General features: G+C 49.4%; 1 protein-coding gene and 1 long non-coding RNA gene across 4 annotated transcripts; one reads left to right on the forward strand and one right to left on the reverse strand.

Moving 5' to 3' along the window:
- Positions 1 to 8,516: 8,516 nt before the first annotated feature.
- On the reverse strand, positions 8,517 to 9,369 carry LOC110480155 (uncharacterized). Its single transcript, XR_002467061.3, has 3 exons — positions 9,318 to 9,369; positions 8,668 to 8,759; positions 8,517 to 8,569 (listed from the first exon to the last, which is right to left on the reverse strand). It is a non-coding gene; the product is annotated as an uncharacterized LOC110480155 (long non-coding RNA).
- Positions 9,370 to 17,193: 7,824 nt separating this feature from the next.
- Positions 17,194 to 59,083, forward strand: PTP4A3 (protein tyrosine phosphatase 4A3). 3 transcript variants are annotated; one of them, XM_021547913.3, is made up of 6 exons: positions 17,194 to 17,326; positions 48,150 to 48,941; positions 50,200 to 50,292; positions 53,453 to 53,583; positions 53,917 to 53,991; positions 54,453 to 59,083. In XM_021547913.3, exons 2-6 carry the CDS (start codon positions 48,837 to 48,839, stop codon positions 54,568 to 54,570), a joined length of 522 nt encoding a protein of 173 aa, XP_021403588.1. In that variant the 5' UTR covers positions 17,194 to 17,326; positions 48,150 to 48,836; the 3' UTR covers positions 54,571 to 59,083. The 3 variants fall into 3 exon arrangements, with proteins under 3 accessions (XP_021403588.1, XP_077637977.1, XP_077637980.1); XM_077781851.1 differs by lacking the exon at positions 17,194 to 17,326 and adding an exon at positions 20,906 to 21,198; XM_077781854.1 differs by lacking the exon at positions 17,194 to 17,326 and adding an exon at positions 24,398 to 24,420.
- Positions 59,084 to 70,452: the final 11,369 nt, after the last annotated feature.

A 70,452-nucleotide genomic window follows, 5' to 3' on the forward strand; every position in this document is an offset into this window, starting at 1 on the left:
CATTTCTTTTTGGTTTACAGCAGCCTTTTTACATCACAAAAACCATCACAATGACCCAGCTTCTTCTCCTGTTCAGCTAAAAACCCCAGTTCTTTAAACCTTTCCTCCTAAGACAAATTTATGAGATCTTTCTATCACCCTATTATAGACTTAGATCCAGAAAAGCCTTGCCCTACTTCTAAGAAGTAAACTCTGAGTTTACTACTAAGTGATATGCTTGTTTACACCTCCCAGTACGCTCTTTACTCTCTCCAGAGGGTGGATTTCCTGACTCACAGTGCCTCTAACCCATTGCCCAAACTGGTTGCTCCCCATCCTGTCTTTGTGCAGCTGAATGTTGCTCCTGCCTTATTCCACCCCACGTGCCTCCCAACTGAATCTCACTCTACTTTGGAAAGGCCATTATTCCACAAAATGAGGGTCCCCCTTCTTCCCAATCTCATGCTACAGTGCTGTTCTCAGATCTTCCTGACTCTGCATGTCCAGCAGATTGAATAATCCTCCTCTGGGTTCATCCACCCACCCTGCAGACCCATGTTCACTACCACCATCCCTCTCAGAAGTCCTGTTAAAAAGCATCTGAGTTGTGCTTCAGCTGTTTTAGAAGATTACTGATGAAAGCCCTGCTGGAGCCGAGGCAGCTACTGCATCTCTCCAAAACAGCTCCTGCAAATGGAATTTGATTGATCCAAAAGTTTTCTCTTGACCAGTCCCTAATGGCTGATATTAATTTCCTTAATTTCCTGTCATGTGTTTGTAAAATGGCCATTTAATTACCTGTCCTTCACTTATGTTTTGTAAGAGTGTGTGTTTCCTACTCTGTTGACTCTCCCACTTTACTGTACAGGAACTGAACATCCAGTATTGCTCTGCCTCATCATCCCTGATCCTCAGCATGAAACAGCCCTTTATGGGTCACTAAGGGGAGAAAAGCCCCTCCAAAACATATCTGCTAAACATTCCCAGTGCCTTCAGTGAATGTTTGGGTGCCATTCCTAATATTAGTCCATTTGATCCTAAAATAACACTTTAAGTACACATCACCAGCTTCACCACAGGTCTGCAGAGCTTTGGCTCTGGTTCATAACATTGTGGAGACTAAATGTTTCCATCCGTGGGTTAAAAAAATGCTGGTGATGTTTATCTGTTCCAAGGAACACCTGTGAAATGGATTCGCACATTGAAACAACTTGCGTTCACCTCATTGGAGAAATGAGAACCCAGGATTTCTTCAGTGCTCCCAGCCAAGCCCATACCCCTGTCCTGCTGGGAAGGAAAATATTCCCATGAAGGCTGGGCTAAGAAGCAAGGAGAAAGTCCACATTCAATGAAGAATTTTCTCCCCCAGCAGCATCCCAAAGGGTTTTTGTGTAGGAGCTTGTTCGTACCTGATGATGTGACTGAGACCTGTGCTAAGGTGGCCTCAGGGGACTTTAAAACACATTTGACTGAAGCACCTCCATTAAAAGCTGCTCCCTGGGGTCCTTATACAACCAAGGAAATGGCATAACATCACTCCTGGGGGTCTTTAGGCATCCTCAAGGTAGCAAGCATGAATCCCTGCTATTGGGGATAGGGATTCTCTATCATTTTGGGGCAAGTTGATCACAGATACAACAGGGAAGAATCAGAGTTTGCATTTCTCTCACTGCTCAGCTGAAACCATCTTCAGACTGTTCATCTTTGTTGTGTGAGATAAAATTCATCACAAAGCCAGTCCCTCCTTGCCAGAAGATGGAAATGGTCCAATGCAAATAGGACAAATACACCAGCTAACGCCAGCTCTCTGTCAGTCAGTCAGCCTTCCCTCTGAAATGAAAAGTAAAGCAAGTCCCAGAGGTCTCTCCTGCCCTGAGCATGGCTTTACAATTATAATTTATCCTAAGATTATCTTTGTCCCCAGCAGTGCTGAATTCACCTCTGCTGTGTTTGCTGAGGGATTAATTGCTGCTGCATTGGCTGCACTGCAAAACAAAACCTGGGGATGCAGCAAGCTCCTGATTGCTACCATCATTCAGCAAGGGGTGACAAATTTACAGTCAAATACACAGGAAACACTTTTTGATTTAGCACAGTCTGCAATTAGCCGCACAGACCACTGCTGGGAAGGGAATCAAGGCAAACAAGACCAGGCATCCAAAGGATGTGAGCAAGGACAGGGATTAGGGTAGCACTGGGTAAAGCAGCAATGTCCAGAGCTGACTATCCTGGCTTCAGGAAGCACCAAGGATGAACAGGTGCTTCTTGCTCTTCCCACATCCTAGCAAGATGTCTGACAGTGCCTGGACGCAACATCCGAATTATTCCTTGATATCCTCTCCCACACTGTCAAGAGATTGCACTGGTGCCAATTTCTAGGACTCTTCATTCAAAAGAGATGCTCCAGGACTGCCCTTCCATCCCACCTCTTCCCTTGGTGGACCATACATCTCACATGGGGAAATGTGAGGAGAGCAGATACCCAGAAGTCTGGCGCTATTGCAGAGCACTGGGCTTGCTTTCCAGATCCAAGTCTCTGGTTCCATCTTGGATATCCTGCCTGAGTGTGAGGAAAGGAGAAACTTCATTTCCAGCAGAAAAATCTCCCACTTGCAGAGGTCACCCACAGCCTCACCATCCTTGTCCATGGTGGAAACAAGCAGCAAACACACCACTCCTCACTAAATCTGGGCTGGATCAGAGGAAAACTGAGATCCATGGGATTGCAGGAGGGCCCTGGACATCAGCACTGCTGTCACTCTGCTCTGGTGCTGTGGGACTTCCAGGCACATGGAAATGTGGTGAGAGCTCCGGACCCAGAGGCTCAGATGAAACACCAGAAGCTCCACAGCTCTGAGTGGGACCGGGCTGAAAATCTGTCAAGTTTTCTCATGAGATTTCCTCTCTCCCTCCTGGTTCTGTTTGGACTGGAAACACCATGAGAATAACTTTCCTCCTTGCATTTCAGCAGTTTTGCTTCCGGGCCTGGGCTAAACAAGGAAGTGCAGAGGCGTGGGAACCAAGGGGAGACACAAACACATGGGAGCGCAGGATGAATGGCTCCAAATCCCTGCATTCAACTCGCTGCCTCCATCAGGGGTTCTCCTGCCAGCAGAACTCCTCTGCACGGGCTGACACTTTCAGGTGGAGGTGGTTATCTGTGGTTCAGATCCTTCTCTCCCTTAGGCAGCAAGGCGCTCCCAGGAATAACTCAACTTTTACTGCTGTGAGACAAGAACATTTGGACCAGGATCTTGGTGCTTTTTAAAGACACATCACCCAGCCCACAGCAGAGCACTTGGACACAGAGCCCAAGACCTCTAAACCTTTGTCCTTCTGTGGTAAAAGGGTTTGACTTCTTGATGCACTCATAATCTCAGCACGCTGAAAATTGAGTCCATTTCAGGTGTGGAGTACCACAAACCACTTCAGGGAGGCTGACCCATTCCTCCAGGATCCAAACTTCTTCACTAATCCACACCTTCAGCATCCACTGACAAAACAAGTTGTGCCCACAGGAGCAGGTATGGCATGTAGGGGTGAATAATGATCCTATCACCACATACATATTTCAGGATAAAATTCCAGCTTCACCACAGCCTAATGCACCACCCAACATGTGTTTACATCAAACAATCAGTAACTCAAAGCTGCAAAGAATGAGGAAATGGGAAGGAGTTTTTCCCATACCAAGCAACTTGTAATTTAAGGCATTGCTCTTTCTCATAAGTCTCCACCAGATTGGCATGGAAATCTCTTTGGGATTATGTGGATCTTTTCAGCAGTTCAAAGGTTAATTGGAGCTACACCAGCATTATGAGCAAAAAGGAAGGGACAATTTCTAGCAGAAAGGTCATGTATCTACTGAGCACTTCCCTCTGGAGCATTCATCATTATTTAATTATCACTGTACTAATAGCTAGCATGAATTAAAATATTCAGGGTCTATTAGGCTTTGTGGAAGAAGAAAACCTTGTGGTTTTTTAAGAACCTCACAACAGGAGATACTGGAACATCCTCCTGGCCCAGCTGGCCCTATCTCTGAGCATTTGGGGAGAACAACTGGATTTACTTAACTCTACAGCTTCCAGGCAGGACTGGCCCAGACCATGGGCAAAGAAGTTCCAGGTGAGTCTCAAGGACCTGCAAACAGCCCTGGCACAAGCCAGGAGAGGACTCAGTGACTAGAGAGACCATTTAAGTAGTCTTAATTTGAACCAGAATAGGTTTACATTAGACACTAGGAAAGAATCTTTAAAGTGAGGGTGGTGAGGCCCTGGCACAGGTTGCCCAGAGAAGTTGTGGATGCCCCATCCCTGGAAGTGTTCCAAGGTCCGGTTGGATGGGAACAACCTGGGATAGGGGAAAGTGCCCCATCCATCTTGCCATCTTCACTGAACAAGTTACATCTGAATTTGAGCCCCTTAATACCTGTTGCAAAAACCACCTTCCCCTCCTGGCTGGTGCTATCTGGTAGCAGCACCTAGACAGGTTCTGTCCTCTTGTCTGCATCATGTTCCTGCTCTGAACACATCCCCAGAGGCACAAGCACAGCTTCTCCATGTCCTTGGCTCAGACAGAGAAGCACAGCCCTGAGCCATGTCCTCCTCTCCCTGTCAGAAGAAGCAAGAGAGGCAGAAATGCACCCAAGAGACACCCTGTGACTCTGGTCCCTGCCAGCTCTCTCCAATGTGCCCTGCCCAAGGCACTTTTCCCTGTCGCAGTCTGGCACATCTATTTCAAATGCGGAGGATTGCCACATATCACAGGGAACAAGAAACAGATTCCCAACAGGGAAGCAGGGCCCTGGAGCAGAGTGGCATCAATGACATGCCCTTGAGGTTCAGAGAAGGAGGACACAACTGCTTGTTAATCCTGCTTCCCAGCTGGTGATTTCTAGGGATAACCTAGCCAGGGAATTCTAGGGAAAATGTTAAAAGAACTTCTAGCAATGCACTGTGAGAATAAAATCCCCATCGCTGCAGCTCACAGGGAGGCAACACTGCTGGTTGCACAATAAACCATGTGAACCACTGGACACAGATCCAAGGATCAGGAAACAAGCAGCAAAGTCTCCAGCAAAATCACCTCTTTCATTATTTGGTTTTAGGAACCCAGATGTGACCGCCTGTGTTATGGTAGATTACATGGTGGTCTCAAGCCTGCCTTTCAACCCCACTTTTCCTGAGTCCAATATTTTCTCTTGTTCTATTGTGCCTTTTTCACATGTTCACCCCTACCACATTTGCCTCCTTGCCCTTATCCCAGGCCCTCTCCCCAGCTTCCTCAGACACCATGAGCCCTCAGCCTGTTCTTGACCTCTCAGCGTGGCAGTCTTGAGCTCTTCAGACCTTGCCTGTGACTTTATGCTTCAGCACTTTTATTAATTCAGAGATGCCTTGTCTTAGAGGACAGATATGTACCAACCTGGAGGCACGAGGTAAGGCCACATGGTTGCAGCCCCAGAAGACAAAGCACATGCCCTGTGCCCACATAGATGTTAGCTGGCACAGTCCTGCCACTGAGGACCAAGAAATGAATCAACAGCACAGTGCTGCACCTTTACACAGGCAAGGAAAAGAGGCAGAGGTGAAAGTAAGTCACAAAATCAGAGCTGCATTACTCAGCATGGCCAGTTTGTCATTGCAGCACCTGAGTCAGAGGAGTAGAATTCATTTCACTTAAATTTAGACCTCTAAAATGTAGAATCTTATGTCTGGCCACACAGATTCAGCTTCCTTCACAGTCTGATTCATCTGACCTCTCTCAGACGCTATTGTAGATTGAATCACACTCTGGTTCTTCCTATTTTTCTGCATTGGCAACAAAGGGAGCCAACGGTGACTGGTTCATCCAAAGCCAGACATCTCAACTCTATATGCCAAAATAAGAGCAAAGGAATCCCACTCAGAGTATTGTCATTTTTCCCTAATTTAAGGGCTTAAAACTTTCAAAGCAGAAGGACAATGACAGCTGAATTTGTGGTGGGGCTTTTCATGCCAACATTCAGAGACTGTTTCCTCCCTGCCAGCTCACTCAGTTTAATTCATGGGAATGTCCAGAAACAGGAACCCCTGGAGCACAGTAAAAAAATGAGCCAGGCTCTGGCATTTCTGTGAGCAACCAGTTCTTAATTATTTGACTAATACAAGCTTTGTGCAGCAACCCCCATGTGCATTGAGCAGTTTGTGGAGGTTTCTTTGTCACCCATGCACAAACCTCCAAAAGGATCTAGGGTTTCTGCAGAGGTTTGGGTACAAGAGCACAATGCCAAACTGCAACTTTTCTCAGGAAGAAGAGGAATTTATAAAGAAATTGACCTTAAATGTAATTTGGGTCCAGAAGGATCAGAGCACCAGGAAAGGGGCTAATGCTGATCAAGTAGGAAATATATCATGGGCATGAGGCAAACCCTCCTAAATTCTGGAAAGCTCAGGAGCATGCTGGGAGCAGGTCTGATGGGAAAACCACAGGAATGGGAGTTTCTGCACAGAAGGGACACAACTACCCTGGGAGCAGGCTGCAAAGAAGCTCTCTGAGCCATGACAATGGAGACAAAATTACTCACAAGCCCCTGAACATTGGATACCTGTGGAGATGTGGGCTCTCCCTTCACTAGGAATAAGTCAAATATGGTTAGAAATCAGGATTTTATAATTTCAGCTCCCCAGCCCCACTCAGAAGTATTACTAGTTGAGGGCTCTGAGGCAGAGCAGAGCCAGGAGGGAAGGAAATGTCTTGGGCTGTGCCCAGGGGCTGCACTCAGACCCCACAGGGCTATGACAGGGCCAGGAGGAGAGCACGGGGGAAGGAAGTCTTATGGCAAGGTCGGACAGCAGCTGTCTCCAGGAATTAATCCAGGACCAGCATCCTCCTGGGATGGGCCTTAAGGATCTTGCATTGACTGACTGCCCTTCCTGAGTTCGGGAGGAAATTAATCTCCCACCGTGGGCTCCAGTTTATTTTTACATTGCAAGTTAGCCCAAAGGGAAAAAAAAAGAAAATCATAAAAAATGTTCTATTCCCTAAAAGGAATCACAAATTTCACAGCGACCTAAGGAGATTAGTCAAATCCCTGTGACCGTCAGCAGTTTCACTTAGGTCAAAGCCTGGCATAACTCAACCTCTGTGAGAAGGGAGGAGTGGCATGGACTGCCCAGCTCTGCAGGCTGGCCAGCCTCTCCAAGAGGGCCCTTCAGCAATATCTGGAGGGAAATATCCCTTTTGCAGTCCCACAGCAAACAGTCAGACTGACCCGGAGTGCAAACTGTGAAAGGGAACGTTATCTCTTGCAGATACCACAGTGAGATCTTCCAAGCTGGGAAGCAGGAGGAGGACAAATTTCCCAGGCTGGGAGACATCAAAGGCTGTGTGAAACCTTCCGAAAATGCTCACCCTGAATTTCTCATGCATGGGTGGGCATATGGGATAACTCTCCATAGGGTCAGGGAAATGTAGAAAGTGGAGCAGTTGGGTTCTGATTCGCCTCTTGCTTTGAGGGAGAAAATGAAGAGAATTTAGCTCAAAACCTAAAAATAAATATGCCACCCATAGGTTTGTCTTTGCACAAAAACTGGCCTGAGTTAGGTAATGTAAGGCATTTTTTAGATTAATTAATTTCCATTCCCTACCAAACGTGTCTGTGTTAATGGGCTCACAGAAGCATCAGCCCTTCAAGCTGTGCCTCAGACTTCATCCAGGGGACCAGTAATGTGGTGATGCTGCAGTGCACTCAGTGAGCAAAGAGGTTTTGGAGAAATAAACTGAGAACAAACTTTCAGATTTTGAAGTGTTCAAGACCAGGTTGGATGGGGCATTGAATAACCTAGTCTAGTGGAAGGTGTCCCTGCCCCTGGCAGAGGGGTTTGAGCCAGATAATCTTTAGGAACCCTTGCAGCTCAAATCATTCTATGCTTCAATGATTACTCTATGGAGAAATAGGGCTTTCAGCTCACACTCCACAGCTTTAAAAAAAATCTGCCTCCTTTTCAGCAAGAGGAAGGGGCCTCTTGATAGAAACCCAACAGAAATTCTACTGTCCTGTTGTGCAAATACAGAATTTGCTTTACATGGTATCAAGGAGCCAAAAAGGATAGGAGTTCCAGTGTTCTTCCTGCACTGCAGAGAGGCAGGAGGCTTATGCAACTGTTTCTTTCTCTCTGATAAAGTTTTTTGTGCAGTTCTTAAAAGAAATAACAACTTTTGCAATTCTTATCTATCCTCCCAGAGACACTTGTTCTCTCTTTGTAGCTTCTCCATCATTTGAACTCTTCCAGTAGTACCAGACCTGATGTTTTCAAAATTACGAGTCAGGAACTAGAAAATCTTTACACTGATTTAGAAACTAAAATATTGAAAACGAAACAAGATAGACCTCAGCTGCAGGGACTTTTGAGTTGCTTCTGGTCTTTGAGCTTCTGAAACCAAGAGTGGGACAGTCCCGTTGCATTTTTTCCAAGTATCATCACACCTGCTCTTCTATCTGCTGCTTCTTTCCTGGTGTTAAGTTCTCTTCAGACCAGAAAATATCTTTCTGTCCTATGAATGTGCAGCATTTAGCACAAGGTGGTCTTCAGGCAGAATGCATCTTCTGGTCATGGGAAAAATGAAGGTGAATTGTTACAATCAGCTGTTTTACCTACCAAATACATAAACCCAGAGTAAACATTTGAGAAGTGAAGCCAGCACCTGGGATAAGGAAGACAGACAGCATCATTGTCCATCACAGCTGGAAGCACCCTCACTCTTCAATATTTGCTCCTGACCCAGTGAGAGGTTTCCTGTGGGGAAAAAGGAACAATAAATAACAGGGAATCATAGAGTTATAGAATGGTTTGGGTTGAAAAGGACCATCTCTTTCCAACTCCTGCCATGGACAAGGGACACCTTCCACTAGACCAGATTGTTCAGGGTCCCATCCAACTTGGCCTTGAACAATTCCAGGGATGGAGCAACCATATCATCATCGCCATCATCATCATCATCATCATCATCATCATCATCATCATCATCATCATCATCAAAAATATTGCCCATCATTAATACATCAGAATATCCTCTGCTATTCCTCTAACATCAGGGTGACCAAAAGCATGAGTTTGCACTAAGTGGGTTCAGATTAGTCAGAGGTAACATGACCCTTTGCTCCTGATGATTTCACTAACATGACGTTTGTTCTCTTGCTTTTCTCCAGCCTCCACCTCCCTCAAAAAACCTGGAAATGCAGTTTCCCTAACTAGAAACACACATTTCATAGTAACATTTTCCAGACCACTTTGCAAGAGGAAAAGTGAGACAAATTTTTTCAGCACAGTTTTGTAGAAGCTCACAGCTCTTACCTGGCCCTTCCTGTCTGTATTCTGACATATTCCTTCAGTAATCCCCAAGTCCTCTTGGCTTCATCTTTTTGTGGTGTTTATTTCTTTGCCCTTCTTAAATAAACTATTGGCAGTTCCTATGGTAACACGCCTCATTGTTTCTCTCTCCTCCCTAAAAGTCTCTTCCCATTTAACAGGCTTTTTAAAAGGCTCTATTTATACTTTCTTTTGTTATCCTGCCCCTGCTCCGTTGCAGTCAGACAAGGGCAGGCACAGAGCAGTGCATGCACTACCCTGTGTTACTAATAATGGCCATCCATAAACAGGAGAGCGAGCCGTGGGGATCAAAGCTGTGACCTTCATCAGGAGATGCTCTGCTTCTTCGAGCAAAAAGAAAGGAAACCTGAGACACGGCTGGCTCGGGAGGGAAGCACTGTTTGCAGGGGTCATCCCCACCCTCCCACTCTCCAGCAATGCACTCAGGGGCTGCAAGCCCCCCAGATCAGCCAGCATGTGAAAAACAGCCTCACTGTCTCTGCAGGCAGCTTCCACCTCCCCTTTCTCCTCAGTGTCAGACATTCATCTACATTACCGGTAATTGGATAAAGAGAAAAATATGAACTGTGCTTCTTTTTGCTTCCCATTCCGTGAAAAGCTCCCCTCCTCTCTGTGCTTTTTCGTTTTAAATCTCAGGGCTATTACCAAGCATCAAGGTTTATGTCCTTAAGATTCATCATATCAATTTAAATGCAGATTACAACTTATTTTAACCCTTAGCTGAAGCAGTAGGTGGATTTTTATGATGACAACTCATTGTTTCTCAGGCATTTCTTCTAATGAAAAACAAAGGGTCTGAAACAGGCCAAGTACAATTTGATTCCTTTCTCCATCGAGAGGTTTCACTTGCACAGTCAGGCTGGTGCCAGAAACCACACATTTTTTGGTCATCTTTAGGGTGTTCCAGGAAACATATTGTCAACAGATCTCAAATTTTCAGTAGGAAAAGCAAGTAGAAGAATGACTCCCTAGCCTTCCCCTTTCTTTCTCCACATAAAGACAGCTTTCATGGCTTCCTTATTGATGAAGAATGACCCCCAAAAGTTGTAAATCCATTTATTCTTTTCTTCCTTGTGATCTCTCCTCCCTGGCCAGCACAAGAAACTGTGATGCCCTCAAAGTGCCACTGCATAAAGGGTTAAGGTATCTCAAACTACAGCCTCAATGAGCAACTCGAAAAAGTGTCCTGTCCCCAGGGCAGGATCAGTGTATGAGAATTTGCTCAGATCATTTAATGTTTGTAACTTGATTTCCTGCCGGAAAGCTTCAGTGGGCGGAGTTTCTGCTGAACCAGACAGAACTAGAGCTATTTCCTTTTCCAGATTGCTTGTGCATGTCCAGTCAAGCTCAACTGAATTAATAGCAATCAGCTTGTTTCCCCCACACACCCCTTCCCATTCACCTTTTGCAGTGCAAATATGGGAAGTGAGTGATAATCTTGCTGTCAGGGCCTCGGGAGATGAGATGGTCCTTCAACCTTGGCCAAGTCCCATTGGTTCTCTGCACCTCTGGCCCACTTCTTGTTAAATGCTAGAGAAAGGATGCTCCAATGACCCGGCTCCTGCCCTACTGATTTCCTACATGACCTTGGGAAAGTCAATTAACATTTGCCTGCCTCCACCTTCCATGAAATGGAAAGGAAATCATCAGAAGGCTTTGCCACCACCAGTATTAAACCATGGCCCATGAGGACTGAAAGTAGAATTCTTTCCAATTTAAGCTTAAAGACAAATTGCTATTTTATCCTGAATAGTGCAGTTCTGGGTTGGATCACCTGAAGCACTTCTGCAAGGAAAAAACAGCCCTGTTACCCCCCACCATGCTCCCAAGTGCAAATTGATTCATTCATCCCCTATGTTGGCCATCCTAGGAACCATGAGTTTCTTCCATATTCATTACTGAATGCAACCAAACTTCCTGGGAAAGGCCAGATTCTGTTCCAGGTGCTTGCTTTTTTACCAAAGTTTTATGTTTCATCTAAGTAGTCTGAGCTAACCCCCATCAAGGATGCTTTTATCAATACTGAGATCATCTACAGAGAGGTGAATGCAGGACCAGCCAAGTGGGATCCTATGGACCTCACAGAAGAACAAATGGCTGGGGCCAGAGGTCTAACCCATGTACAGCCTTGGGACTCTACTGGTTTGAATGGTGTCAGGTCAATTTATTTGAGGTTCAGTTGGTAATCCAGACACTTTGGTTATTGAGGTGAAGGTGGGCAAGCCCCCTTCCCTCAGTCAATTTTTAGCAGCACCATTCGAAAATCCTCCCCAAAGTAAACAGCAAAGTCACCCCAAACAAAAGAAATGAAGCACTGTGGGTTTTGGTTTTTTTAACTCTTACAAGACCAAAGGGGAAATTCCTCTGAAGCACAGAGAAATTTCTGAGTGTTGTGTTCCTCACCCTTTTCAAATTGCTGTCTCCATACCAGCCTGTGAGTCCCAGTGCTGGATGCCTGGGGCAGCACCCTCTCCCCCCATCCAGATAGTATCATGTCCTTAGGATGTGTCTACACTCCTAGGTGGAGCTGGTTATGAAGAATAGTCCTTTCCTTAAGCCTGGCTAAGTCTGGAGGCCCTGGGCGTGAGACAGAAAGTAGGCACTGCTCCTTATCATGCAAGAATGTCCTGTAATGAGGATAAGGAAGGTGCTTTGAATAGGTATGTGGGGTTGGCTGCAGGTAACTTCTGGCAGCAGCAGGGCTCTTGCAGCATGGACTCCTACAAGCCCTGGTTTCCAGTGCCAGATGAAGTGGGGCAACAAGCTGCCCCACACCAACCTCCCTAAACCAATGATCAATTCAGCTTCTTTCACCAAAAAAAAAAAAAAAGCACAAAATTTGAGGACAACATCAATGAAAAAAACATCACCAGGACCTAAAACTCAAAATCTTTATCTGCTACTCTTAGTTAATCCTCCTTTCTGATTGCTGGCTCGTGTGCATGGGAATGCAATGTGTATGGTTTCATTTTCTTAATTGCAATCATCCTGCAGACCATCTTCAGGCACGCTGGGGACCACCAGTAGTGCAGGGACCGCATGTGAAGAAGCCCTGCCCTGGGAGACCCATCTTGCCTTCCCTGATGTGGTTAAAATGCCATTCCAGATTGTGGTGCTTGAAAGGATTTAATGATGTTCTCAGCCCAGACAAGAGCCCTGGACTATGCCCTGTGCCTGAGAAAGCAGGAATGAGCCTCAGCTGTGTAGGAGGGCAGCTGTAAGAAACCAGGATATCTGCAGCAGTGGTAGAGTTCCCTTCATAGCCTACCCCATCTCTTTCACATGCAAGTGTAGCCTTGGAGTCTCTGGACCTTGCTTTTTCTGTTCTTAAGCTTCACTGGCTATTAATACCTGGGGAATCTGTGAAGTAGGCAAACAAGGTTTTGATGAGTGTGGGAAAAAAAAGGCATTACCACGTATGAGTGAACTTCAGTTTCGCTCATGTGCTGAATTAGTCAGTACCTTCAAGTGAATTTCAAGTGCTGGTCTAGCTATTGAATGACTCTTCTTGAAGAGCTAAGTGCTCCATTTTTAGCCTCTACTGGAGGAAAACTAAATTGAAAAAATAATATTTGAATCAGAACTATTGCAAAGGCTTTGGGGTTGGGTTTTTTGGTGTGTTGTTTTGGGGTGGGTTTTTTTTGGTTTTGCTGGGGGTTTTTTTGTGGGTTTTTTTTTGTTTGTTTGTTTTTTTGCATTTTTCAACATTTTTTATCTCTCCCAGAAAGAAAAAGTAACTAGTAGTCAACACACAGCAGTTGCTGGCTGGAGAAATCCAGGTTGCTTGTCATGCCCATGAATGTGATGTCTGAGTCAGGAAACCTCACTGAGATGTTGCAGCCCCAGAGGAATATGATGTGATAATTGCATCACCATAGGTCCAGAAATATCTGGTGTAGAGGGTCAAGACACAAGCTCCAGTGGCTGAGAAATTCAGTGGAGGACTTGCTCCATTTGAACATTTAGTGGATGAAAAGGAGGACGAGTGCTGGAACATCAACACTGACATCTCAAGAATTCATGTTTCACTTCCTACCCTGGAGGAGTGGTTCCTCCTGCAACCTTTCCAACCCAGAATTATCACTTTTCTGCTGCTTCCCCCTCTAACACAGTGGCTGTGAGGAGTGCTGTCTGCAGATGGCAAAAAAACAGATTTGTTTTTTTTCCATCAGTTCACTGTTAATGGTGTCCTGGCTTGAAGAAAGTTGAGTTTGGCTGAAATGGAAATGACAGAAGGGGCAGGAAAAGAAAGATTACAGAAATTTAGACAAAGCAGGTGTATGGATTGCATGTCTATCCTTTCTGCAAACACGGAGGCTGCGTGGGCTAGATCCAGGAAAATGTCCCAGCTGTAATACAAGCACTTTGACAAGCACACATTAAAACATAGCCAGGTTTTCCACTAACACTAAGGCAATCACAGCCCACTGGGATTAGCATCTGTGCAGAGGTTACAATCCTTCCACATTGCTTTTCAGTGCATTATGCTGAAAAACGTGCTCAAGGATGCTCACGTGCACAGGAGATTGTTGATATTTGTGCTGAAAATCCATTCAAATTCAGAAATTACAGCTAACATGAAGCCTACTTGATCCTCTTAAGGCTGTGACCTGATTGTAGAAACATTTCTCTTTGCTTGTTTTTCTAAAATAAAAGTAAGCAAGGCAGAGGCTTGACTGAAGATGGATTCAGGCTTGCCAGGAGACCTGAAGGTGTTCCTCAGTTGCATTGCCCATCAATTTTTAATGCCTCCATTTTCCCTCCAGTTCACAATGGACAAAAGCTCCCCTAGTCAGGATATTCTCTGATTCTGTGGTGCCCAAGAGCATCAGCCAAACTGGTATGAATTTACACCCCCAGCCAAGAAGCAACACTCCCAGGCACAGCAACCCTTTGGCCTCACCCATGCAAGAGGGATCAAGCTGGGTTTGACAGCACTTCTGAGGGAATGTGGTGGAGCCTCATGCTGCTGACCCTTTATCTTCTGCCAGAGCTGTCAAGCTGAAGTTGTGCTCGAGCACTACAATTTGCCATGTGGCATTTCAGATGGGAAGCAAAAGAATGGCTTTGCCAACCACAGCACTCAGGTTCTTCACTAAATAAAAACCAGATTCCTGACATTTGCTGTGTCTGAGAGAAAGGCGGGTCTGTCATTTTCACAAACAATAAAGGATGCAGAAAAACAAACTTATTCCCTAAGAGCCAAGTGCAGTTCCCCATCATGCCTGGGAATCCCCGTGGAAGGGAAATGCTGTTCTAACAAGAAAAGATTTGACCAAAAATACCCAACCAAATGAAGCAACTGCAACATTTTTCTTTGTATTTTTTTGTTTGTTTGTTTCAGTTCTCAGGTTGTTTTGGGTTTTAAAGAAAGCAGCCACAGGGCAGACTTCTCCATAAGTCCCACCAACACCAGTGTTAGCAGAGGGACCTCTGCCCTCCAGAGCTTTCCCCGGGCTTTGCCAGACTAATTTTAGCACCACCAAAAGTCACGCTCTGAGTTTTCATTAAAAAAACGTTGATGTGAAAAACAGATAATTTTCTCACTTTGAAAAAGTAGCAGGGAGTCAGACAGCAGAACCTAAATGCCAATAGCAAGGGAAGTGACAGGTTTTTTTCTGTTCTCAGCAGACTTCATTGCAAGGTGTGAATTTGCTGATGCCTAACCAAGGTTAAACTTATGCTCTGCGTTGAAAGGAGAAGGAGAAGGAGAGAATGAAAATCCCTTTCATCCAGCAATGCATTTCAAACTTGCAGACACCAAATGTCTTGAAAATCCTTTGCAATCAATCAACAGATTCCAAAGTTTTTATCCAAGGATCCACTTTATACATTTACACATATAATATTATAGTTACATAAGATTCATAAGTGTTAAGAAATTGTGGTAAATTTCACTTATTTCCTTTACTCTTTTCAAACAGTCATATGCCAAATCAGCCCTTCTCAAGTCCTGCTGGAGGACTTGCTGTGGGTCCTAACAGGTTGGGATGTCAAGGCTATGTTGTGTAACAGCCTGAAGCTGTGTCAGGGGAGGTTTAGGTTGGATATTAGGGAAAGGTTCTTCACCCAGAGCATGGCTGAGCATTGCAATGGGATCCTCAGGGAAGTGGTCACAGCACCAAGCCTGACAGTTCACAAATCATTCGGACAACACTCTCAGGTGTGATTTTTGGGGTTGTCCTCTGCAGGGCCAGGAACTGAACTTGATGATCCTTGTGTGTCACTTCCATCTAAGGATATTCTATCGTCTATGCTTCCAGGTCATCCCTTAACCAGAGAGGAGGACTGCATACTTTGAACAGTGTTCTCAAAAACATAAAATACTCTCAGACCATTCTGGTTTAGAGGACACCAGCTTAGCGTCTTTCAGGGAAGAAGTAAAAATATCTTTAAAATGCAGTAACATCTGAGGATCTCCTGATATTCATCTCTATGTGTTTGTGTCACATCCCTCTCTGCCTGTGACCCCAAGCCCCCTATTATTCTTTTCATTTTTTGAAGCCCTTGGCTGCCTCTGCAGTGACTTCTGCTAAGAGTCCTCAACAAGTTAGAAATAAATGAAAACTTGTCATGGCATCATGTGGTCTGCTCCCGTTCCTTTGAATTTATGGTGGTTCTTTACACCACAGAACTAGACACGGGTTGTAGACACAAAGGTTGACAGCCTGAGGTGAGGGCCCTGGCTGTAAATGACAACAGCTCCTGAATTGTGCCAGCTTGAGTCTGTGACACCTTGGGTGACCCCTGTGCCTCACACCTACTCAGAACCACTAATGGGAGATGTTAAATATATCCTGTATAGCCTCAGAAATGAGCAGCCTCCGCCCTTCATCTGTTGGGGGCACAAAGGGCATCTCCCCCAGAGGACAGGGGACACTGCTGCACTAAGCCCAGGCCTGTGCTGTCTGCCCTTGGCTTTGCCCCCAGACTCATCCTTGTCTTCCTCAGCTTCCTCTTTGTTATCTTTTTCTCCTTCTTCTCCTTCTTCTTTCTTCTCCCTCCTCCATCTTCCTCTTCTTTCTCCTTGTCTTCTTTCTCCTCTTCCTCATCACTTTTTTTTATATTTATCTTCTTCCTTTATCATCATCTTCTTCTTCCTCTTCCTTCTTTTCCTCCTCCTCTTTCTCCTTGTCATCACTATTTTCTTTCTTCTTCCTCTTCTTCGCCCTCCTCTTCCTCCTCATCATCTTCATTTTCTTCTTCTTAGAATCATAAAATCACAGAATATTTTGGGTTGGAAGTGACCTCAAAGGTCATCCAGTTCCAGCACCCTCCCATGGACAGGAACAACTTCCACTATCCCAGGTTGCTCCAAGCCCCATCCAGCCTGGCCTTGGACACTTCCAGGGATGAGGCAACCACAGCTCCTTTGGGAAACCTGCGCTAATGCATCACCACTCTCACAGGGAAGAGTTTTTTCCTAATATCCCATCTAAACCTGCCCTCTGCAGCTTAAAGCAATTCTTGCTTCTCCTGTCACTCCAGCCCTTTGTCCAAAGTCCCTCTCCAGCTCTCCTGGAGACCCTTTAGGCAACGTAAGGGGTTCTGTTCTCTCCGGAGCCTTCTCTTCTCCAGGCTGAACCCCCCCAGTTCTCGCAGCCTGTTTCCACAGCAGAGCAGCTCCAGCGCAGTTTGTCCATTTCTTTCCCTTTTCCCTTTTCCCTTTCCCCTTCGCTCACGCTCCCCTCACCCTTGACCCCGCCCACCCCGCAAGCCCCGCCCCTCTCCAGCCCCGCCCACATCCACGCCAGACCACGCCCCCTCCGCCGCCTGTTCCCTCCCCATTGGTTCCCGCGGGCGCCACGTGACGCGGCGGCGGCGCGCGCGGGGGCGGGGCCGGGTGCGCGGGTGCGCTCGGGGCGGCGGCGGCTGCATCTGCATGTGCGGCGGGAGCGGGACCGGCCGGGCGGCGAGCGGAGCCGGGCGCGGGGGAGCGCAGCCCAGAGCAGCCGAGCGGAGCCGGCGGGCAGGTCCGTGCGCGGGCGCGAGGGCGGGCGGGCGCGGGGAAGCGGCGGCGGCGGTGGCCGCACGTGGGTCCGCCCGCTCAACAATGCGGGCGGGAGGGCTCCGTGCGCCGCCGGCTGCGCGGCCAGCGCGGCGTGCGGAGGAGGCTGCGCCCTGCGATGTCCCCCCGGAGCGGGGTGATGGCTCCGCTGCAGCCATCCTGGGGCTCTGGCGGGGGGACAGCAGCGTGCGTGCCCCCCCGGCGAGGCTACAGCGCGTTCAGATTGAACCCGAAATTGAGGGAGGGGAGCTGCAGCCCCGGTGTGCGGGGGTCACGCACGCTGCTTCCCCACGCGCGGTGCCGCAGTCCCGCACCGCGTGTGCGGGCACGGAGCATCCCGGCAGAGCCCATCCCGCCGCGCTCCGTGGGTGGGATGCAGCGTGGGCACCTCAGGGCTCCACGGGGCCTCTCCGCCCCCGTCCGGGGCCGGACGCGGCGATCGGTGTCAGCGGGGGCCCAAGGGGGGAGCGCCGGGCTGCAGGCTGTCCGGGCTCGCCATCCCTAAGGGTGTTTCCGAACGGGGCTGCCCTGCAGCTCTAGCTGCGGCAGGGATGGCCCCTCCTGGGTCGTGTTCAGAGCAGGCTGCCGAGGGAAGTGCTGGAATCGCCGTCCCCGGAGGTGTTCAGGGAGCATGTGGCTATGGCACTTGGTGGCATGGTTCGGTGGTGAAAATGGTGGTGTTGGTGGTGCATTGATGGTTGCACTCGGTGATCTTGGAGGTCTTTTCCAGCCTGGATGATTCACTGATTTCGTATTTGAGCATATCTCCTTAGGCTAACAAGCCATTCTTGGCCTTGCTATGGCGTGGGGGCTTGGGAATGCCAGTAGTTCCCATTTCCTGGGCAGGCAGGTCACGTAGCAGGAGGATATACCCCATGCTATGCCTTTCTCTGCCGTAGGTGAAGTGGATTTTTGCATGCAACTGAAATTACTAATCCAGGCAATTAGCTGGAATCTGTCAAGTTTGTACTGCTGTCAGTTTCTCTAGTTCATTTGGTTACAGCTTTATCTTTCTGCTCAAAAGAACTGAAATGTAAGTGGGGCAACCGAGTGTCTGGAGCTGCTGGGTTGAGTTTACGTGCATCCTTCTGGCCAAAGAAGGATCAGCAAGAAAACTGAGCCTTAATGAAGTCGTATATTTATTTAAGAAGGGTAAGGGGGATAAATGGGGCTAGTGGCTTGTTTGTGTATGAAATGTCATGAATCTCCCTACCAGGTTGTGAGCTGCATTTAAATTCCACTGTTACAAGGATCACTGATGATTTTTTTATCATGTCATTGCTGACAGCATATGTTAAAAATGCTGCAGGTGGATTTAAAGCTGAGGGCCTTGTGGGATCACCGATGTTCTGCACTAATATTTATACACGTCCAGGGACTTAGCAGTGTGTTGTCACTTGGCCTCAGAGTTAACTGCACAGATGCTGGCTGGCAGGGGTTGATGCAGCATGGTCCCTGACACAACCACTTTTTGGGGATCTCAGCTACACCAAATTTGCCAGTTGGGCAAGTGAAGTGACTTTTAGTCTTTCATAAGTGGCCCAACCTGAAATTTGTTCCTTTTGGGAATATTAAAACTTTTATTTCGGTTTACTTGTGCCCAAGGTGTATGCCATGAGCAATCATCCTGTTGGCTCTGCTTCAGGAGATGGCTGCTTGCAGAAGCAAAAAGCTTTTGTTACAGCTATTTTATTTTTATGTGCGCCTTGATAGCTCAAAAATCACTCAGCTTCCAGTCAAGGCAATCCTGGGTAAGAAGCATCCACTGGGATTTGCCTGTTAAGTGAATTTCTTTGATTTGACAGCAGAAGTGCCCAGAGAGACATCAAAAACCCCAACATTAGAGCATGTTTCCAGCTTCATCATCCCCTACAAGACATGGAAATCAGTGGCTTGAAATCCATCATCCCTTGATTTTAAAATAGCAAACAGTAAACATTGTCTCCTATCAATAACTTTAATTATGGTTTGAGTTTTGTCTCAGACACACATTGTCATAGGGAATCAAAGTTTAGCATCCAGATGTGCTCAGTGGGGTGGTAGCGTCTTTGGACAGGGTGTAACACGCTTTTATAGCATAAATTAAAATAAAAAAGGGGTTTAGCAGCATAGCAGGCTGTTGTGTAAGAAAACTGCCAACTTTTGGGCTGAGACTGCGTGGTTTCTGGGCATCGTGTGCTGCGGCGTGCTGGCGGCTGGTGTTCCCGGGCGGCTTTGGATGGGGAGAGCGAGTTTGACCACTCTGCAGCTGAACCCTGACGGAGTTTTTCAACCATAAAATGAAGTGCAGAGGAGGCTTTGTGTGTGCCACGGATAGCGAAACCGAAAGCAAAAATAAACACCCGCGAAAGCCGGGTTTTTTTGGTCATTGACAGAAAAGGAAAGTGCCGGTCTAGGGGAGGGTGTGAAGTCCCGTGTTCATTACACTCCTAATCTGGAAAATACAGACTGTGGCACATGGTGGCAGCGTGCGTGGCTAATTTTACATCTTGTCCTTTTGCCTTTCTGATTTAACCCAAAATTAAGGAAGGGAAGCAGCACCCATCGGCCTATTAAATGTTCATTTTTGCCAAGTTACACCACTTTGCGAACCCGAGACACGACCGGATTCCTGTGGCAAGGAGCCCTTAAAATTTCAACAGCTCTACCTATAAATATAGTCACCGTGAAAGGCAATCCGGCTTTAAAAGAAAAAAAAAGCAACCATGCTCTTTTTTTAGTCCCACTGTATCTGCTTGACTTTAGTACCATGCGATGCATCTCCAGCCGGGCGATGAAGCCGAGGTGGTATGGAACATTCAGTCTCCTGATTCCTCTTGCTAATTGTGTGAAGAATGGGAGCAAGCAAAGAAAAAAAAAAAAAAAAAAATTGTTTTACTTATCCTGAAGATTTTTGGGGATGGGACAGTGGGGCTGGATCTCTGCATCCACATCATGGCCTTTTGCAGAGGGACCTTTGGTGATTGCTTGGTCCTGGTGAGTTCCCAGGAGCTGCTGCACTGTGGGGCAGTACAGGATGAAGCCTGAAGCATCCCTTGGCTCTAAAGCAATGTCCCAGATGAAAATTAAAGGGAAAAAAAATAAAGAAAGAAGCTGGCTGCCACCTCACCCCAGAGGTGTCTGGGCTCACCCACTGGTCTCTGATGCAAGCACAGCAGCTCAGGGAGCTCAAGGGCTGCTTTTGGACATGCTCAGGGTTGCCCAGGGACAGGCTGGCCTCGGGAGCAGGTACAGCATGTTCTGGGCATTCCTCCAGGCCAATAGGACCCCCCACCAGCCCCAGACGATGTAGTGGAGTGATGGCCACTGACACATCCTGGTAGAGAAGACAGCACTGCCTGCAGGGCTGGAATTTAGGAGCAGCTGCAAGGGAGGGTGGTTTTGCAGCTTAGTGATGCTTTTCAGTGTGCCCTGCGCTTGCATGACAGAAATCCACCTTTGTGGCCAGAGCAGCTGGGTCACCTTGCAGTGCCAAAACCTGCTGGGTATGGTTGGGATAGGACACGGGCTGGGAAGCGTGTGGGAGTGGGGCGGGAGAGCTCAGCACAGGGAATTGCTGCGTGTGCACTTGGGCGAAGTGCTGAGCCTGGGCTGCGCGGGAGCTGCAGACAGAACCCACACGTGACGTCTGAATTTCAGATGATTGCTGGACCACTTTGCCAACAGCCTCTCGCAGCTCATCAGCTGCAATATCACTTCTTCTTTTCCCTATTTTTTTTTTATTTCCTTTCCCCTTCCCCACCCTGCATGTTTTCTAAGCCGAAGCAGGAGGGATGAGTACGACACCAAGGGTGGCTGCAGCTGCGCAGGGTTTGTATCCAAATGGTTTCCTGGAAGGCAAGTTTTTTTGTTGTTTTTCAATCTTAAAAATATTTTTACAGCGAGTGTCTTGTATCGGGGCTGTTTGGCTGTCAGGTTTCGTTTCCCATGACATGGAGGGAGGGGAAGGAGGGGCTGGGTGCTGCTTTATGTGCATATCTCTCTGCAGCGGTATCATTGCCTACTGATGGTAAATGTGTTCCCTCTCATCTCTGTGATAGCTCTCGGAGATTTCCTCTTTTACGTCACTGCAGTTAATAAGATGTTTAACTTGGGAGCTGGGGGCGATGTGCTGTGCTATCGTGTTGCAAGGAACAGGGGGGGATGGCGAGTTCCTGCGCAGACTTGTGCTGGGAAGATCATATCAATGCTGGGGAGAACAGCTGGGTTTGGAGTCAAACCATTGCCTTTCACCCTTAATGAACCTGACCTGGCTGCATCTCATTTTTTTATCATTATTTTCTGTCTAATAATGAGAGAGGCAAGTCAGTCCTCTCTGTCTGCTGCATTGCTGGAGTCAAGGATGCACCTTGATTTTTTTAAGCAGATTGTGTCCGTGTGGCTGGACTTAGCTGTTTTTTTCCTCTTTTTTGGGGACCACTGAAGCATTTCAGGAGAGCACCTGATGACTGTTTGTGGTGATGCTGCAGGTGCAGTAATTGCAGAGCTGGAGCCCTCTCCAGGAAAGTCCTTGACTGTGTGTTTTGTGTGTCACTGGTTGATTATAGAGTTAAGAAAGTGTTGCTGTTGTACATGCCTTGACCAGGAATAGCCTCCCTCCTGCCACAGTTTGCAAGGCCAGCTCATCGAGGGCAGGCGAGTTGGTCAATAAACGCTCCAAGCAGCACCCGAGGGAGTTGTGAACCAAAATGGGAACACTTGTGTCCTTCAGCTCCTCCTTCCTTGCCAAATTGTTTTCTTCCCCCAGCTCCTCCAACTCGACACTCAAACCTTCTTCGTTCTGCTGTGTTTTTCCACATATGGTTTTCAAGCGTGACAGCAGGGAGAAGAAAGCCATGCAGGGGGCTGATGCCTATCAGGCCAACCCTTGCCTGTGGCTTTGGGGGCCCCTTCACTTCAGTGACTTGGTGCCTGCAGGTGGGTTCACATCTGGCAGCTGTTGGGCTTGGAGTTGCTTCTTTCTGCCACTAGACCCAACCCAGCTGCCTGCACCTATTCCAGGGCTCCCAGCTCATCCCCAGGGCTTGAGACAGGCGGGGTGGCTGTGGTGTCCCTGTGTAGGTGTGGAGGGGAGAAGGGCTCCATAACCCTTTCAGACAAATAAGGACATGGAAGGTTTGCAGGAGGAGCAACCACATCTCTGGTGGTGGCATTTTCCAACCTTCCGTCAGGACCTGTCGCTCGCAGTCCTGATGACATTTAGCTGCTGACTTGCTGTCACTGATTTTGCTCAGTAACCCTTTTTAAGACTAAAATGCTGCTTAAAAAACAACATGCCACCAACGCATTGGGATGTTGATTGAGTGTTTAGGAGGCTCATAGCCTTTCCCCAGTTCTGCTTTTGCTCTGGGGAGGAAGCAGCATAGTTGGGTACAATTTTAAACCCTCATGGGAGCAGAGTCTTAAAAGATAACCCTCACATCAAACTCACACCATCACTGCTGGATGTGGGAGTTAATTTTTCTCGCTCCTGCCATGCACAGCAGCCCTTCTCTGTGCTTTTGCTGCAAGCTGAGACAAGGGAAATTTTGGGTGCAACTCCAGGCAGTGCTGGCTCGGCACATGTCCCCAAGCGTCCCAGCTGGGCGGCTGCCCGGGGCCCCCTTCATGCGAACAGGGTCAGCAGCTGGGAAATAGCAGAGCAAAGTGCCTCCCTGGTAATTCCCAGCTGCCGTTAAAGCGGCTTTAAAATAAATTCCCTCAAAGAGCAATTCCAAGTATTTGAGGGTTTGAACTTTTCCGGAGAAGGGTTTGGGAGCTGCCAGCTACCGTGCTGCACCCTGGCACCCCAGGGAAAGGCGCCAGGGCAATTGCCCTAATTATCCCAACATCTAAAAAACACTTTTTTGATGTCGATATGATGTTCATTTATTAGCTGCATGTGCAACACAACTGTTGGAAATGGGGCACTGCTGGAAGCAAAGTTTTGCTAAACTGGGAAGATGGGTGGCTGGGCAATGTCCTGGGCTGGAGGAATGCCCAAGGCTCAGTGACCCTCACCATGCCATCTTACCTGGCCATCCTACCTGGCCACCAGCCTTACCCAGGGGTGCAGCACGGCTGGGTGCCCCTGGCTGCACATTCCACGGCCAGCTCTGCTTGGTAACATGGGCACAACAGAAAACAAACTTTGCAGCAAGCTTTGCTCTCCCAGAGCCCCTGAAGCTTGCTTAAAAAAAAAAAAAAAGTACTTTGGAGCAATGTGGTCTTTCTTTTTCTCATGCTCATGAAAATTCTCATACCAAACCAGTAACCTCCACTGCCCCTGGTTCATTACTTTTTAAGGTGGCGTTAGGGGGCATTTAAGGGAAGGCTTGTTTCCTCCTTTGTGTCCCTTCCTCTCCTACATCCCATCATGGCAAATTACAGCTTCATCCATGCTTGTGTGACAGGCACTAAAAGGGGGAGGTTTGGTCAACAAACTGGAAAGCTGGTCTCATCCCTGAAAGGCTCTGGATGTCCCTGTGCTGGTGCTCCCCAGGGTGATGTGTTGCTGCATCCCGACTGGTGCAACTTTTTGGTCACGGGAATGTCCCTGTGAGGCTGAGTACCCCAAGCTGGGGACAGCCAAGCTTTTCCCTGCAGAGACAGTTCTGGGCTCTTGCCCAAGTCCCCTCTCCAGGACCCTGGCACCAGTGCAAGTGCAGCCAGGCTGAAGGCTGATGATTAAACCCATGATCCAGGTCACTCCTGCCCTTCTCAGTGCCCCAAAAAATAAGGATGCTGATAGCAAGACTACATCCAGCTGGGGATGTTGCACTTCTCTGAGCGGTTCAGCAGGTTTGGGGATGAGCTGAGCTAATTTGGGGTAAAGCCACCCTATAAAAAAACATTGCAGCAGGGGGTTCTTCCATACACACCCTTCACTGCCATGGCTGAGTTGTTCCTAGCTGAAACAGATTTTGTTCGTGAGCTGACCTTTACTCTGGCTTCTTACTTACTTTCTTACTGACTTTCTATCATATATGTAATTTTTAAATTTTTTTTTTTTTTTCTGTGTGGACATGACAGAGCTGTCTCCTGAGGTGGCAGAGAACACATCTTGCCTCTTAAGGACAGGTAGGGAAACCTGCACATGGCACAGAGAGATTTGCTGTGGATGGGACAGCACTGGGTTGTACCCAACCCAAAGTCGCATCCACTGGACCACACACTTAGCTCTTTTTTTTTTTTCCCTCTCCTCCCAAACTAATCCCTCCAGCTTCTTAGGCTTTTTTGTTGTTGTTGTTGTTGCTCGTCTCTGAATTCCTTCTAATTTGCAGGCTCACTGCCAGCATCCAACGCTCTATAAAAAGGAGACTTGTTCTTCAAGCTTCCCTCTGGTACAGAGCGTTTGCACAAATAGCAACACGCTTGACAAGTAAGTCTGATTCCCCCTGCTATTACCGAAATGCTCGTAGGGTGCTCAGGGAGTAGAGCTGCTGTCTCAAGACGAGCCAAGCTGAATTTCACACAGGGCCCTGAGCCCAATTCCCAGCCGGTGTTTAAGCTCCTGTCAGCTGGAAAAATGGAGCTCTGCATTTTTATTTTCCTCCCCGTGCAGCTTCCCTCTGTCTCCAAGAGCGAGCGGATGCGGTTGCATCCCTCCGTATCCTGCCAGCACAGGTGGGATGTGGCTGCAGACCCATGCCTTGCTGAAGACAGCCCCAGGGCCACCACCAATTTTTGGCTGGTCCCCCCCTGTTGTTATAAGCAGCCATGACACAAACCCCCTGCCAGCTTCCTTCTTAAAACTAATGAGCTGTTTGACCCTGGCAAGTCCTCTGGGAAAGCTGTTGCCAGAGCCTTGCTGCTCGCACGGATACAAACTGCTCTCATTTCCAACTTAAATTTATTTGTGGATGACTCGTACCCATTTGGCCTTGTTCTTCTTGTACCCGCACTGGCTTTTAGCTTGGATGGCTCCTTTCCCTGCTCTGGTATTTATCCTCTGGCAGGCTCTACCAAGTACTGTGGGTCTGCCAACCTAAATAACCCCAGAGCTCCTGGTGGAGCATGGCTGGAAGTGGTGTAAGAGCATCTAGGTTTCCTCATTGCTGCAGTGGAGACAGACCCAGCAACTTCATTTGCAGCTCACCCACTGAAAAGGAAAATCCACTATGCTGCCTCCCAGCCTGCAGAAGGACAACCCCAACCATCCTCTCCACTGACAAAGGCTCTCCGATTTGAAACCATTATCTAATTTCATTAGCACACTTCTCTTTTGCAATGCAAATGCATCTTCTTCTGGCAGAAGAGGATCTTTTTTTTTTTCCTGGTGCAGCCTTCAGTAGCACCTTTCCCTCTCCTTTCTCATAGTGCCGGGGCTCATGTTTCTGCCCTTGCTAATCTCAGCCCTGGTGTTGAGGAGCAGACATTTCCCACGCACAGCTGCACCAGGCGCTTTGCTCCAAGGCTGAAGTGGATTTAAAATGTGAAAGTTCATCAGGTCAAAATACACACATGGCTCCTTACCACTGGTCCCCTTTTGGAGGTGTAGAACTATCCATGATGGTATGGGAAGAGCTGCAAGGTGTTTGCTTTCTCCCCAGGATGATAATTTTTCACCATATTTCTCACTGCTGCATCTTTTCCATGGGTTTGCTTTGCCTTTTATGTGCTTTCTTTGGGATCTCTGTGCTTATTCCTGGTGATGCTGAGATGCTAGCTGATCCATCCCAATTTAGACCTCTGCCTTCACCTTGGCAGATAGAACTTGACTGGTACCTTTGATGGAAGGAAGGATGCTCCAGGTGCCATCAGTCACCAGCTCCTTATTTCCTCCAAGTTTCCCTTTAGTTAAGAATCTTTTTTTTCATTTTTCCTTCTGTCCATTCTAAACTGCACCAGTGTGTCTATTTGAGGCAGGATTTCATATTCCCCTGCAGTGTCCTTCCATCATTCTGTGCCCTCATTAAACCACGCGTAAATTGGATTCACTGAGGAGGAGCTGGCCTCTGCAGTTATTAGTAGGATTATTCTCATCTCCCATTTCCAGTGAAGCTGCTGGGCTGGTGTAACACAATTCCCACTAACGCTCATCTCCACTGTCAGGGAGAGCGATGCTGATGGGGCACTGAGCATCAGCAGCAGATACCAGGAGGAAACCAGCAGACCCCATTGCATCTTTCCACATTAAGTGATTTTTGACCCCCAGCTCCTCTCCTCCAGGCCATGGTTGTTTAGCACACCATGCTGGGAATTAATTTCCCCTCCTGAATCTTTTCTGAGCAGCCCCGTGGGCTCCTTCACAGCTGCAGCTCCAGCACAGGAGTGCATCACATCCTGGGCTCATCACTGGGTTTGCTTTGTGCATCGTGTTTTCTCGCTGCCTAAATCAGCATCCACAGCCTCCAGCACTCAGAGTGGGTACAGCTGGGCATTTTCAGCCTGCAGTGGATCTTCCTTGTTCCTCTCTCCCTATTTGATTTCTCACTGTATTTAAAAGAGAGGTCAGCATGTGTTTTGCAACCTTCTCCTCCTGTTACTAATTTCTTAGAAACAAAGGGGAAGGAACCACAAGCAATACAGAGCCTGATGTTTGAGGACTGGCTGTTTATTTGTCAAAGCTAGAAATGCACTGACTGAAGAGGACAAGGGAAAATCTTCATGCAGATGTACTTCATTTAAGTTTAAGCTTGTGTAGGTCAGATTTGGGGAGGGAGGTGAGGTGTCTATTTCCTCCTGCTGCAGTTTTAGATAGAACTGTTATCAGTGCTATTACTGCAAATTGCATCTTAATTTTGCCTTCTGCACCTCATTTTTTCACCCCACAGCCTGACTTTCCTGCACCATACCTATCTGATGCTGGGGGAGCAGCAGTGCCCATCTCAGTGGCATCGTGGCACCCCATGCAGTGGGATTGGATTGCACGTGGCTGATGGCAAGTGGTGGGTGGCAGTAAGCCAGTCCTAGGGGTACAAATGCTGCCAAGGAAGCTGGGACTGGCCATCAGCTGCTGGGAAGAGGGGATGAGGAGCAGCAGGGTGGCTCAGATGCCAAAGCCAAAGAGCCTCAGAAGCCAAACAGGGACAAAAATAGGTGTCTGGGTCATTTAGGAGGGTTTGAGGACCACTTAAGATCTTTTAACTTGGAAGCAGCAATTACCAGATGAAAGGGAATGTCTTCAAGCATTTTGGAGCATCTGGTTTTTATTTGGCGTGTTCAGTGGGGGAAGTGGCGGAGGCTGGAAGGCTGCTGGGTGGGTTGGTGGCAGGGCGGGGCAGAGGGTGTCCTTCAGGGGATGAGTCTGGTCGCTTACGAAATGCATTTTGACACCAGGAGCATTCCCGCATCTCTCCTCCTTTTTGGACTGCATTGTCAATAACATTCCAAAGCGTTAATGCTGAGTATGAGCTGGATTTCTGCTCATGGGAGGTTAAGGTGTGTCCCACATCAAGGAGCAAATAGGGGGATGCACACGTGGTTTTCTTTTTAGCTTTCGCCCTTCCTCACTACAGAGGAGGCATTGGCATGTAATTACTGCCAGCTTTAGTCCAGCCAGACCAACTGCCTTTCTGGCAAACCCAAATACAATAGGAGCCAAAGGTTATTGCATGCCCTAAATAAAACCATTACAGCCCTGGGGCCTCACCCAAGCCCAGACCACAAAGCATCCAGGACTGGCTCCATTCAGTTTTTCTGAGGCTGGAAGATTTGGTTTGATGGCAATGACCCATAACTTTTTTTTTTCTTTTTACTTTTTTTTTTTTTCCTTACTTCCCCCCTGCAAAGCCACCTGCACACTTGCAACCACTGTGGCACCTGCCAGGAGCAGCACATCTGGCCAGCATTAGCGAGCTTTCCAGGGATGCACTTGGTTCAGTCTTTCCTTGCTAAAATCATTAGTGGCTTTAATTGAAAGCAGAGGTGGGTGAAGACACATCACACAGCGTGCACGGCTCAGCCCAGCACCTGGCTGTGACCAGCGTCCTCTCAAACTGCTGCCAGATAAAGCCCCATGTTCTGCCCATCCATGGGATGGACTGAGATTTCAGGCACCACATAAGCACCCATATGGCCTGGAGGAGCCACCCAGGAAGCCAGTGCATCCTACACTGTGCTCTTCTCCCACTTACTGCTCCAAACTGGGATTTACTCTGAAACCTGAAGGGTTTTACTCTTTATCCATAAGCAAATACAGTCCAAAGTGATGCAAATGTGTGACCTCACCCAGATCTCAAGAGGTAAATATTGCATCAAGATGAGTACACCCCATATCCCTTGACCCAGTCTGAGACACTATACAGTCCATCCTGATGCAGGGGCAAGCCAGGCCAGGGAGGAGGTATATGGTGGGGAAAGGCTTTTTCCTCACCTCCCAGTTTAATTATTGGTGTCTCATGTTTGCAGCATGATGGACACTGGTCCTGCCTCTGTTCAAGGCTGCTCTGGCTCCTGGCATCCCTACAGAGCTGCCAGCAGGGAGAAATTGCATTTCACAACCCGCCTTTCCAGGCTCCCACAAGATTACTGGAGGGAGAGGAATGTGCCGAAGAAAATATCCCAACTGCTGTTAAAAGGCACAGTTTTCCCTACCCTTTCTGGGATGGCCATTCCTTCACTGAACTAGACACCCTCCTCCAGCTGGCAGCACCCATCGAGCCAGCACTATCACCTCCCCATGTCACCCTGGGGTGTCTTTGCCTTCCTGGCCTCCCCTTCATATGCAAATAATTGAAATTATGATAAGCAAGTTCTTTTATGAAGAAATTCTGCTTTTCACTAGAAGTGCTCCTGGGACAGAGTTCAGTCATTTTATATCTGGGCAGTAAATCTCCAGACTCTCTAGGGCACACCCGCCACACAAGGCAGTAATGGGCCTGCCAGATGCTGTTCTGTCTGGGTGAAGAGCTTGCCAGCCAGTGCAGCATCTGTTAATCATTTGCCAGGAGAGTCCAGGCAGTGAGGGAGTCTCAAGTTGAATCCCTTTTGGCCCATCCTTTTGAATCTGGAGCTGAAACAAACTGTGAGCTGCAGCAGCCTGTGATCCTGGGCTGAGAGATGCATCCCACACATGTCATGAGGAAGGTGAGAAATCTTTCTCCTTGGTCCTTCTTCTAAGAGGCATAAAATCCTCACCAGTCCAAGGCTAAGGTAGCCCTTTTCCTTGATCCCATTCATCTGCTTTTGCTTCAAAATCCTGTGAGCATCAGATGATGAGATGTGGTCCTGAGCAGTGAAAAGCACTGGGGAATCTTGAACTGGTTTGGTGTTGAGTCATTTCTTCCTGGGTGATGGCATATGGACAAGGCTGAAAGTGGGGATGGCTTTCTGTCTTCTCTGTTGAGTCTTCTTTCAATATTCCACAATCCCAGTCCAGGCATTTTGCCTCCAGCAAGTAAAAGACCTCCAGGTTCTCTGCACCTGGGGGCAATGGTCGGGCTGCTGTGCTCATTCTGATTTCTCTCCCAGGCTAATTACAAACCTCTTGGACTCTCTCAGGTGGCTTTGGCAAGTGCTCTGCTTTTCTAGTGCCAGTGCCAGGGAGCCCTGGCCACAGCCATCAAGTCTTTCCCCAACTATTAGAAAGCAATTACGCTCCTGGTGTGTCTTTTCATTGCCGGAAGCTGGTAACTGGATGGATCCTACACAAATAAACTTCTGTAGGACAGAGAATCAAAATATCCCTGGGCTTGTTTGGTGGGAAAAGGTTAACCAGCGTGAAGTCTATGAATTGCTGCTGACCAGACTTTGTTGACAAAATACAGTTATTAATTGGATTTGAAGGCAAACTGCCTGGGGATGTTTAGAAGGAACTTGTCCATCACAAGGGCCGAGATCTCCCTGGGAGAAGATCTGTCTGGGCTCTTTGGTGATGCACCTAGGCCTTAGCCATGGCTGTGGTTTGGGGTTTTGTTGTTGAGGATAAGATGTGTCAGGGTCTCAGTCTCCCACACTGGCCATGGGGCCACACAGATTCACCAACAGCAGAGCTGTAGCAGAGAAGGACAGGAGGAGTCTGTCAAGAAGCCTGGGACCAGGTGACTGAAATGGTCTCCTGATCTGCTGGAAGGTCTCCTTGCTCATTGCAGGAGTAAATACTGTTGGACTAGATAACATTTGAAGTTCTTTTCCAGCCCAAACCATTCTGTGATTTTTGTGATGACTCTAATGAGGCTCCTGGGACCCTGAATTCAGATTTCTGTTCTCAAGCTGAATCCTATACAAGGCATCATTGCCTGGACCGGAGCAGAACCTTCCTTATGAAGGTGAAATTTGGAGTGTGACCTGTGCTGTTCCCAGTGTGCTCCTAAATCCCAGCTGTTCGCTGCTGCGTTGACACCGATGGCACTCACTGTCACCCTGCCCTCAGCCTGGTGGATTATTTCTGACTGTGGCAGGGCAGTGGTCAGTGCACGTCCCTGGGTGCCATCGCAGCCTTTAGCCACCGTCATGGCAGCTCCAGAGCCAGCTGCTCCTCTCGTGGCTGGCGAGTTCCTTCACATCTCACAGCCCTGCGTGAGGAACAGCTCGCTTCCCTCGGCCTGGGAGCGAGCAGAACACCCGTGCTGGCACCAGCCCAAGACAGAAGCTTTGGGAATCCTCCTCGACAGCATGACAGCAAATGTTCCTCTCCGGCAGGGCCGGTGCTGGGAGGCTCCCAGCAGCAAAGCCCATCCCAGTGCAGGAAGAGCTTGCCTTGGGCTGCAAGGTTTCCTGTACCTGTGTGACTGAACGTGCTGGAAAGCACCTTCCATGTGTGCCAGAGTAATGGAAATCCAGTTGCCAGCAGATAAACGTGCCTGTGCCTGTCATGCTGTGCTTTGAGGAGGGGGGTGGGCAAAGGGGCCCACCTCCTCAGTTTCCCTAAAAAGCTGACAGTTGCCTTCTAGGTGAGGTCAGTCACATCCAGGTGGAGCTTCATATAGGTTAAGAGTGGTCTTCAAAGTTGGCTACGTGCCTGTAGCCCACAGATGAAGCCACCTCTCTGGGATGCTCAGCCTTGTCTAATTCAAGTTGGGCCATGCAAACATGACCTGGAAGAGCCAACGGGAGCAAGATCCATTTGCCTTTTCCTCTTGTGCAGCCTCTGGACGTGGTCTTGCCAAGGCTGAAGTGGTCCCAGGGATGAAATGGTCCATCCAGGCTGGAGTTCAGAGCAGCTTGACCGTTCCCTGAGAGCAGCTGTGGCAAGCAGCCCACGTTTCACAAGTGGGGTTTTCCCATCAGGCTCTCCAGCTGCTATAAATAGCAGGAAACGTTTTGTCGTTTTCTGCTCTGGGGAAGGTCAGGAGCTGGATTCTGTGGTCTTTGGAGCTTTAATAAGGTTGGAGATTTATGCAGTGTACCCAGAACTCCCTCGAGACAGCTTGCCTGAGGCTGTTTGGCTCCTTGGATGCAGAAGTCCTGAATGCCAGCCTTTGACAAAGTTACCGTAGCTGCCCTTTATGAGCTGTCAGGTCCTGCTAAATCCTTAATGTGCTCTTCATCTCTAGGCCAGATGCTAACTCTTGGGTTGCTGCTGAACCATCTCACAAGAGGTTTGAACCATCCCCTGTCAGTGGTAGGAAAAGCTTCTACCATGGATCCCAGGATGGATGGATGGATGGATCTAGGGACACCACCAGTCACTGATCTCGTGAGCTTGCTGGGAGCTCATTTTCATAGACTCACAGAATGTGCCCACCTGGAGAACTGTGCCCAGGTGTGGGGTCCTCAGCACAAGAAAGACATGGACCTGTCAGAGCGGGTCCAGAGGAGACCACGAAAATTATCAGAGGGCTGAAGCATCCCCTCATGTTTGTGTTTGCAGCAGGATGGAAACCCAGCAAATCAGGTGGGAAGATCCATTTCAGGGTGTTGCTCAGACATCTGGACAGCTTTTTTGGGGCCTGGAGAGCCCCAGGCTCGGGTCTGTGCTGCCTGTAGCCCCAGCAGCCACGCAGGGAGGAGGCAGAGCTCTGTCTGCCGCCTCTCCCATTTCCCCAGCAGATGCAGGAATGCTTTGATGTCCACTTCCCCAGCCCCAGTGCCCAGCGCCAGGATTAACCACCAGTCAGACATCTCCATTGACTCCAAATAAATCTTCCAAACTCAGACAAGCACCACTCAGAGGGGTCACAGCATTCCCCTCTTGCAGAATGAGGGTTAAAAGTAGTTTTTTCCCCTTGCACCTGGCCCTCTGAAGCTGAGACCGTGTTTTATTTTTAAAGCCCAGGTGGTTGGTTCTTCTCCTGGAGTATACAGGCCAGGGACAAATAGAAAAGTTGCCCATCTCAGTGGTATGAAGAAGGTGAGCAGTGTGGAACATGCTCACATGGAGTGGGAGAAACTTTTCCCTCCCTAGTCTCTTCTTTTTATAACCAAAACAGAAGTGCACCTCTAGGGATGATCCTTCAGAAAAATACTGAATTTTGCTCATTTTTGCATGTTTATGAAAGTGTTTTATTTGTCTCTAAGGGGTTTTTGGGTCATAGTTAGCAGATCCCTGAAGCCTGGCTCAGTCCCACTTAAATGGTTTCAGTGAGGCTGAATTATTTTTTGTTAAAGCCCATGTGTTTACATTTCATAAGCTTATTTTAAAACACATGTGTATACAAGAGCAGGCTTATTTATATGGCATATTGGCCTACTGTGTCCTTACCTGACTTAAGTGTCAAGGAAGCAGCTTTTTTTAACTTTTTACAAGCACAGTTTAAAATAAAATACTGGTTTGCTGTGCACCAGTGAATCTGCCCAAGAGAGGAGGTCAGGACAAGGTCTTGTTTTCCAACTGTAAAATGTTATTTTGCTTATTTACAGAGCTTCCTCTCACCAGCCATCATTTTAGAACAGCTATAGGTTAAAAAAAATCATTTATGTTCCCCGGAGTCTTGGCAAGCCAAAAGCCCCAAGTAGCCAGGCTTCCCAGTGAAACAGCTTTTGGGAACTTTCCATCAGTAAAGCAGGATTTACTGGGTGACCCATTCTATCCAGGTTCTTGGCAAGATTTCTGATTTCAAGTATCCCAGGGAAATACTTGAGAAAAGCCTTTGTGGAAAGATCTTGGCATTTTCTACTTGCCCTGGAGGAAGGATTTTATTCTTGATTTTAATCATATGAACTGGTAACACACCAGTCCAGCTGCAGGAAGGTGAAGAGCACTTATGGTGGTGCAGTTCAATGCTGGAGTATGAGGAGATGTGTGTGGACCTTAAAGCAGGATGGGGAGGGTGAGGAGAGCCCCAGGGAGCTACAAATTTACAGGAAAGCAGAGGGAAGCTTTGACTGAAGGACATAAAATTCAACTTTCAAAAAGGATGGAAAGCCCTTATGTGATTTTATGCCTGTGCTTGGGGAACTTTTCCTGCTTCTGTCAAGCTTCTACATGGGGCTGGTGGATATGGACATGAAAACCTAGGAGGTAATGAGAGAAGTGTTGACATTTACACCCAGGAGGGAGCTGGAGCAGACACAGTGTGAGGGATGGTTTTCCATCCAGAGAAGCTGTAAACCAAAGCCCTGACCACTGGTGGTTATTTAAAGACTCCAGCAGCGTTTCCTGCCATGGGAAGGTGCTTGGCCCACGTTCAGCCTGGGCGACTGCTCTCTGCAAAGCCAAATAAACAACAGCCACTTGAACTTTCCACCTTGCAGGCTCAGCCAGATGCCTCATCCTGGGCCATAACCAGACACTGCACCTAAACAGGCCTTGTGGATGAGCTTCTTTGGAGGATCCAGAGTGATCACCACATTTTGGGGTTGAGGGTGCATTTCTTGTCTCTGAAGGACCCTAGTGAAAGAGTTTGGTGCTCTTTGGAGCTGAGACAGGGCATTTGGGAAAGGAGATCTGTGTCTCCATGCAGGTCCATGTCCTTCAGTGACCTTGGGCAGGGCAAAGGGAAGGAATTACATCCTTTAACTCTAGAAGTGTGCTGTAGATGCTCCATCTCCTCAGAGGAGCACAGTTCATGTAGCCGGGATCAGGAATCTCGTCCATCAATCAGGCATGGTGGTAATGCGTGTTTGCAGGATGTGCATGAGGGTGCCAAGGCATCAGTGGTGAGATCCCCATAGTGATGGGGAGCTTGGAGGTGGTCCCTTCCAACCTCAGCCCTCCTGTGACAGTCAATGTGAGATGTCAAACAATCCTGTGTAGGTATTTTGTTGCTTTTATTGAGTTGCAGACAACATGATGCACATCCTTCCCCGCTTCTGACCCTTCCCTGGTGAGCTGAGATGTTTCAGCAATTCACATGAACCCTGCAGTGGATGCTCCTCAAGTCCAGCTCCTCAGCCTGGGAACTTTTGCAAGACTTGGCAGCAGGGCTGTTGCAGGAGTATTCCACACAGGACCCAAAAATATTGCTGTCGGTGCAGTGTCAGCCGGCCTGGACGCAGGGTCAGCTCCCTCAGAAATCAGACTGTTGACGAACAAGCTTGAGCACATTCAAATGTTTCGTCTGATTTTCTTGGACTGCAGAGTTTCCAAGGCAGCCAAAAAGCTGGCTGCTCCTCTCGTTGACTCTGCAGACCAGAAATGCAGCTAGGTTCAGTGAAATAAGGAAGCTCACAATTCTTGTACTGGTGTAGCAGAGAAGGGAAAAGCTCGATTTGGAAAAGCTCAAATGTCTTTCTTAAGATAAAAATAAGTCCAAGCTGGTGCTCTCTGCCTGTGCTCAGCATCAGGGATGATTGCTCAGGCAGCCCAGGATCAAAATCCTTTCTTGATGTCCTGTTGTAATGTCCCTCTGAATTTCTGGCAAAGAAGTGAATCCAGAGGGATTTCACTTGATCAAGTTTGAAAAGTTTGTCCACACGGGCTTTGAGGAGTGCAGAGAGAAGCTGTGCCAACACTGAGCTGGGATGAGAGCACAAGAGACTTAAAGATGAGAGCATCACTTTAAACTGCAAATGAACCCTGAAATGACAAAAATCTTGAAGCAAGCCCACATTTCGGGTCAGGCTGGCCGTGAATCAGCTCTAGAAAATGAAAGACAAAACTTTCTGACTTCAGTTCAAGTTATGAACTTACAAACTCATTTATCTGGTTTAATGGATGCAAGCCAGAGACATTTTTTGAGGTTAGTGGATGGGACAGTTTCCTGAAAATGAACTCATTGAGAAAGGCGTGATTTGGAGACAAAGTTTGTCTCAAATTCTCATATTGTACAAGTCTGGGTTAATGTGACAGGGAGATATCTTCTGTATATCCCAGAGCTGCTCCTGAGCATCTTCCATCCATTTAGTGCTCTCTGCTAAAATGCAGAGGCATGATAAATCACTTCCAAAAATGAAGACTGAAAAAAACAAATCAGATTTTAAACCCATCTAAATGACAACAAATGTGTAAAAAGCTTTTGCACATGGCAGCCATGTAACCTTACTCCATTCCCCCAAGATAACAAGCACAGAGTGGCAGTGAACTGTGGACAAGTGAGGCAGCCCACGGTCCAGCTTTGTGATTTCATGGCTCAGAGATGGGGGTCAGAATAGGAGTGTCTCACATGTTGGTGGTTTTTGTCAGAAAATCTTAGTAGGTTTTTTTTTTCAGAACAAGACTATTTCCCCCTCCCCCTCTGTTTCCCTTTAAAACACTGATTTGTTTTTGCCATTGCTTTAAAGATGGCTGTGTATTCCCCACAACTGTCTTCAGGCATTACAAAAATCAGAATATTGCCTGAAGCTAGGCATAAAAATGCAGCAGAGGCGTCATGCAGGCAGCTGGGCTAAAATTGGTATCCGCTAAAGTTAGGGGAGAATTTCATGGAGCTCTTGTTTGTTTTATTGAAGTGGAAGGGTTGAAGACCAGAGTTTTATCAATGCCCTGGCCTCAAAGGGATACACTACTGGTTCTGCATGCTGTGAATCTTCCTCATCCTTGGTGCTGTGGCTGCAGGCTGGAAGGGTGGCTGGGATGTGCTCCTGGTGAGGAGTTGGTGGTGGTGTCACCAGCTTTGGAGGCAGTGATGCCTCAAAGATGCTCCTGCCTGTGGTTGTGCTGGAGAAGTGGGGTGTGCTCAGAGTTGATCCTTAGTGTTAACTAAAACTGCCTATTCCTACACCATGCCAGTGACGTGGGAGCAGATTTGGGGCAGGAGTTCCTCTGTGCTTGAGTTGGATCACGGTTCCGTGAGTGCATCCACCCAGATGGAGATCACCACAGACCTGCCAGCTGGTGAGGCACAGGGAGACTGTGGGTCCAGCCACATGGGAGAGGCTGTTTGGAATTTCCTAACCTTGTGGGGAAGTCTCTTGCTGAGGTCCCCACAATCTTTCAGGTGCCACTGTCTGGTGGAGCTTGAGGGAAGTCCCTCTGCTGTGTTTCTAGTAAATGCCAGCCCAGGACATGCTAATGACAGCAGAGGATGTGCTCCATCTGCGTGACGAATGACACTTAGGGGAGATCTGGAAACAGGATGGGGATGTTTTATCGACCACTGATAAAAGAAAATGCCAGAGAAATTCCCCTGTGGGAACACACAGCAGAGTTTCACCCCATGCTTCAGCATTGAATTACAATGCTCATTTAGCGACCCTTGGCTGCCTGTCCCAGTGCTGCCCACAGTGCCCTGCCAGTACAGCTGCCTGTTTGTAGAGAGATGGGCTGGGAACGGATCAAGCTGAAAATAAACTTTTTTATTTCTTTTTTCACTCCCCCAAGGCAAGATTGACTCCATGGTGCCTTTGCCAAGATGGCCTTGTGCTAGTAGAGCTGAGCCAAACCAGTACCTGCTGATTTTTCACTGGAGCAGATGAGTCCCATGTCTTGTGGCTGGAGGGGACATCTTCAGTGTCCCTTGTCTCTGCTCCCTCTGTCCCACTGTGGTCCAGCCCACTCCAGGCTGGTTTTGCTCTTGGTTTTCACGTGCAATGCCAAATTTAAATTATCTGTGAAGTAGCAAAACATCCTTTGCATTGGCTGCTGAAGTACTGCGTACACATCTGTGTCTGTAGGGTTTTTCTTGTAGCATAGTTGAAATAATATGGATTTCAGCATGCAGCCAGGTATATTAATAGGAATGCCCTAAATTTGCTTTTCCTCTCTACCAAAGGAGCTTACAATGGGGGAATTAATCGAGCCTTAAGTCAGCACTGGGTGTTCTGCAAAGCCTCCATAGGTATTCCTCAATGTTTTGTTTTCTGTTTGCAGCAGCCTGGCTCTTTAGGAAGCAGCATGAAAAAGAGATGGAGAAAAACCCTCCCAGGATACACCCATGGCCAACAGAATAGGGAATGTCTGTCTGCCTCCTCCCCAGGATGAAACCCCCTTATGTGCCCCTGGGAGCAGAGGGACAGGGACCATTCTGGACAGATTTCAAAGCCAGTATTTAACCCAGACAGCTTGTTACTGGCGTTGCTTTTTCATTCACCTCCTTTCCATCTTTCTCTCCTGAGAGGCAAAACATGTGCGTGTGCATCCCCAGAAACATTTACTATCATCAGTCAGCTTCATCATAAATGATGAATTTGGGCTTGCAGCTTCCTTTACCCAGGGAAGTTCATTTGCTTTCAGCTTGCTTAGAGCCTGCTCCAGCACAGCAAGGGTGGCTAGGAAATGCCACCCACGCTGGGGTGTCAAAATGCCTTAGAAACCATCCAGGAGCCAGGGAGCCAAGCAGAGCCGGGAAACCAAGCGGAGCCGGAGCAGCTTGCGTGTCTCCAGGCCATTAAAGCTCACCCCTGGGGCTGGGGAGGATGTGCAGAGCACGGATGAAACGCTGCATCCTGCCTGTCCCATCCCTGCTGGATCCGGCCGTAGGAGCTGAGGAAGTTTTCCTGCTTAGCAGGGTGGGGAGGCTTTACATCTCAGCCTTTATTTAATTTTCAGGTGATAAAAGCGTCGCTTCCTTGCTTGGCGCGTCAGAGAGCAGCCAGCACCTTCTAACGCTCCCCTTTCTCCAGGGAATTTGCATTTCCCTAAAGGCAGCACTGGATTTATGCAAAAATCTAGATGAAAGAGAGTCAAAGGCAAAGCATGCTTGTGAGTAAGCTTTCCTGGGTACTTCCTGAACGGTCAGACCCTCTCCTTCCAATCTTTTGGCATTCTGGGAAGAAGTGATGCTGGCTGCAGGTTCCTCCAGCCCCAAAAACACTTGGTGATGACCACTTCACCTCCATGTTGTTCCAAGAGTGGTATCAAACTGGAAAGGTGCTTTGAGGCTGCAACATCCCACTGTTTGATTTGTTTTTCCTAGGTGCACCATTCCCTTTTGTTATGGTGTTCAGGTGGTGTTTACTCTCTAGAAAGGATGGATTTCTTCCTCATCCTGCCATTCCCCTGAGGATGTGGTCCTTCTTCTTCGGTGATCTCCAAAATCACCTGGGCGCAGTCCATCAAAGCCACCTGGCTGTGCTTCATGACCTTTTCCTTGCTTTCTCTGACAGGATGGGAAGAGCACCAAGTATCATCATCCCACAGTGGCTCTGACATGAGCTTTTTGTTCATGCAAATCATTGCAATTTCCCTTCCTGAAATACCAGGGCGTTTGCTGGCTTTTACAAAGCCACTGCTGGAAATCCTTCCTGTGAATGACAGGAACAGGGCTGGATGACTGTTCATCTTCTGCATCGAAAGACAGTTCATTCAAGTTCAAGAAGCGCCAGGATCTGTATAGTTTGCCATCTTTTTTTAGCTGGTTTCCCCTCCAACAGTGGCTGGGAGCAGCCTTGGCATGCCAGAGCATCTCTGTGTGACAAGTGAGGACGTGATTTAAAATCTGCTCATCTGGGGCTGCAGCAGCTGCTCCCTGCTTCTGGTATGCAGCCCAGAAAGGGACAGGCTTGATGGTAATTGGGGAGCCCATTTTTGCAGTCCAAATCCAATTCCCAAGCTTCAGCATTGTAGGGCTCCAGCCCAAAGGATTTTTCATCCCATTTTCCTAATTCTCCGAGTGTCCTGTTCCAGCAAGGTTTTTTTAATACCTTGGTTAAACTTGAATCCAATTTGAGCCCCACTTGATGAAGTTGCAGGTGGGAAGCTGGGTGGGAGCTGATGTGGAGAATCCAGGGGAAGGGTCGTGGTGACATTCAGCTACTGTGGCCATCAGTCACTCAGAGCATCATGCATTGATTTGGGATGGAAAGGACCTTTAAAGATTATCTAGTTTCAACCATGCTGCCATGGACAGGGACACCTTCCATTGCAGCCAGGTTGCTCAAGGCCTCATCCAGCCTGGCCTTGAACACTTCCAAGGATGGGGCAGCCACAGCTTCTGGGGGCAACCTGCTTCAGTGTGTCACCACTCCCATCATAACAAATTTCCTGCTTATGTCCAGTATGAACCTGCACTCTTTCAACTCAAAGCTGTTGCTTTTTGTACTATAACTACAGGCCCATGTAAAATCTTTTTCAATCTTTCTTTTTTCAACCTCTTTTTAATGCATTGCAAGCCTGCAGTGAGGTCTCCCTGACCACCAATTCCTGAGCTGGAGTAAGAGCCACTGCCACATCCTCAGCTTTTTATGTCCATCTCAGCCCACCTGCAAGGTGCATTTCCAAGGGGCTTTGAGTTTTAGAAGTTTTGTAATTGGGAAGAGGTCTCAAGTTGCACCAGGGGAGGTTCAGGTTGGATATCAGGAAGAGCTTCTTCACTGAAGGAGTGACTCAGCATTGGAATGAGGTGGAAAACATCCCTAAAGTGTTCAAAAATGGGTAGACATGGTACTCAGGAATGTGGTTTGGTGGGCAAAATGGTACTTGGTTGAAGGATGGACTTGATGAGCTTGGAGATCCCTTCCAACCTGAATGATTTCACAATTCTGTCTACAATTCTGTTATTCTGGTTTGCAGACCCTGAACAATCTGGGCTCTACCCTGCCTTAATCTCCTTCCTCCAAAGTGATGCTTGATCCTCCCTCCTCTTCCTTCCAGTTTAGTCCCCCATCTTCCATGTGGACAAGGTGCAAATGGGGCTGAGGACATGAGGCAGTGCTTTACACACCAGGCAGGCTCTGCAGAATGAGTGGAGACATTGCTGTCCTTCCAGCAAGAACAGCTGTGACTTTCAGCATTTCATGCCCTTTGATCTTTTATTTGAAAGAAAACCACCTTCATTTGCTCTGCGAGCTCCCACGGGTGGGGGACAACTCTTTGGGGTTTTGCACAAGGGTGGCAGGACCATAGGATTTTGTCCCTGTTGCTGAGGATGTCTGGGCCCAGGAGGGTTAAGAGAGGATGCAGGGGAACAGGAGAGGGTGCAGGATCTGGCCATGCTGTAGCCATGCATCCAAAACTGGCAGCTTGGAAGTACCCACCTTTGTCCCTAGAGCTTTGTCAACTTGTTGCATTTGCAAAGCACTTGTCCTGTGGCAATCACAGAGCTCTGCTGTGACTTTTTGCTGGAGCTAAGGAGTTTTCTGGAAGAGGATTTTAGGGGAAACCATCTCTGCAGGACCTGGCTTAATGGGAGGAGCCAGAAGGGTGATGGGCTGGGGGGGTCTTGATAACACTGCCAGACCTTCCCCCATCCTACCCAGGTGCAGCCCATTTTCCCATCTCCCTTCACTTGCTCCATGGCTTTTAATTGTCCTGTCTGACACTCAATTGTGTTTCCCCCAGGACCTCTCTGAGTTGTTGATACTCCTGAGGGTTCACTTCTCACCTACATGCAGCATCTCTGTCCTATCCTGCTGGAAAAGAGACGTCCCTGGAGGGGCTATTTCAATTGTCATTTTCAGCTGTTAACGTGACAATATCCATGGCTGGAGAGGACGAGGAGGAGACAACCTAAAGGGGTTTCCCTGCATGTCCCCATGAGCTTGGTGGCTGCCTTCAGAAGTGCTTTGGTGTCCCCCACAGAGGAGAGGGCTGGTGATGCTGCCACCTCCCAGCAGCCTGTTATGATTTGTGTGATCCTGTCTCCATGGGGTGAAATGTGTAAACCAAATAATGCAGAGTAAGGGCGAGATGGTTTGGGAGGACAACCCCAGGCAGCACAGGATCTGGATGGTGGAGGAAGCTCAGAGACCCACAAACACCATCTAAACCTGGTGCCATTGATTTGGAAGAGCTGCCTTTCTCCACAGCTTGGCTTCTGTGGCAATCCTGACCATCGCTTGATGCCACCAGAGATCTTTCCCTGGGACACATCAAAGGCAGAGCATGTTCTGTCCTGTGCGGCATCCTCAGCATGTCACAGAACACTATTTCAACATTGTCTGCTGGTCAAAATCCACCTTTTGGGTAGATTTGAGTCCCCTGGAGCCCCCTTCATCATCAGCAAACTTCCATCAAAGCCACCGCAGCCTGTCTGGGCTGGGCATTGTGCAAGAGGCGCCAGTGACGCAGACAGGGCTCTGATGGCCTTGGGTCAGGGCTCCTGGTGGCCTGACCAGGTAATGTAGGGACAATTTCCCATCAGAATCCCTCCATCGAGGACAGACATTGCAAATAGCAAAGTTCAGGTCTCGTGGGATAGAGGTTCAGGCTCAAACTGTACCTCAAAGGGGAGGTCATGGCAGCTCCTCCCTGCCGTTCCCTTCCCAGGAGTGTGCTGCTGTTTCTCGTGTTTCCCCAAAAAAAACATCATTCTGCACCCCCACCCCCAAATTTTGCCACCTGCCACAAGTATTAAATTCACTCAAAATACTGTGAGAAACCACAAGAAAAAAGCTGGGTAGGTGTTCAGCTGCACCAGAGTTTCAGGGTGGGAGATACACGTGGCAGTGGCACTTGTTGGGGGTGGGCACTGGGGTAAGTTTGCCCCCAGTGTGTGTTTTGGGGGGAGGATGCTGCTTTGGAATTATTTTCTTTCCAAAGATACTGTTGGACAAGACTTGAAGCCTGGAAGTGCCCAATCACACACAGAATTGCTTTTTTCCCCTGATTCTTCTGGCCAAAAGAAATCCCTGAAGGATGGGGGGAGCTGGCCCCAAGTATTTGGGGTGCCTGACTTCCCTGTGCATCGGGCGCCAGAGCATGGGGACCATCCGTCCCCTAACGACTGAGCCTTTCACCCCTCCCCAAAAAAACCCTCTAGGGCACACCCTCTGCAGATTTGGGAGGCAGCCAGCCTCAAGCCTGTTACTACTTTTCCCCGTGGAGTTGGCCTCTCTTCTTCCCCCCTCTTTTTTCTTTTTTTTTCCTCCTTTCCCTTCAAGTCCAAGCTAGGAAAAACCTCTGACATCAGCAGCATGGCTGTGAGCTCCTCGTGGCTGCTGGGGGAAGGCAGTGGAGGGGATATCCCGATCATAAAACCAGGGGGACAGGGTGGGAGGGATGGGTGGGGGACTGTGTTCAGCTGGGGGTGTTCCTTTTCCCCACAATGCAGAAGGTTTAGTGCCTTTTTGTGGTTTTTATGATCCTCTGATGGCTGAATCTCTTCTGGTACAGTAATTAAGTTAAAAAGCTGTCCATGGAGACCTCAAATTCAAGTTGCTTGGGGGCTGCATGAGAAGGGAAAAGCTGAAATTCCAACTAAAGGGCTGTTGAAGGCGTGCTTGAAGCATCATGTTTCCTCCAGGGCATTGCTCCATGAGCTCTGGACAGGAGAGGCAGCCCTGACACTGGTGGCATCACAGGAATTCCAGTGTGGGCACAGGGTCCATGTCCAGGGGTTGTGAATCTGGGTGAGAGGGAAAAACAACTCCCAAAGGACCTTTGCAGACACTCTCCATCCACACTGTGCCTCAGCCTCTCTTCAAAGACAAAAGGTGCAAATACAAGATAAGAAAGGGTTGATCATGTTACCCGTGCGGTGCCTCCGGTGCATTCCCAGCTTGCAAAGTGCTGGGAAGACTTTGTTCTTTTTATCTGGCTGGCTGGCTCGCTGCCTCAGTTTCCCCATTCCTCCCTCTTTCCTGGTGTCTTGAGTACCTCCTGCTTGCAAATGTCCATGCCAACGTCATGCTGGCATCTTTTTCTGCTCTGTAAATATTACCAAACTCCTTAAGTCCAACTGGAGCTATAAAATCAAGGGCTGCACAGCTCTCTTTGGCAAAATTTCATGTTAGCCAGTATTTACTGCACACCAAAAGGACCTGGTTTATCTTGCAGGTGTGTTTTCATGGGCTGCCAGGAGTCCCCCATTGCTTTCCCTCTACACCTGTGCATTTTTAATCCTCCTTGTTGTGTTTTGCTCAGAAAACATCACATGCAGCAAGAGAAACAACCTAAAAAATAACCCCTTGGAGGAAAAGCCTACAATGTTCCCTGGCAGACAGTGCCAGCCACTGCTTCGCTCCTGGCAGCAGGTACCCCACAGCCACCACGGTACCCAGCATGGCTTTTCCAGGACATCCCATCTGCTCTGTCCAGCCCTGGAGCAGGACGTGCCGGTGGCTGCTTACACCTCTCCGCACAGATGCCGGCTCCTGCTGGGTGTTTTGTTTCCGTCGCTCTCCTCCCGGACCTTTCCTGTTTCCTTCCGTGCAGATGCAACTGGAGGAAATCTCAGCACACTGGCTGTGTCCCAGCTGCAGTCACAGGCTGGGGACAGCACAGTGGCTCTCTGTGTCCTGGGACCTGTCCTCCCTGGCAGTGATGGTGATGCTGCTCGTGCTGGTGGAAGTGGTGGTGCTTGTGGCAGTGCTGCTCATGCTGGTGGAACCCAGTGGAGGCAGTGGTAGTGTTGCTCATAGTGGTGGCTGGGGTGACTCTGGTGGCAGTGCTTGGAATAGTGGTGCTGGTGCTGCTGCTGCTGGTGGCAGTGGTGGTGGTGGTGGCAGTGGTGCTCCTCCTACTGATAGCAGTGGTGACACTGGTGGCAGTAGTGCTGTTTGTGGCAGTGGTCATTGTGGTGGTTGGGGTGGCAGTGGTGACAGTGGTGATGCTGCTGATTCTGGTTGCAGTGATGGTGGTGGCAGTGGTGACACTGGTGGGAATGGTGGCAGTGGTGATGCTGGTGGTGCTGCGCATGCTGGTGGCACTGGTGACAGTGGTGGTACTGCTGGTACAGATCTGTGTGCAGTTGAGCTTCATAGACCTGCTCCTCATGATCACTCGTGTCAGTGGCAACAGATGTGTGCAGAAACTTCTGCATGGTGATAACTGGAAATGTTCAGAAACTTGGATTCCATTCTCAGGGTGATGGAAGTGCTTGTTGGGAGCAGGGAGAGCAGGACTTCGTCAGCCTTAAGAGGAAAGGGCTGATCAGTGTCTTGCTACGTGAGCTGAAAACGGGAGAGAGGTCGAGAAAGTGTGGCACAGCTGGGTGTTCTGAAGATGAACTTTGCACAGGAGATGTGCTCACTCTGAGATCGCTATATTTATATACGGGTGAGATACACATTGTTTGGGTAGGAGCCTTTGTTCTGAGTCCTGCTGCTAAAGCTCATGTGGAGCGACACTTTGGCTCTGCAAAGCTTCCTTTTCCTTCTCGTGGGGATGTGCTGTGTTTAGGAAAACCTGACTCCACCATCTGTGTCCCGCTAGCCGGGTACCAGCAGCACAGCCATCAGGTCAGGCATCTGTTTGCCTCTCCAACCAAGCTCTGTCATTCACTGTGAAGAAATGTGACCTTTATTTTCCATCAGGTTGCCATGAGGAAGATCAGCCTCATCCTTCTGTTGCAGGCTCAGTCCCTGGACATCTTGCATGAGGCCAAGACATTTATAATGATCTTGCCACTCTACAAAGGATCAGAGAGCCCTGTGATCCTCTCAGCTGTGGGGCTGGAAGGCAAGGAGATGATGGCTCAGTGGTCCCCATCCCCAAGAACAGCAACCTTCACTGCTGTCTTGCCACACTGGTGTGTGATCATACTGGATCCTCAGTGGGCTCTTGGCTGCAAAATTCTTGTGTAAGAAGCAGAAATTTCCATACTCATGGTGAAAATAAAATGATAGAATCATTAAAGTTGGAAAAGATCTCTGAGATCAGTTGTTAACACTGCCAGGTCCACTATTAAACCATGTCCCACATCCATGCCTCTTGAACACTTCAGGGGTACTGATTCCACCATTTCCCTGGGCAGCCTGCTCCAATGTCTGAGCACCCTTTAGTGAAGATATTTTTCCTTATACCAAATCTAAACATCCCTTTTCACAACTTGAGGCTGTTTGATCTTGTCCTGTTGCTTTGTTACATGGGAGAAGAGACCAACCCCCACCTGGCTACAACCTCCTTTCATCGGGCTTTCCCAAGATGGGTTTGAGCCTGACAGGCCAGCACTGCATTGCTGAGCATCCTCATCCAGGGCTTGTTCACTGTGTCCTCACATGCTTCCTCTACATCCCCTGGAGTGCTCAGATGAGAAGGATTTATATTCCACTTGGCAGGTTATTAATATTAGCTGAATTTCCCTTTTCCACATTGTTCTGCCACACTTAATATGGAGATCAGCATCGCAGCCTGAAACGCTGGGGATGATTTGTGATTGAATACCCATTAGGGATTTATGGGCTTCAGGACTGAATTTCTGGGATGTGTGATTGCCAAAATACTTGAAACGCTTCCACTGGAGAGGAGACCTTGTGGGAAAGGAGCACTTGCTGTTCTCGTAGGCAGGCGGTTCCCACTGAGCCTCTGTTACTGGCAGCGAGCACGCCCAAGCCAATAAAAAATTGTCCAGGATCCAGAGCACCGATGGAGCATGAACTGTGTGTCGGATGATGACAGGGGCAGCGCAGGCATTGGTGCTGGCAGCAGCTCCCAGCCCCACGGGGTTGCTCAGCAGGTGGGATTTAATCCAGGACATGGGTAAACATGGGCACAGTTCATATTAATGTCCCTGGCAGCTGGTTAAAACTAGGTGTGAGGTTGTTTGGAGGGAGAAAAGTCATTTTTTGATAATTTCCCTTGTGCACCTCTGGTGCTCGTGTGTTAAATCAGATTGATCATCAAGATGAGATCAAATCATTAGGACAGATGGCATTAAACACACTGGAAGCCTAGAGAGCAAAGGCATGAAAAGTGAAAGCAAAATATCCTCAAGTCCTTTGGTTCATAGAAACTGGATTTTCAAGGTGATGCTTTGAGGCAATTCCTATTTGCATCAGCTCTTCCCTTTGAGCAGGCAACTGTGACTGTCCATGTCTCCCACCTCCCATCCCTTTTTGTGGTTGTGCTGGCCAGCAGATTGACAGCTGGACATGTAGGAGCCACACGGCCAAAACCAGCCCTCAATTACCATCCAGAAATAAGAAATTGGTTCTTACCCAGCCATGGTGAGATCGTCTTGGGAAGAAGCAGACCCCACAAACAAAGTGATAATTGGGATCATCACTGAAAAAGCATGGTGAACACTGTGGGGGAAGCAGGTTTCCCAGCCCATCTTGCAGGATCATTGCAAGCTTTGAGCAAAAATTCCAGCTGCTGTGGTCCAGGTGGGGAGGATCAGCTACCCTGGGGGGTTCAGCATCATCTGTGGGCTGAGCTGTCCTGAATCACACCTAAAATGCTGCGGAGAGGCAGCTCCCACCTCACTCCCATGCTTCAGCCAAGCTCCCAGCCTCCATCAGCTGCTAAAATCTGATTTCTCAATGGGGACTGGAAAGTCATCCCCCATGAATGTGCCACTCATCCCCTGCAACCCAGGCAGGGTTTGAACTTCACAGAACATCCTTGCAGGACTCTGGGATAGCATTATCCTCTTCTTTATGGGCAAAAAAAAAAAAAAATAGTCAGATGTGATGGAGCATGGTTGTTGAGAAGAGTCCATGATTTTAGCGGCCAAACTGGGCACATTCAGCAGAGCAGCTCTGCTTCCCCTGGCACTTCACCTGGCTTTTTTCCTGTTACTATTTAACTTTTTCATTCCTGGGTACCACTAGAGAAGCAGGAGGTGTTAAACATGTTGTAAATGATGCTCAGGCCTGGACAAACCCATTGTCAGCACCCAGGTGCTGTTATGAGCTGGTCAGGGTTCAGCTCATCTCCCTACTTCCACCTTGTCTCATTGCATAAGGGTGAAACAATCCAGAGGGGAAAGTTTCTGGCTGCTGTGAGGAGAGGCAAGGGGGTGCCTGCTGGCCTGGCTCGGGTTACTTATGTGCTTATGGTCTATTTTGAGGCTCTGGCCACCCAGCACTAAGCAGTCACTGACCTGGGGGAAGGACCAGCTTCAAAACAAGAGTCCAGTGGGGAACAACCTGGGGAGGCTCTGGTTGGGTTTCTCTCAGCAATGAGTGGGGCTGGCAGAGCCCTTACCTCCCCACTGGGCCCATCATCTCATGGATTTGGGTATTTCCACAGTGGGAATTTATTGTCTTTTTTAATTCTTCCCACTGCCACCCTTGAAAGCAAAGATGCCACGGGTGGAGGGGCCGGGCTCCGTTACTGGGAGCGATGTGCCGGCGGTGTGGGAATGTGGGTGAGCAGGCAGGGAGACACATCCATCACTAACCCTGGCAAAACCACACACATGCAGCCCCCTGCTCGGCACCCCCTCCCCAAGATAGCTCATTTGCAGGCAGCTTAATTCTCCTAAGAGCATTAGAGGTGCATTTAGTGGACATGAGCCCAGTGCCAGGAGCATGTGGCCGATTAGCGGCAGCGGCAGCTGGTTTTGGGCACAGCATGCATTTAGGGTGGAGATTTTCAACGTGCTTTTTGGGGACACAAAGGTGAGGTCTGGGGGGGTCTGGATGGGTGTCGGGGGGTCAGTTGGCGTGAGTTGGGTGCTTAAATCCACCAGCAGGTGCAGATGTTGGGTGGTATATGAGAGCAAGGCCTTCCCTGCCATGTGCTTTCAGTTCTGCGAGTGAAATGTGAGTTATCCCTTCTGGCTTCCCAGTGCCATTTCAGCTCTCCAGATGGTATTTCATCTTTAGCTTTAAATACCACCTCGCTTTCTAATTTATGGTCTCCTGTGAAGATGAGGATGGTCAGGGATGCTCACAGGGGATGTAGAAAGTGATGGTGCCTTCAGGGGCACCCACACCAGGCAGGGGCTTCCTTGGGGAGGAGGACACTCTCACCACCGCGTTTCCCTTTCTCTCCCCTGCAGCCTCGCTCTGCACTGGGATTTATGGAGGTGCTGAGGAGCAGCTGTGAGCCCCGCAGCCCCCGGCAGCCCACCCTGTGAAGCAGCCCCCGGCCGCCTCTCCTCGACCTGCCCAGCACCCCGACCCTCCGACTCAACCATTCAAGGCTCCCGTGCATGGATCGCCCCAGCGAGGCAGCGCTGCCGGCCGCCGCCCCGTAGGCTCCCGGCCCCCCGTGCCGCCCCCAAGTACTCCACATACCCCGATGGGGTAACGTGACGGGGGCCACCCTCCCGCCACCACCACCCCCCACATGCAGAGGCCTTTCTAGAGCGCCCGGGAGCGCGCGGCACCGGAGGCAGCAGCCGCTCGCCGTCGCACACACGCGGAGGACGCCAACACTACAGCAAAGGGATTTTTTTTTTTAATTATTATTATTATTATTATTTCATTAATATTATTTTTTTTTCCCCATCTGGCTTTTTTTCCCCCTGGTGTGTCAAGGAAGCCGGTGCGCTCCCAGGAGTTGGGATTATTTGCACAACGTCTGTATATTGAGTTCTTGATCCTGTTTTATTTTTATTTTTGAAGCGCAGAGCGGTTGTTGGGATTTTGTTTGGTTTTTTTTTTTTTTGCCCCTCCGCACCACACTTTTCTTCGGTTTTTCCCTGCCACTGTCAGCACCACCTCACCTTCCCACTGTCCCCACCATGGCCCGGATGAACCGCCCTGCACCCGTGGAGGTCTGCTACAAAAACATGAGGTTCCTCATCACCCACAACCCCACCAATGCCACACTCAGCACCTTCTTGGAGGTAAGGAGGGGAGACTGGAAGGTGGGAACCAGGGTTCAGTTACATCTTCTGGGGCTAAAAGCTGATGTTGATGAGAGGGCAGCACATCCCCTTGGGTACTGTAGCACCTGGTGGTCAGTGGGTCCAATCATTGCCAGCTTTTTGTGGTGGGATGGTTTTCAGGACCCCAAGTGTGATGTTTGGGCACAGTAGAGATGGAGCAGAGTTTCCCCATTCCCATTGCATCCCCTGCCAGACCCACTAGGACATCATGTCTCACAGGGTTTTGGAGCAATGCACATGGGTGCACACAACCTGCCCTGTCCCTCCCAGCACCTCAATAATGGCTTTTGATCCCAAATATCCCAGCATATTTGCATATTTCCAATGCTTAGAGTGTGTTGGGTAGTGCTGGAGAGTTGCATTGGTAGCTGCTCTGTGAGTGCCACTGCCTCAGGGTTGACAGGAAGGTGGCTGTGATTTGTGGACAGCCACCCCATACTCTGCACACTGCAGAGGGCTGCAGTGGGGAGGGAGAAAAATTCCCCTTTCCTCCAGTCTCTTAGACTTTTGGCCAGGCTGCTGAGCATGTGGGGCTCACCACGGTCTGGTGAGCGCACATGGGGAACAAAGGAGGTGGATCACTGGGGATGATCTCACGGTGCCCGGCGAGGCCGGCACACCGGGCATGTAAATCCGGGGGCAATCCTCACGCTGGGCAATGAGCCATGCTGGAAGCGTCCCAAGTCCCACGCCTGAGCCTGCAGCGTGTTGGAGTGATGATACGGCAGCGAGGTGGAGAAGGAGCCCCTGAGCCATCTGTGAGATGCTGAGCTCGGCTGGTGGGGCATGCTATGACTCCCCCACAGCTGCCTCCATGTATTTCTGCATCAGGAGTGTGACCAGGCACAAACAATTTCTCCTTCAGAGGACTAGCACCCTGTCAGAGACGTTTCTTTGCCTGAGGTATAAAATCCCTGCTGATGAGGCTGTCAGGGCTTAAAAATAAATGGCCCCGTTGGTACTCGTGACTCTGAGGAGTCATGAAGATGCTGGTTAAAAATCCTACAAGGCCACGTGGCTTTGGTGTCCTCGGATTTCATGTTTCCTTGTGCCTGGCAGGCTGAATGGACCACGGGCCAAGGGTTCAGAGAAGGGGCACAGCACTGTTTTAGGGTCAGTACTGCTCCACATGGTCGTAGCAGGGCTTGGATGTTCTGGGGTTAAGTGGGGTGCATGTGGCAAGGTCTGTTCAGACTCCTTCTCCTTCCCCCTCCAGGACCTGAAGAAATACGGTGCCACCACGGTCGTGCGAGTGTGTGAAGTGACCTATGACAAGACCCCCCTGGAGAAGAATGGCATCACTGTCATGGTAGGTGGGCAGCAGGATGGGCACTGGGGGGCTGCCCCAACATCACCCTTAAAAATCTCATCCCTTGGGACTGTTAAACACCCCAGCACAGCATCACACTGAGGCAGGAGCAGAGCTGGAAGGCCAGCTGAGCCGAGCTGAGGCTGGTGCTTTAAAAAGAGACGAGCTGCCCACGCAGCCGAAACTGTGACTCACCCGGCTGAGTCGGCAGCTGCCTTCCCTTCCCTGCCTGTTGCTCAGGATCTGAAGCATCCAGGGATGGGAGCGCCTGATCCCACGGGGAAGATGCGCGTGGTTCCCATCACCCCCGGCGTTATCTTATCCTGGGGGTGGTGTGAGGGTTTTTTGCTCTTCCAGCAGCTGGCTGGTGCAGCTGGGGGGGATGAAAGGGAGCAGGCAGCAAGCTGGGAGAGGCAGAGCATGCAGCTGCCTGGGCTGTATCTTGGCTGATAGGTAATTGGAGATGATGTCAGACGTGATAGCCCTGCCAGGGAGTTCATCTCCAGCTGGGAGGTGAGGCTCTGCTCATTATTTAGGGAAGGGTTTGGAAATGCCTTGTGTCTCCTGGGGTGGTCCTCTGTGTGTTAGGACCTCTTTATACACTTCTGTCTGTATAATGTATATCCTAGAGAGAGGAGGCTCTATCTTAGATCCTCAGGGATACAGGTGGATAATCCCATGGCTCTCTAGATACAGATGTCTCTAGATAGAGATGCAATCTGTGTCTCTACTGGATATATCTTGGAAAAATCACTGTATCCTACGTATATAGAATCCATATGTTGGAGATCATATCTGCTCACTTACACACCAAATTCTGCCCTATTTCTAACTGGAGCCTTCAGTCTGAGTTTCTGTATCTATAGACATACCTCTTTACATCTCTTACATTTCTCTTATGTGGAGAGATACATATCTGGGATATGTTTTATAGAGAGAGTTAGAGAAACTATACAAGACACTGTATAGAAACTAAATAGTTTCTATATCAGTGTTTCTATAACCATATAGGAACTATATAAGGTAAATCAAGAGATATCTATAACCTGCTTTTCTATAGATAGAAGTATCTCTGCAGATACAGAAATATCTCTAATTATATCAAATCTCTTTATATTTTTGAGATATCATGCTATATGTTTTTATTTGATATACATAGTTTGGTATATTTTTATCTGTATCCTCATATATGTATTTGGGATATAAATGTATCTTGGTGCACAAGTCTGATGAGGACCAGCTGAGGGTTTTTATCCTGGAGAGAAGGAGGCTTGGGAAAGATCTTTTCCTCTCTACAATTCCCTTAAAAGAGGTAGCCAGGTGGGGGTTGGTCTCTTCTCACAGGACAGGAGGGAATGACCTTCAGTTGCTCCAGGGGAGATTTAGATTGGATATTAGGATAAATTTCTTCACTGAAAGTGTTGTCAAGCATTGAAACGGCCTGCCCAGAGAAATGGTGGAGTCACCATCCCTGGAGGGGTTTAAAAAAGCTGTAGATGTGGCACTTGGAGACATGGTCTAGTGGTGGCCTTGCCAGTGCTGGGTTAACAGGTGGACTTGACAATCTTAGATGGCTTTTCCAACCTAAACAATTCTATGCTTCTATATATAGACCATATATAGGTCTATGTATGGAGAAGTGAAGGCTCTGGGGAGACCTTAAAGCCCCTCCCAGTCCCTAAAGGGGCTGCATTTACACAGGCATGTAGTGATAGACCAAGGGGAATGTCTTTAAACTGCTAGAGGCCAGATTTAGATGAGACATAAGGAAAAATATATTTATCATGAGAGAGATGAGACACTGGCACAGGTTGCCCAGAGAAGTTGAGGCTGCCCCATCTCTGGAAATGTTCATGGCCAGGTTGCAGCAACCTGGGATAGTGGAAGGTGCCCCTGCCATGGCAGAGGGTTGGACTAGATGTTATTCGAGGGTGCCATTCCATCACAGGATGATTCTGTAGGGTGCTGTGTCATCCCTGGTGTGAGCCCCTGACCTGCACTCACGACTGCAGGGAGGACATGGCCTTGCAGGACAGGCACAGGCCAGCCACTGGCTCAAACACTGCAAATACTCTGAGGCCCAGCATGCTCCTTTGCTATCAAATCCCAACAAATTTCACCACCTGTTCAAACACTAAAGTGAAACAGCTTATTTTGTCATCTCACACCAAGGCTGACTCCAGCACAGCAGCTTAGTGACTCACTCCTCAAAATCTAGGATTAGGGCCCAGTGTCCTGCACCCTTTGGGGCTCACGAAGCCACATCTTCTCTAAGTGATGCTGCCCTTCCTGTCTCTCTCTTCTAGTGCTGCAAAGCCAGTGCCCATGCTCCTTCTCACAAATCTGTTTTGGGAAAGAAATTTCCATTTTGGGGCACTTACCCCTCATAACAGAGCCCAGGGCTGAGGGGTAGCAAATGCAGGATCCATTTGACCGACTTCCTCAGCATGCTGCAATTATGAACCCCTGCAACTTGAGGATGAAACTCAGAAGGAGATGGGTTTTTTTTTTGTTTTGTCCCTTTGTAGCCTTTCTTGAAGGATGGTATTTAAATGGCCCCATTTGGAGTGATCTCCCTCCCTTTGACTCCCTCTCTAGGGCTGTGTTAGTGGGTCCCCAGACCATTCTTTTGGTTTTCCCCTCCATGTGTTGCAGGAAGCTGAATCAAGCTCTGAGATTTCAGCCATCTTTGAGCCACCTTTGCTCAAATCCCCAACAATGTACTCCCAAATTCTGGAATTAGGAGCTGGCAGGGGGCAAAATGGGAGCTGCATCACCCCAAAGCTCAGTGAGGTCATCCTGATGGGGATAGAGCATGGGGTGGCCATCCTGGTCTGCAGAAGGAGGAGGTCATGGGGACCATGTTACAGATCATACTGGTGCTCCTGCAGGCTCAACCTGTTTCTAGCAGGCAGAAGGACTCCAGACCTAGATTTGTGTGGCTTCAAACCCTGATCCAAAGCAGCCAGGGAATTCCTGTATGCTGGATGATGCCACAAAACTGCCTGTATCCCCACAGAGCTATGCTGTGAGGCCAGTTCTGGCACTCCTCTACCTCCCTGCAGCTGAGGCCCCAAACACCATCACCCCAAGTGAAAATCAACCCCTGAAGGGTTTTCCCCAGAAACTTGACAGTGTTTCTCTCTTCCCAACCGTGCAGGATTGGCCATTTGATGATGGAGCACCTCCTCCCAGCAAGATTGTGGAAGATTGGCTCAACTTGCTGAAGACCAAGTTCTGCGAGGACCCCGGCTGCTGTGTGGCCGTGCACTGCGTGGCCGGACTGGGGCGGTGAGTCCGAGTCCAGCACCTCACCTGCCACCCCTCATGAATGCAGGAGGGGGAAAACCATGCCAGCTCTCCTCTTTCCCTTCCCAAGTCCCTTTCTGAGCAGGGTTTTGTCCCAGCTGCCAGCTCCCCATGAAGGCAGGAGAGGAACAACCATGCCAATACTCTCCTTCCTTTTCCCAGTCCCTCTTTGAGCAGGGTTTTGTGAAACCTTAGTGGGAATAGGTGGTGATGGGGGGGATCTGCTACCGGAGCTTCTCCTTGGACTTTAAATGATGACTATCAGCCTTTGGGCTGTATGACTGGGGAGTGACAGCCACTGCCTTTGACTTTCAGTGCACCCGTCCTTGTCGCGCTGGCCTTGATTGAGAGTGGGATGAAGTATGAAGATGCCATCCAGTTCATCCGACAGTAAGTGAAGCAGTGTTGTGGTTTTAGGGCAGAAAGTTCCTCTCTGAGAGAATGGAGAGATCTGGCATGTCCCAGGGTTTGCTTCTTTCGTGACACCAGGGTTGCTTTTCTCTCCTTTGGGAGTGGGAAAACAAGGTGTTAGCATGGAGCATCCTGTGCCCTTGCAGGAGGCTAGGGCAGCTGCTGGCAGCATCCCTGAGGGGCTTTTGGCAGTCACCCCACCTCTGCCCCACATGTTTCCTCCCCAGCTCTCCATGTCCTGGGACTCAAAGGGGGGATGAGCAAGGAAAGCTGCTGGGGTCAGTGCCTGTCTCCATCGCTGGAGGGTTCACTTGGCTTCAGCCTCCAAAATCCCGTTCTGCTCCAGGCAGGCGGGCTCAGCACCTCAACAAGAGTGGTTTGGGTTGGGGGGGATCTCGTGCCACACCTCTGACTGTTCTGGCATTTCTCTGTCCCCACAGGAAGCGCAGAGGAGCCATCAACAGCAAGCAGCTGACATACTTGGAAAAATACCGACCAAAGCAGAGACTCCGATTTAAGGACCCTCATAACCACAAGAACAAATGCTGCATCATGTAACCTCAATGACCTCTTGCCAAAATCCGTGCACAGACCCCCGGGCACTCGCACACATCCCACCCCCTCCTCACCTTCTGGCCCAGCCCTGTGCTCCCCATGTGCCACCCCTCTGCCAGGGCTGGGCTGGGGACGTGGAGCATCTCCAGTGTGTTCCAGCACTCACAGCACACTCGTCTTGCTGGATCCCCAAAAAAGGCTGCTCTCTCCAGCTGCAGCCCTGAGGAGGGAAGGCAGCACTGCCCTCAGACTCCTGGTGTTAGCAGGCAGTGAGCTCCTGTGACCGTTCCTCACCACCATCCTCCTCCCCCCCTTTCCCCTCCCATTGCACTGGGAGGGGTGGGCAAAGGGTGCTTGGTTTGGGGTGATGCAGGCAGGGCTCTGCCAGCTGAGAAGGGATGGGGTGCAGAAGGGCCAGAGCACCCCAGAAAAACCTTTCCCCACCTCTTCCCCATAAATAAGGGCTGCAGCAGCAGGGATGGAGGTGGGGATGGCACAGTGGCCTTGCGGGGGGTGGGGGGGGATGGTGGTTGATAGCAGGGAGAGGTGGCAGGGGTTCTTATCTCAGTGACCCTTGTGACCAGGGGAAGGGCTGAGCTAAGACCCCCAGCACCATTCCCTTTCTCCTGGCCCCTCTGTCTCCTCACCACCTCCCTGTTGTCTCAGTGCCAGCCAGGATGCTGCAGATGGGGCTCGCTGGGGACTTGCTCCAGTGAAGGCAGAGCTGCTGGGAACCTCGGGGGACACAGCAGGGCTTTGAGGCACTCAGCTTTGCTGGGATGCTGGATCAGCACTGGGTCCCCCAAAGTGTGGGGTGCCCTTATGTATAGCTTCCAGCTTCAGTGCCCGGGGTGGTGGGTTCTCTGCTGTCCTGTCCCCAGCCCTGAGCTGTGGCACAAACCCCAGTTCTGGCTGCAGTGCCCTGGGGACACTGTGCCTCTCAAGGCACATCCATGTTCTCCACCACCACTGCGTTTGCTGGCCAAGGGGCTGGGCTGCAGCTCTCCCGTGGGATTTTGGGTGTTCCTGGCAAGAGCACATCACCTAATTTTGCACCTGCCTTTTCCATATCTGTACCGAGGCGCCTGGCACACGCCCAGGGGTGTGGGCTCAGAGCTGCCCCTGAGCTGGGACATTAAACATCTCTCAACTTTCTGCCTTTGAACGCTTGCAGCAGCTGGAGCAATGGGCACATAGGGGGTGTGGGAGTGTTTTTTTTCTCTTAATGAGGATAACAAGAAATTTGCTAATTAAAGGAAAAAAAACCTTAAAAAAATACCCTGTTTGTCTTCCGCACATCCTCTGGCCTTTCTTTCTCCTGTCACTGCCCAGTAGAGCCTGGGAGGTGACCCATGGTCCCCCAGAATGATCCCCAGCACTGTGTCACAGCTGGCTGCTGTCCACTATCACTATCAGGACATACATGTGGCCCAGGGGATGCTCCAGGACTCACTGCTGCTCACACCTCAGCTGCAGAGGATCACAGTTGTTGGGACAAGGAGGACTGATCATCCACCTCTTGGGATTTAGACTGAGCAGCTTGAGATACTCTCAGTGTCCTGTTGACCCTGAGCTGGGTCTCCAAAGGTTTGTGTGCCTTCCAAAATGTAGGTATCCAGAGACATTCACTTCAGGGCATTCATCTCTTGGGACAGGTGGTGAGGAAGGCTGGTTAGACACCTTCAGTTTTGTGCCACCACATGGGTGAGCAGCAGAGGTGTTAGGAGCTGTTTCCAGCACCACTTCACCTGTCCTGATAGGGGCCAGCCCCACAGCAGGGCAGGGAAGGTCACCCATTGGGTAAGGGAGGTGGGGACCCTCCACATGTGACCCCGGAGTTGTCACACCACACACTTTGGGCCTGTCCAGCATTGTGGGACAGCCCTCAGTCCCTTGAGTTTCTCCTGCTCTATCCCAGGCTGTTGGTTCCCATGACTCATGGAGAAGGCAGCAATGGTCAAAGGGTCTGTGTTGATTTGAAATAATGTGGATTGGGCTGATACAAAGGCCTGACCCTGTATTAGAGCACCCTGCTGGGTTGGTCACCATCCCCTTCCTGCTTGGGTTTGTCCTGCTGCTAAAATAGGTGCTGCTTCTTCCCCAGGGACATAGGAGGTGGCTTGGCATCGTGGTGGTGACAGCCCGAATCCCTGCTAGCCAGGAAACCTCCTGATCTCATGCCCTTCCTTGTGGGAACTGCTGCTTTATGGGCTTGGAGACATTTCTGTCCTGGCAAGATGAGTTTTCCTCACTCGTGCTCATGGCAGCATCACCTGGAACATTGCCCAGGGCAAGAGGTCCTGGGATTCAGCCACGATGCCTTCGGACTCAGGCTGGGGACAGAGGGATCTGAATTCAGCCTCCTTTGGCCACTCTTGAGCAAGGCTTCACTTAGGCCTCAGCTTGGGGGCCTGGCTTGGGGGGAACATGAAGGGGACAGGCTTTGCTTTATGTAGCATCAACCCAATCACCTTAAAATTAGGGAGTTTCTGGTATAAAAGCAGTCCTTGATCTGGCCATGTGGCCAAATCCTGAGGGCATCTGGCTGGCAGAGTGGCATCTTGATCCTCCTAAGTTTATAAGTCACTGAAAAAAACAAAACAAAAAAGAAAACCAAATCATACTGATTTAATTGTCCTAGTTTTTTTTTGTCATGGATATCTCCCCATTAACCCTAAAATGTGCTGCTTCCATGGAAAGGATTCCTTGGCAGCCCAAGAGCTGCTGTTTTGCATGAAGGGCTGAATTCAAAAGTTTCTCTGGGTTGGTTCTCTGCCAAACATTTGGGATTTTTTTATATGGACTTGGGCTCCTTCATCTGAGGTGCCAGCTCCTCAATGTTTCAGCCTAGAGAAGGTTACAGAAGCAACAGGCTGGGGAAATTGAGGGGTCTTCCAAGGGGGATTTGGGTTAGAAATCTCAAAGAAGAGCTCAGAAGTCTTGAGACAGTTTAGGTAAGGGGGAAGGTTGAAGCTCAGTAGACAACACGAGGCCTAAGCTGCCAAGGGCTCTTGGTTCAGGCTGGTCTTGGGTTCCCTCCTTGTACAGTAATCCTCATTTCACCTCAAATGCCAAGATGCTGAAAAGAGAGCCTTAAAAATGTGATGTATTTGCCAATGCTGTCACTTCTCTGGTTGTTTCCGTCGAGTCCTGGCAGATGTCACAGGGAACAGACACCCCCATGGCTCTGGCTACAAACCAGCCACTTCATCCTGCCCTTTTCTCCCAAAGCAAAGGCTCAAACTGGGTTCTAATAATTTCTCACCCCTATCCACCCCCTCACCCCCCCCATGGAAAGCCACCACAATTTGCAGGGACAAGGCTTCAAATTGGTGCAAGAACGTTGGAGACCCAAGGGATGGCAAAGTGCAGGTGCCCCACCTATCAAACCAAGAGCTTGTAGCCTTTACCCAGGTGTCAGTCATGTCTGAGCCTCGTGTGAGGGAATAAATCTGAGCAGGAACTTGTAGCTGTGTCCTCTCACCAGTGGCACACAGCACACATATACCCTCAGATATCCCTTCTGTTTGTTTTCCAGTCAGATGGAGCACATGGAGGGGTGGGATGGAGGGAAGGCAGGAAATGTGGCCATCACGAATGTCCAGCTCTTAATTTAAGTTCTGGTGGCATACATTTAAAGACTTCACATTTGTAAATTTTTATTACGAGTCTCGCAGTAAGGCTGACACTGTGGTGCTTGGGCTGGGAGCTTCAGAGGTTTATGGGGAACAGATTTCCCGAGAAAGCAGAGTCTGGCTCTACCCACAATAGAAGGAGTCGTTTCCTTTTTTATTTTTTTCGTTGGGTTTGTTTGGTTTTTATTAGTCCCAGTGGGAAAGCGCACAGGGAGGTTCGTGACTTCCATGCAGTTTCCAAGGTCTTGTATCTTACTTGCTGCCAGCACGCTGGGTAGGTGCAGCTTGGCGGGTGGGTTTGGGTGGGATTCTGTCTGGTGGGAGACAAATGTGGCTGATTTCTTGGCACACGGGGGAGTCCTGGGCCGGGCTCTTGCAGACATTCCCGGGGAGGGGGCGTTCCACTGCTTCCCTTCAGACCATGATCTCCCAATGAACTCTCCACTTCCCTGCTGTTCCTTTCTGTGCAACAAAGAACTGCATATTTTCCTTTTTAACCCCCTGGTCAACCATAGTAGTGTGTAGATTAAGCCCAGATGATTTTTTTTTTTTTTTTGGGGGGGGGGGGGTTTGGTTGTTTTTGTTTTTTTTTTTTTTTGTTTTGTTTTTTTTGTTTTTTTGTCTGAGCCATAGCTAAATTATTGTACCCAATGCTTTTTGTATCAGATGGCATCACTTTGAATATGCAGATGAGGTATAGGATCTTGACACTTTATAACCTTTTTAAAAAGAAACTTGTCTGTTTACTTAATGTCTTGTGTAAAAAGGAAAAAAAAATGTATGCCTTCGGTAATCACTTTTTTTTTTGGTTTCTTGAGTTTTATGAAATTACAGTGGTTACACTCCAGCAGCAAAATAAAAAGCATTCACTGTTTTGTACATCCCTGTGTGCCTGGTGCTGCTAATGGGAATTATCAGGATGTGGGAGGCAAAGGCAGAGCTGAGCTCTGGCCAAGGGTGGAAGTGTACAGGGGAGTTTGTTCTGGCTAGAGAAGAGAGCTTCAGGAAGACCTTAGAGCACCTTCCAGTACTACAAGAGAACTGGAGAGAGGATTTGCAAGGCCTTGGAGTGACAGGACAACAGGGAATGGCTTCAGACTGACAGAGGGTGGGTTTAGATTAGGTACAAAGAAGAAATTCTTGTCTGTGAGGGTGGTGTGGCCCTGGCACAAATTGCCCAGAGAAGCTGTGGCTGCCCCATCCCTGGAAGTGTTTAAGGCCAGCTTGGATGGGGCTTGGAACAGCCTGATCTAGGGAAAGATTTCCCTGGCCATGGTGGGGCAGTTGGAACTCCATGATCTGAAAGGCCCCTTCCAACCCAAACCATTCCATGATTTTATATCCAGTAGAGCCTCATCTTGACTAGACACCCTGAAATACACCCAGAGGACACACTACACACACACCTCACCTGATCTCATGAAATCAGTTGGTTTTTTAACTCTGCTCCCCATGACCAAGGGAGGCAAAGACCAGAGTCTTCATGGAGGCTGAGGAGTTGGAGCTTGCATAAACAGGCTGGTAAGCAAGGAAAGCTGACACAAAGTTGTGTGAGCTCCCAAGTAATTACGTGGGGTTGCATGGAAGAGTGGGGAGGAAACTCTCTTTGTGCTGCTCTAGGCTCAGGAAGGCTTTTAAAACAGGTGCCAGCTGGGAAGACGATAGAGGTGAAGCAGGATGGTGTGGCCAGGGCTGTCCTTGGATTCCCCCAGCACTTCCCAAGTGCTTGGCACGGCAGATCCTTATCTCCTGCAGGCTTTGAACCGCAGCTGCAAGGGGCACTGCCTCCTCCTTGTGCAAGAAGCAACTGGGCCTTCAATCAGCCTAATTGCCGCCTCTCTGCTCAAGCAGGAGGGCCGGGGGACTGCTGAACAGGACGTGTGTGCTGGAGAAACACCCACCCGCGCTCTTGCCTGTACATGCTGTCTCCTACCTGCTGCATTCCTCCTTGCTCTCCGTCACCCAAAAACGTGCTCCCCTTTGCAGGCCAGATCCCAACTCTCCATGTTAGGCTGCTGCCACTCCATGCACAAGTCCCTGCCCTCCCTAAGAGGAGTACTATGAAAGTTCATTAAATTGGGGGTTCTGGGAAAGGCTAAGTTGGCCACTCACAGGGATCGGCCCAGAGAAGCTGTGGCTGCCCCATCCCTGGAAGTGCTCAGGGCCAACTTGGATGGGGCTTGGATCAACCTGGTCTGGTGGAGGGTGTCCCTGCCCATAGTGAAGAACTGGATTATCTCTAAGAACCCTTCCAATTCAAACATTTCTATAATTCTTGGATCTCTTCCCAACTGGTGCCATGGTCCACAGTGCCTTACACTGTTCTCAGCAGAGGATGTTGGTACCTGCAAGGTACACAGCCACATATTGCAGTGCTTTCAGTCCTTCTAACAACAAAATCAGTGAAACTCCCTCTCCACCCCACACTTCAAGGTGCTTAGCTTAGCTTCATCCCTGACTCCCTTTCCAGTCATCAGAGATCAAGGGATGGCACCACAGATTGAGGAGGGACTCATCTCAGACTGTCATGAACATTCCTTTGGGAGCTCCACCACCACAGAGGGACCTCCAGAACTCTCAGCTCACACAGACACATCCATGCTGGAGACCCCAAAGCTTTGGGAGATGAGCCATGGCTCACAGCTCTCCCTGTCCATGTTCCTACCCCACCTCAGCAAGCCAGGTCTCCACAGAGCAAGGAGGCAAAGGCTGCAGGGTCTTCTGAAAAGTCCAGACCAGCCTCATAAGACTGGATTAAAAAATGTTTTCTGAGGGCTGTCTTGGTACATTCTGAACCATGATGAAACCTTCCTTTGATTATTTTGGACTGCTGCTGGCTGCCATGGCCAACACTGGCTCTTCCCAGGCACTGCACAGCTCTCATCACAGATCCCATCTGCCTGCTTGGGATCAGCCCTTTCACAACACCTCCACCTGAGGCCATCCTGCTGCCTGAAAGGTTCTCCCCACTTCCCTCTGTGCCCAGGAGTCTTGAACCATCAGCCATGCAGGGGCAAAGGTCTCACCTCCCCCAGGACCTGGCAGGCCCCGTGGGTCTGGGCACACGGCACTGGAAGGTGGGAGGTGCTGCCCTGCTTGCACTGCACTATCTGGAAACTCCCATGCTGGTAGGGATGAAAATGTAGGGCAGCTCTTGGGTTGGAAAGAAAATGAAAATGTTTGCAACAAATATAGCTGAAAAGTCAAGTGGAGAATTAGGCACTGCTTGGCAAAGTACAGGAACGTGGATCACCAGGGGTGGGTTTTGCCCGGGAGCTTTCCATGGGAAGCAGAACAAGGAGGGGAAGGAGAAACTCTTTGCCCAGGCTTACACAACAACCCCAATGGTTCAGAACGGGAATCCTGCAAATCCCTGCTCCACGCCATGACCGCAGCAAGGAGCAGCGCTGCCCTGTCTGAGCCACTCGCTGGGCAGGACCTCGGGGCAGAATTTACGAGAGACAAAGAACATTTGAGTGGCAGGAGAAGAGGCTTGCAGGGAGCTTGTGAAGGGCTGAGTCACTCGCTGTCGGCGTCAGCAACCGAGGAGAAAAGCGTGACTGCCAAACAGCCACCCGGACCTTTGTCAGCTCATCGTTTAAAAAAAAAAAAAAGAAAAAAGAAAACTCTCAGCTGCCAGCCTCTCCCGCATCCCACTGGAGAGCTGAATGTGCCGCACGCAGCCGGGGAGCTCTGTGCAGAAGCAGTGGCGGTGAAAAAAATGAAAAATGCCCTTCCCTGGCTGCAGGTGCTGGCTTCTGCTGCAACACCTCCCGCGGGGCTCGCAGAGCAGGGGAGGCAGCGCTGCTCGCCCACAGCAGCCGGGCAGCCTCCAGGGACGAGCCACGGCCCAGCCGGGCTCGGTCCCAGGCCGGGGGCGGCGGGATCGGAGACCGCGGCGGGTCAGCAGGAGCGGGCGGGAGCTGCCTCCGCCCCGCAGAGATAACGCGGCTGACTTCAGCCGGGGCTGACTCACCTAAGCCAGGGCATCTTGTCTGGATATCAGGTGGAGACAGGGAGAAGCAATGCATTGAAATGAGCTTTGATCTTTAAAGCAAACAACGCCGCCTCGTTTTGCAGGCAGCCGTGGGTGACAGGCAAGGACGGCCAGGCTGGTTTTTGGGGGCCCAGTTTGGGGCACTTGGTTTTCGTGGATGGGTGCTCAGCACTCAAAACAAGGGCTGTGATAAAGGGCTTATCGTGAGAACTCACCTGGAGCTGCCAAATGCCATCTTGTGGCTCTGTCTGTGTCCCAAATCTGCCAGGTGGGGTGAGACAATGCAGCTGGGTAACTCAGAGAGGCACGACTGTGACTGCCCCAGCTGCAGCCAAGTGACACACCTGGGAAGAGAAGTCTAGTCCTGTTTGAAGCTCCTCAGTTTGTTCTCTCCAGTCTCCATTCTGGGAATATTTCACGGTAAAGCTGTAAGGAACTGGGCTGACCCCCATAACTGCCTTGCTTTGAGCAGGAGACCTCCTTCCAGCCTGAATCATTCTGTAGTCCTATGAAGATCCCAGAGAAGAAAAGGGTATCTTATAGCTCATAGGGTGTAAAACTGGGTCACTGAAGGAGATATCAGAGAGATAGTCCCCTTGGGGTATGTACCTTCCCCTGACACTGCACCTGTCTCCTCCAGCTCCATCTGTTGTGGTTAAAATGTCCATGGCTGCAGAGGGAATTATGTCCAGACTGGCTGCTCCCCCCACAGACAACTCTGTATCCTCTCTAAAGTGTGATTGTACTCAGTTTCAAAGGATCACAGAATGATTTGAGATGGAAGGGGTCTCAAAGATCACCCAATTCCAACTCCCTGCCATGGGCAGGGACACCTTCCACTATCCCAGGTTGCTCCAATCTAGTCTAACCTGGCCTTGAACACTTCCAGGAATGGGGCATCTACAGTTTGTCAGAGGATTCCAACATCCACAGCTCCTCAGATGTGGATTCTAGACTCATCTAAAGCAGTTAAATCACTTCCTTACATGCACACATAACTCAACCTGTCTTCTGTTTTCTCTTGAGAGTGTTTCTATCACGCGATGCAGTTTTACCGCACTCAAAGCCCTACAGTGAGATGTCTCTGTCTCCATCAGCTGTTGCCACATGATCCACCATGTCCTGAAGAGGCTGAGCTGGGGCGTCTCACATTTTGATCCCTGAATCCACCACTGGGGTCCTTTCCAGTTGGATGGACTGAAGTCTGTGTGGAAATGCAGGTGCCAAAGCATGTCCTGTCCAGAAAAGGGTGGTGGAGCTGAGGGAGGGTCTGAAGAACAACTTTGATGAGGTGGCTGAGGGAGCTGAAGCCTGGAGGAAAGGAGGAGGTTGTAGCCAGGTGAGGGCTGGTCTCTTCTCCCAAGTTACAAATGACAAGAGGAAATGGCCTCAAGTTGTACCTGGAGAGGTTTTGATTGGATAACAGTATAAATTTATTTTCAGAAAGGGTGATCAAGCACTGGAACAGGCCAGCCAGGGAAGCTGAGGGGTCACCATCCCTGGAGCTATTTAAAAGGTATGTAGATGTGGCACTTGGAAACACAGTTGAGTGGTGAATATGGTGGTTCTGAGTTAATGGCTGGACTTGATGCACTTAGAAGTATTTTCCAACCTTAATGATTCTATGATTCTGTGAAATGGTTTCATACTAAGAGGGATTAACCAGTCCCTGTGGGTGTTTGTCCATTTTCTACCCAATTTTTCTCCCCTCGCATCTTCTTCAGGGGCAATTCCACATTTATTTCCAGCTCACTAGAGAAAGAGGCTTCACAGCTTTGGGCCAAGGATTTTACACTGAAGAAACAGATCCAGGCCCTGGTGATTGCCCACTGATCACCACTTTTTGAGATCTGTCAGACAGCCAACTCTTAGCTCATTTAACACGTGCTCTACTGATGTGCAGCGCTTTTCCCCCCACTGGAACACCACACTGTACAAATCTAATATTTTACAAGCATGTTGAATACACAGTTATGTTTATAGGCCAACCTTATGATCTAAAATAATGGCATCAAGCTGGTACAACAAGACCCCTGTTCCAGAAAACCATGTTGACTGGCATTTTTTATATTTTTGTTATTTATGCTTTGATGAATCAGATTCTAGATCAGACTGTTTTATTAACAATCAGCCTGTTGTTATTACTAGCCTGACATCACCCCTAGACATGTCTGGCCCACAAAGGCAGTTTTGCTGCTCAGCAGGCTCCTGAGGCTCAGCACCACGTTAGCACTGGTACCAGAGACCAGGAGAAGATGTTGGCCCATGCATCAAGGCCTTTGCATCTTCCAAGGATCTGAGCTCCAGGCTTGCTTGGGTTGAGCCTGAGGCAGCTGTTCTACACCCAAAAACCGGTTTCCTTACTTAGTCCTGAAGTTTGTATGAAACTCAGATAGAAGACAGATATTATGGCTCTAAACTCATGAGGGTTCATTGTGTCTCTTTGCACAGTGGCCAAGGAGAGGAGATGGTTGTGGGGAGCCTGGCAGGATACACCAGGTGAGGCCTGAGCTCACCTCCCTGAGCTGGAGGAGAGGCACAGCCCCAGTGACCCTGCAAACCTCTTTGTGTGTGACAGCAGAGTGCTGTGGTCTTTGACCCTTGGGCTGTGGGACAGCAGGAATCAAGCTGGGTGTGATTTTAGAATCATAGAATTATTCAGGTTGAAAAAAAACCCTCTAAGATCACTGAGTCCAACCATTAACCCAACATCACTGTGTTCACCACTAAACAGTGTCCCCAAGGGCCACATCTCAGTGTCTTTTGAACACTTCCAGGGACGGTGGTTCAGTGTAGGGTGCAGAGCTTTAGGATGCACAGCTTTAGGAATCCTGCCATGAAAGCATTAGGAAGCAGCAGCAGCATCCCATAAACATCAAATCCTACCCCAAAATCAAAAGGTGAAGCAGCTGATCTGCTGAGACCCCTGAAGCACGCTCTCAAACCCTGCATGACCATTTCCATACAGACCCTCCTGTTGCCTCATCTCAGGCTCTGCTTGGGGCTGTTTGCCCTCATTTTATTCCACATATGCATCTTACTTCATAGCATGTTCTTCAATCCCTGATCTTCTGGGTCCCCTGAAAACCTCTAAAACTTCAGTGTGAAAAAGAAGATACTTCAGATATTGAACCAAACCAAATCCTGATGCAGAGTTTCACCTCTCCCTGAGCTCACACCCAGCTCAGCCTCCTCCTCTCGCAGCTGCTGCTCCAGCAAAATCATTTGCACACTGAAAACCCCGCCAGACAAAGCCCCAGCCGCCCACCCGTGCTCTCAGCCTGCCACCGGCGTAGAGAATCCCCGTCCTTAAGGACACAGCCTTGAACAAAAGCCAGGGAAATTTAAAAAAAAAAAAAAAAAAATTCAACAAAACAAGCTTCTCTGCAGCCTGACCTTTTATTGTCTGAACGGGGCTGCCAAACCAAGCCTGCGCTGCGGGTCCTTCCCGCTCCTTGCATCCTGCCCGAGATTCCTGCCCTCCCTGCTGGGGCTCAGTCGAAGCCCTGGCTGTGTCACTGGGGCTTCCCAGGAGTGAGGAAGACAATGGGGGGATTCTCGGGGTGGTGTGGGTGGCTTCCTCTTCCTCGATCCAAGGAGGACCTGGGGGTTGGCTCAGTGGAAGGTGGGATCCGCAGTTCCTGGCAGGTGGAGCACTGAGCGAAGGCGGAAAAGCATCCGCAGCCTTGCGGGGTTGGCAACGTTAGACAGACCAGAGGGGACACGTCAGGTTTAAATATTCTGCTTCCCTCCAGGGCCCATACAAGACAAAAAAAAAAAAAAAAAGAAAAAAAAAAAGAGAGAGAAGAAAGAAAAGATAATCCCCTGTGAATGCCTGGAGCCGGCTGCCAGAAGAAAAGCTTGGCTCAGGGCTGTGCTTGCCCCAGCACAGCCTGTCTCGCTTCTGCTGCCCTTCACATTTCCCCACCACCCCCGGCTCATCCTGAGAGCTCCTGAGGACACGAGCTGAGCTGGAGCATCCGAGAGCTCTTTGCCAGGACGTGGCAAACGCTGCCCTCCCCGCCTGCGAGCGCGGAGCCGGGGCTTGTCCACATCACACAGCGCCGGCTGCCTCTCGTTAGCGCTGGGTGATAAATCCAGGGGGAGATGACAGCCCAGCGGGATGAATCCCAGCGTCCTACCCTTTCAATTCTCCCTCTCCCGGCACACATGGCCGGGCTTGCCTGGTCCCATCATCTACTGGTGGCCAGAAGCCATCGCCCCCGGATGGGGAATGAGCCCTGACAAATGGAGCATTTCCTTTGTGTCCTCCTGTTGGGAAGCAGAGGTTGTCCATGCCTCCCTGTCCTGCTGAAGGTGACAGGAGATGCCATGAGGTCTCCATGAGGCCTCCATGAGAAGACACCATGAGTCCATGGAGAGGTTCAACCACGTTGTCCAGGACAGATTTCAGTGCCAGCTTACAAGCCTGGAGCACCGCTTTGGTTTGAGAGACAGCTTGGGTGAAAAACCACCTGGTCTCATGGTTTACTCCAGTGTCACTGTCCCCTCCTGAAAAACAGGCTGTTGCAGTTGCAAATAGGATTTATGGAAGTCAGTGTTCTGCTGTGAACAGCCAAGAGAGGTGATGCCCAACATCCACCCCTCCACAAGCCTTGATCCAACCTGGCACAGGAGACAGGAAGGGGCTTTAAAATCCCATGGGCCATGGATGAGGATGTCTGCATGGAGGCTGGGTAGAGGCAAGTGATAGAGGGGCTTCCATGGATCATTGAATCATAAAAGGGTTTGGGTTGGAAGGGACCTTAAAAGGTCCTCTAGTCCAGACCCCACTAAACCAGGTTGATCAGGGCCCCATCCAACCTGGTCCTGAATGTTTCCAAGAGTGGGGCATCCACCAGCTCTCTGGGCAACCTGTGCTGGTGTTACAGTACCCTCACTGTAAAAGACTTTTTCTAATATCAAATCTGAATTGACCGTCTTTCAGTTTAAGGCCACTGCCCCTTGAATCATCTCTACAGACCCTGCTAAAAAATCTGTTCTCATCTTTCTTATATGCCCCTTTTGGGCACTGAAAAGATCTTCCTGGAGCCTTCTCATCTCCAGGCTGAACAGCCCCAACTGTCCTAGGCTGTCTCCAGAGCAGAGACGCTCCAGCCCTCTGATCTTTTTCATGGCCCTCCTCTAGACCTATTTCAAGAGGTCTGTCTTGTACCTGGATTGATAACAGGCATTGCCCTGGCCCAGGTGCAGCCACAGAACTTGGCTTTGTTGAACCTCATGAGATTCCCATGGCCCACTTCCCAAGCTTGTCCAGGTTCCTCTGGATGGCACCGTGTCCCTCAGACACATCCTTCAGGGTGGAGAGGCACAGCTCAGCCCATTTTTGCACCAGTGATTCTCTGTCCTCCATCATTCCAAGCACAGGGAGGGGCTCCTCAGTGCCACAATCCCAAGGCCAGGGGCTGCTTTTCCCCTACAAATCTGGAGGGAATAAAATCTCCTTGAGGGCTCTTCTACTTAGCATCATTTGGGTAGAAACAGCCTGGATTACTCACATAATCTTGCTTCTTTAGGAAAACAAGGATTGAAAGCTAGGCTGTGGTGTTAAAGCACTTTGCTGTGCCAAGAGCATCCCTTCTGGGCTTTCAAAGCCTTCCCTGGGGTCTTGCAACCCCTCTCTCTGTCACTGTCACTTTGGGGACACCATAAACCATCACTGGCCTGTCATGTTTTTGGGGACCATCAGCCCCAGGGGTGATGGAGAACAATGTCCTCTCTGCAGACCTACACAAACTGCTCTGAGCCCAGCCCTGCTGCTGTGCAGGGTGCACAAGCTGTGGATTCATCCTCTCCTGAGGAAAAAATGGGCTCATGACCATTTCTCAGCTCTGACCCCTGAAAAGAAAGGGGGCACCTCACTGTGGAGTCTCTGCACAGCCTTGTACAGCTGTGCTTTGGTTTATGGTGTGTTTTCCATCACACCAGACTTGTCCGTAATAAAAAGTGAGGGAGGATGTAGGAAGGGGGAAGCCTCAGGTTTGGAGTTAAGTCAGGGTGGGATACAAGCTGGATTGGGAAGGAGGAGCTGTAGGATGTGGCCTCATGATGATGCTCAGTTACATTTGGGAGCACCTATTTCCTTCTGGAGGCATCTCAGACCCTGCCACCAGTCTGGGGAGGAAAACACCACTGTGGGTTGGAGGATGAGGCAGAAGATGAGATAGATGCAGAGACAGAGAAGGCTGGAGGCTTGAGGTGCAGCCTCAAACAACCACTGATCTGCTGGTACATCAATTCTCCTCTTTTGGAGCAGCCTGGCTCATTTCTGGAGAACAGCTTCACTTGTCTGTGGTAGGCAGAAGAACAGTGGGGTTGGCTGGCACATGGGGCTGGGGTGGGAGAGCTGCAGGCCCAGCTGGTCTCAGCCCAGCCCAGCCTTGGCCCAGCCACATGTGGGGCATCAGTGACCTCTTGAGGAGCCCTACAGCACCATCCCACCCTGGGCTTCCCCACATGGGACAACCAGGGAAGGGTCCTAAGGCAAACTCCGTTGTCTTAGAGAAGGGAAGGAAGCAGGAGGGATGTAATTCATGTAATTCAATGCAAATTCACTTCTTTCCTCCCCACTAAGCTCCCTGGAGAAAACAGCAGGGGAAAATAAAAGGCTAAATAGGATAAAACAGAATAAATAGAACAAAAGAGAACACCTGGGAGCAGGTCTTTGTAATTCCAGCTGGAGTGGACTGTTCCTGAGCCAAGCCTAAAACACTTGAACAAGTCTAACCTGGCCATCCCCCAGGCAGGCCATGTGAATGACAAGTGCATCAGCCATGCTGGCAGCTCTCTTTCATGAGGTTCTTTATAAAGAAATATTATATAATTAACTGCAGGCCAATCAAACACATCAAACCTCATTGTTGACAGCCTCCACCATCCTGTGCTGTCAGGAAATGTGGGAGTGGTAAAACAGGTCTGGCCCTCAGAATGGGAATAACAGCTCACGTGGCTTGAGGGTGTCAGGGATGGGCCATGGCTGATCACCTGGACACTGGAATGTCACAAGGCTCCTCCACATCTCCTGCCTTCCTGGCCCAGGTGGATGCCCCCAGTGTGGTTAACCAAACCTCCAGCACCACAGCTCTGGGACATCAGAGAAGGAAGACACATCTAAAAATGAAACCAAGAAACTCCACAGGCTCCCATCAGGTTGGCCAAGGCCTTTTCCAGCCCCTGACACTCCAGAGCTCTCAGCTTTCTGCTGTAGCACCCACAGCAGGTTTGCAATGAATTTTCTTCAGTTTGTCTCCCCCGCTGCTCCAGGCTCTGGGAGAATTGCAGCCACTCACAGCAAACTGGTGCTGGAAAACCAGCTGGTGTCAGAAAAACAGCCCCAGGATTGTTCCAGATGGTGCCATGCACGAGGGTAAAAAACTTCTGTGGGCACAGGACTGCCCACAGAAAGATTTTCTGCAGCCTGGAGGGAGCAGATTGCCTAGGGCTGGTGGGCAGATCCTGTGCACAGCAAGGGACGTTTCTGCCACAATGGTTACAGGAGATTTTCATTAAATAACTTCACTGCTTGGAGCAGCTGCACTCAACCCTTCTTGAATGGACTCTCTCAGAGCCAGCCCAAGAAATTGCTTCTGGATCCTGGCTTTTAAGAAGCCCAACAGTCTCCAGAGCAGTGGTCCTGGGAGGGTGTACAGGGAGAGTGCTCTTCCAGAGGTTCTCCAAAAGGAGAACAACAGCATCTTGAGAACAATTTCCTTTTACTAAAGCCACACACCTCACATTGGACATTCAGTGTTCCCAGCTCCTCAGGAGTGCAGAGGACAGGGAGTTAGGAGTTGTCTCCTGCTGGGCACTTCTCAGTAGGAATGTACTGAAAGAGGCTTCCCCAGCCCAGGATCAGACAGCATAGGCTGGGTGCACCCCACATTCAGCAAAATATCTAAGCACCCTTTCAGCTGACAGGTGGGTCTAGATCCTCATGATGCCAACATCTGAGAGCTGAAACCTCTGAGATACCTCATGAGTGTTGGCTCAGGTTTTTTTCTGCTTTAGGTCATTTGTACTCATTACTATTGTCTCATTATTTGGGGAGTTGACACTGAAAAAATGGCCCCATCACACAGTGAGGCAGATAGATGTGAGAGAAAGCCTTTGAAATTTTTTTTTTTTTTTTTTTTTTGGGTGGGGGGGTTTATCTTAATTACACTCTTTGAATGCTCTGGGGAGATTATTTTTATTTTTTTTTCTTTTTTTTTCCAGTGCAAATGGAATGGGCAA

This window comes from Lonchura striata, chromosome 1 (assembly GCF_046129695.1).
Source record: "Lonchura striata isolate bLonStr1 chromosome 1, bLonStr1.mat, whole genome shotgun sequence".
Taxonomy (NCBI): Eukaryota; Metazoa; Chordata; class Aves; order Passeriformes; family Estrildidae; genus Lonchura; species Lonchura striata.

Excerpts from the sequence above, each read along its gene's own strand:
- PTP4A3 (XM_021547913.3), top strand. The coding sequence starts at position 48,837 with ATGGCCCGGATGAACCGCCCTGCACCCGTGGAGGTCTGCTACAAAAAC. Across the intron at positions 48,942-50,199 it reads CACTCAGCACCTTCTTGGAG|GACCTGAAGAAATACGGTGC; the intron begins GTAAGGAGGGGA and ends TTCCCCCTCCAG. Across the intron at positions 53,992-54,452 it reads GCCATCCAGTTCATCCGACA|GAAGCGCAGAGGAGCCATCA; the intron begins GTAAGTGAAGCA and ends CTGTCCCCACAG.